This window comes from Manacus candei, unplaced genomic scaffold, assembly GCF_025592945.1.
Source record: "Manacus candei isolate 608988 ecotype Guabito, Panama unplaced genomic scaffold, ASM2559294v1 h1tg000014l, whole genome shotgun sequence".
Taxonomy (NCBI): domain Eukaryota; kingdom Metazoa; phylum Chordata; class Aves; order Passeriformes; family Pipridae; genus Manacus; species Manacus candei.
Window position 1 is genome coordinate 32,935,361 of NW_026138062.1, and position 71,846 is coordinate 33,007,206.

Below are 71,846 nucleotides of genomic sequence, written 5' to 3' on the forward strand. Positions count from 1 at the left end.
ACGACACACACCGAATGATGGGCGAGATCAATCCCATTTTGTACAACTTAGTTTTGACACAGGGATGTTACATATTATGGGGCTGCTAGAACGGAGCTTCGTAGGGTGCCTGGTGGGGCACACTCTGGCACGTAACTGCAGAGGCCAGGGAGCCAGACGCAGAGGAACAGAGAGACAGTGACAGACACAGCAAAACCCTTTGGGAACGTGGCTGCTGAAGCAACCATGACTTCATTAGACTTGCTCAAGATGCCCTCTAGCCTAGACCTTTCACCTCATTTAATGGTTTCTTGGCCTCAATCCCTTACAATTCTGAAATGAAAAAAAAATTCTCTTTTGACTCCTGTTTTCAAGACAGGGCTGTTTGATTTGGAACACTGCATTGAAGTCTGTGCTACTGATTGATTTCAGGTTTATTATATTTTCCCCTTTGAAACATGCTACAGTAAAAAAACCCACTTTGTCATTTTTCATGTGACCCCCCCCCTCCTTTTTTTTTTTCAATCTTAGCAAATGCTCAGTCTTTTCCACTTCAATAGCTTGAAATTCTCCCCTGGGAGCCCTAAGCTCTTTAAATATTTTTACGTTGCCAGATTTCTTATGTTCTCTCTCCAGGAAGCCAATTTTGTTTCTAAGCTCTTGAGAGTAGTCCAGCTTCATCTTTTGCGCACTCACTGCATCACAATAAAATGCTGCCTAATTGCTGCCTCAGCTGAGTCCCAAAGGTGCTGGAGTTTGTCTCTAGGCTACAGTTGTAGACAATAAACTCTTCTCAGACTGAAGTTAAGCCTTTTTATTATTTAAATCTGAGTCATGTAAAATTAGTTTACTAGCAAGTTACCCACAAAGATCTAGTATAGAAAGAAACTCCCTCATATTGTTTTCCAACACAATGAGAGAATGATCAAATATACAGATTTGCAAGTGGCTTGTAATACAAGATGTACATAGAAAGACCAACATTTAATTTAGCCAAAAAGACATGAGAATGTTTCTGTGAGCCTAGAAGTTACTCTCAGGCCTCGTCTGTTTGGTGTTCTTTACCTTCAAACTGAAAATGGTGGTATGAAAAACACAGCAACTTTCCTCTAGCTTATCCGTCGCCTGAAATACCTATGAAAGAGGAAAAGCAGCTGAATATAACAAATGCCAGATGTGCGAAAGCTTTCTGTTCTCAGTCTAGCACAACAGTGAGAGGACTTAGTAAGCATTTTGCTAGAAAATAAGCGAGAATATACTAAAGCTGGATGGCTGCACCCCCATCAAGCTTGAGAAGACCCGTGCAGCAAGGGACAAATGGACAATACAGGGAGTGAGAATGAACACATACTCTTTCTCTCATCAGCACCATATTCAGCTATCCTCAACAGCAGAAGCAGACATCCATACATGGCATTTTCTCCCTTTGTGTTCCTTTTCTGTAATCTGTATTTTAAACTGCTTATATTTCTGTGGTACAATATGGCTTCTGATGAAAGTGCATACTCCATGGACATTGCAGTAAAAAGACTTATTGATCATTCTTTTAAGACTCTAATTTCTTTGGGTGCATCTGGTGCTGTGTGCCCAAATCCACAGTGTTAACTAAGCAAAAATGAAGCTGGAAGAGACTGCTAGATTGTCTCAAAATGGTTAGACTGTCCTTTAATTAAAAAGGTCAGACATGATAGCAGAGACTTGACATAGTCTTTGTGGTGGTGTCTCTGGTTGCACACTTGCAACCTGGGACACTCATGAGCAAGGACAGATGATCCAAATGGCTCTTCGTGTATGGCTCCTTTTGTCAGCACAGAGTGGATGCAGGCAGATGCATCAATCTGCAGTAACTGCAGGGAGATTGCTAACCACACACCACACACTCACTGTGCAGACCTCCTCCTGTTGCTGGGGTCTCTCATTCCTCATTTATATTTGCCTTGATCATTTACTGAGAGCGAAATGGCAGACATGGGTGGACCGCAGAACCTTCATTACTAATGGTGATGCAGAAGACAGGAAGGATGCACAGGTCTGAAGTCGATTTTGGCAGGCAGCAGCTAGAAAAGCTAGGACACAATTTCAGCCTTATTCAGATCAATGGGAATTTTGCCACTGATGTCAGTGGGATGAAGATTTCGCTCCATGTCTGCTTGTAATCTGAGAACATGTATTCTGCAAGTCCAGGAGACACAGTGAAAATGGGACCCCACAGAGTTCATCTCAGATTCACTGCAGAAATAAAACTACATGGATTCTTTGTGCCCCTCAGTTATCTGTAAAACAAGTATGATAATGCTTTGAGTGCTAAACAATACAAGGTGTGTAGGAAGACACAGTATCTTTTATTAGGCCAACTGAAATAGTTGGGGAAAAACAGACAAGCTTTCAGGCTTGTCTGAAATGCTTTGAGATGCTCTGATGAAAGGTTTTTGAGCTGTGCAAGTGATCATTAAATTACAATCTTCCTCTCTCTGGAAATCATTTAGTGATATTTCAAAGGAAAGATACTGTACAGAAATAACTGATTTCTATTGCAAGTGCTGTCTGGAGCTAAATATCTTCTTTCCTCTCTCTTTATGAACTAATCTAAAGAAAATATGTTTTAAATTAGCATGTTAAGAACAATTTTGTGGTATAATATATAGTTCTGTGAAGTGTTCTGTGTTAAGCATAACCACAAGATCCTTAAACATATTTCAGTACACTCAAAAAAAATGGCTGGATTTCTGTTTAATGCTTTGTGGAAATTATGAAGTTATCACTGTGAAGAAATTAGAAAGCATAGAACGGCAATGAAATTGGCAAGTAAAGAAAAAAAAAGGCAGATATGAGTAAAAAACTACATTACACTTGTAAACATTGGCTAATGAGCCCCCAGACTATTACAACTGAGTGTGGACATCATGCATTCGAAAGCTGTGAACCAGTTAGTATCCATAAAAGAGTGACAGAAACAATCAAACTTAACCCTCTCCAGGAAAGACTAAATGAGCTGAGAATGCTCACTTGAAATTAGACAGGGGTGAGAGATCAACACCATTATGGTATCACAGCTGTGAGTGCAGCAAGATGTATCATTGCCATCATGGAGTCAGTGGACCACTGAGGTTACTGTGAGCCATGAATGGGTAGGTGAGGGAAGGTTTAACTCTGCATAAATCCTACTAGTACCACTTTACTAGTACTTTAGTTCAGTGTCAAAACATAAATGATGTCATGAACAGAGAAAACTGGGGGCAGAGGAATCTTTAAATATGTGAAAAGTACTTGCAAAGAAGGATGAAGTAAATTTGTGTCTATTAGAACAATAAGAAATTAGGGTAAGTTGCAGCAAAGCAGATTTACATTAAACCACTCAATAACTGTCCAGGATTAAGGAAAAGTAAGCATTGGCAGAGACTGCCTAGAGAAATGCTAAAACTTTATCACTGGAACATGTGAAAAATGGCTTAAATAAATGTAATCAAAAGTTTCACTACTGATGATTGTTCACTGAGGCAGAGAATAAACTTGGAGATTCATCTGAGAAAGGTTACAATGTGTGACCAGGTCTTTCTGGATGTGTTCTCTTTTTCCTGCCTGGAAGATGTTGTTGAAGATTTTCTGTTTGTGTGAGATTTTGAGATGCATTCCTCTGAAAATATCTGTTTGAGAGATGAGGGGCCATTCATCTTCTTAAGTCCCTGTTCCTCTCTCTGCTGATCACAGATGCAGTCACAGATGACTGGCTTGGTATGGACACCGACTTACTGAACCCACAAAGTCAGATGAGACAATTACCATCCTTAATGACAAATTTGGCCTTTCTTATATACTTCTAGATATAACACTCAAATCTTCATTACTCATTCCAACTATAATTACTTGTTCTGCACATATGAGGTGGCACCCATAACATAATCATAATGTTATTTACTGCCCTGCATTAGTAATTTTATCACATTATATTTAGATGCCATATGGTGTGATGGAGAATGCAATGAATGTTTCCTATGCAGTGGATAGAAAGCTCCAAGACAACAATTAATATAATCTATTCCACTTTTGCATTGCATTGCTACTAAGACTATCATTGAAGTAAAAGATCTCAGGAAGGAAAATTCTATTTTTAGATCTAAGACCCAGCCAAAGCTCTGCTGAGTTGCAGGTAGATATACTAACTAGAAATGTAAGTGGCTTTATGTCAGCAGTGTGTATGAAAGAATAAGGTGCTTCTGATGTATGATATCAACCACTTCTGTTTTCATAGTCTGTATATAATAACACGTGCTCAGCTAATCTGTATGAATCTATGTGCTTATATTGTGCTTATCCCCCCATAGGACTAGAACTGGGTACTTTATGTCTACAATATTTCCCACACTGAGGTCCTGGGAGGAAGTTTGAGCACCCAGCTGTACCCTCTGCTTAATTGTTAGCTCTGTCCTTGGGGATCTGTCCAGGTACATCCTATGCATTCAAGACAAGGCATGGATCATGAATAGTTCACTCTTGGGATTCCCCTCAAACAGCAAGGTCAAGAACATTATATTTAGCTCCCTCAGACCCATATTGTCTTTCAACACTATTCCCGCAGGCTCCACACTCTTCAGAGTGCAGAGGAGGGACACCACAAGGTACACAAATGTGAGATCCAGGGTACAGGGCTCTGTGGCATGGACAGAGCAATCTGTAGTAGCCCTAAGCACCCTGGATGTGTCAGCATGCATCACAGAGCCTTGAGATGGAAAACTGCTCCCTCTCTTCTGTGGATATGCACTTTGCAGCATGGATACACACTTGCAAATAACGTCACAGGCTATCTGCCCATACCAGCCAGCACTGCACTGAATAGTGGTGCTGGAGACTGCTTTCATCAGGTAGAAAGGTCCCAAAGACTGTCTCAGTAGGAGGGGAATTTTTTGGTATATCAGCAAAACAGAAACCCAGAATAAAAATGGTAAAAGGGACAAGGAGAAACAGCACAGGATCACCTTTCCCATCCTGAGAAATCTGTAGAATATTATTCTCCTGTGCTCTTGGAACAGCTTTTTTAATAACCTTTGTTCTTCTTTTGTAACCTGTAATTATGGAAACCTCAATCTTATATATTCTTATGCACAAGTACCCTCAACATACATGTATTTCTCCACTGTAAAAGAATGTGAAGATGTAAGGCTCTGTACTGATTTTGGCTGGCATAAAGTTAATTTTCTTCAAAGTAGCTGGTATGGGGCAGTGTTTTGGATTTGTGCTGGAAACAGCAGTAACACAGGGATGTTTTCGTTACTGCCAAGCAGGGCTTACACAGCATCAAATTCTCTTCTGCTTCTCACACCACCCTGCCCACAAGTGGGCTGGGGGTGCACGTGGAGTTGGGAGGGGACACAGCTGTGACAGCTGACACCCATTGACAAAAACGGGTTATCCCATACCATGTGGTGTCATGCTCAGCATATAATGCTGGGGGAAGAAGAAGGAATGGGCAATGTTCAGAGGGATGACATTTATTTTCCCAAGTAATCATTAAGTGTGATGGAACCTGGCATTCCTGGGAGATGGCTGAACACCTGCCCACCTGTGGGAAGTTGTGAATGAATTCCTTAATTTTCTTTGCTTGCTTGTGTGGCTTTTGCATTACCTATTAAACTGTCTTTATCTCAGCCACAAGTTTTCTCACTTTTATTCTTCTGGTTCTCCCAACTCACTGGGCAAGGAGTGAGTAGCTGTGAGAGTCTGAGCTGCCTACTGGGGTTAAACCTCAACTAACTTAGTTACTAAAACTTAGTAAGTATTAAAAACTACTAATAGTTCTCTCACCTCATTGGGTTTGTGGCTAAAATTCCTAATATATGCTTGTTTTAAAAGAATACTGTTTTATAACAGGATAGTTACTTCTGTAGCTACATGAAATACCTTAACTGCCAGGGACTGGAAAAGTGTCCTGGTGGTGGTCACCAATGGCATCAAGTCTCTCTGAACTGGAATGATGTTTAATAATCAGAAAATGAAGCCTTAGTGACATATTAACCGCTGAGCCTGGATGGTTTTAGAGGTTAGCACACAAGGCAATTGAACATCACTTGTTGTAACCAGCAGCATTCTATGTATAAGGAGCAGCTGTGCAGCCTGGAGGTGCGATTCAGCTGGTCAAATGTAGGTATTTCATATCTAATATGAGTATCTCTTACAAGTCATATGAAGCATCCAGAAGGCATTTCCATTTGATTTTGAATTGAATTGAAGACAACCAGCTTATGAGCAGGTGCCTGCACTGTAAACTGTTAAAGTTAGCTATGTTGCACCTAGCATGTCTGTTGAAACATTAGCAGCCCTTGGCTGACGGGTGGGCAACTTCTTAAACTACTCAAATTTTACTGCAGCTGCTCTATATTAGTGGCAACACCATGCTCCTAGACTTATTTATAAAGTTTAGCATACCTTTTTATGGTACATTTGTAAATGCCATAAATAATTTTGCTTAAATTATGGCCATTTTTTACATGGATAACAGAGATACATGGTTAGACTATATCTTACAGTGATGCAAATCATAATAAACTTCTATGACATTTGTGAAACTATAATGGTATAAAAATCATGTGTTTGAATAGAATGATGCTTAGATACAAGACTCAGTCTCCTTAATTTATATCCTAAAGCTAAACATATCATTTTCTTGGTGGCACATTTGGCAAATAGGTCTCTGAGTTCAACAACGCATTTCTGTGCCTTGCTGAAGCTCATCCCTTCCTCAGACATGCCTGACTTTTATACAAGGTCACGCAGTAAACAAAGTCAGAGACATGACCTAGGTTAAAAGTTACACCTTCTTTTGCAGGGTTCCTTTTAACCCAGATGATTTCACCAACCTAGTTGGCAGGGCCACCACATCAACAGCTGTACTCGCGCAAGCGACAGAGCGATACGTAAAGTAGAAGGCAAGAACGAGTGCGCAGGGGTGAAAACCAGTTAAGTCAGTTCAGTTGCCAACGAAAAGATGCACAGAAATAGCACAGAATGGCATTCAAAGTTGAAGAGCCTCCTCTAGATGATAATTCAGAGTAGAAGCCTAACTAACAGTCTGAACTGCTCTCTGGAGGAGCCTCTCTCATTCCTTCAACTATGCAAGGCATCTAAGGAGACAAGCCTCCTAATTTAGGCATCTAAGTTATATGTTTAAACGTAGGCAGTGAATATTCCCCCTGAGAATGTGAATGGGATGTTATAATAGTTTAAAACATGTTTAACTGAAGCTGTGATACCAGTGTCTGGTTTTTTTATGAGATACTGTTCTTTGTGCCACTGATCCTCTACTGACACAATCATGTTTCTCATTTATTAGATAAATGAATAACGCTAACAAAATGCACATTGTTCAACTACAGTCCAAATTTTGAAGTTAAAAAAAGATTCCCAATTTTACTCTGAAATACAAACCAGATTAAGTTGTTCACATGGAAACCACTGCTTGTTCCCTGTAGTAATCACATTAGGGGACCAGAAAGGGAAAAGAGATTCTCCACAATGATCACCAGCATATATTTAACTTTCTTCCTCTCCTCAAACATTTTTAAGTTTTCAATTAGGAACTTTGATCTGTAATTACATCTTGCCATATACTACATTGCTCCTACCTATTCAGAATTTTTACATATTCAGTGATAGGGATTTAATAAGTTATTGATAAATGGCAGAGGCTGTGAAGTTGTTCTTTCAATGCAGATGCATGGCTTACCTCTTGTCCTGTAAAATCCCAATACTTAATCACACACCAGAACACATCTTTCTCCAATTTAACCCCCTCATTGCATTGATCACAGCACTATTCAAAGGGCTATTTCAGATAGTCCTAGAAGGACTGCCAATACATTATGGAATGCTCTTTAAATGTGTCTTTTTTCTGTCCTGGATGAATATGTTTGCAGGAGTGGATTGTTAATACAAATTTATTTTCTAGTATCTCACACTGCAGAACTGGAACTAACATGCCTAAGAAATCAAAAATCCTGGGGAAGCCATTAATATGTATTAGACTGTGCTTTGTTTATTCTAGTGGTTTGGACATCTAAACAGTGTGTGCAAAAAGCTGTCCAACAGCTCCCTTATTTGAAACTGCCACTGTTAAGTAAAAAAAACACCTACAGGAGAATAATATATACCAGCATGACTTAAAATTAATGGCCATGCCTGAGTTAACAGGCTCATCTGATGTAACTGGTTCAAACTATCAAAGCCCAGAATCCTATGGTTTTGTGTCCATTTCCACTTAGCTCTCATCCCTTCAATAAAGCTGCCTACGGATCATACATGTTATTGCAACTGTGCACAGAAGTAGGTATTGCAGGTAGCCCTAAAAGGGGAGCTGTCAGTCATTTCACACAAGCAGACTGGACAGCTTGCCTTGTGCTCAGCAGAGCTACCAGCTGTGCCCATTTTTTTCTACTGTGCTACTTACTACAAAACTAGAAGGAACTCAGTTAGACCACCATCCTTTTGCAAATGCAGTAGAATCTGGCCAGTGAAGTTCAAAATGATTGCAATGGGACAGACAGTGTGCAACTCCAGAAGTGTCACATCTTTAGAAAAACAGCTTAAAATTCACACTGTACCCTGAAAGAGTTATACTGCCAAACAAAAGCACATCACGAGAGATTTTCTCTCAGTTGTCAACCCTAGCAGATTAAGGGAACTTTGCCACTTGATACTGTCTAGTGCTCTGCCACATGACTGAGATGCTGTGAATAAACTTTCCTTCTGTGTCCAGGTTTTCACTTAACAGTTGCTGACACACAGCTCCCTGGACCTGACTCTACTTTCTCTGACGTTTCTGTCCAAGTCTTCCTCTCTATTTGTTTGGACTACTGTAAACTACTTTCTTATTTCTTCTCCAAAGTGTAATACTCCAACATATGCAAAATGCTTCTGCATGTTGAGTATACACAGAAAAGAAACATGATATCCTAGTTCCTGTTAATTCTTCTAATTTCTGTCTGCAGACTCAAAACAGAACAGGTGAGGGTTTTTTCAATGTACTGTGGGCTTGCTCCAACCCATTTCAAAGATCCATCTTCTCTTCTGCCTGTGTTTTCCATTAATGTGACACTAGCTTGTTCTTCGTCATTTTAATCAACCAACTCAAAGCTGCCGTGACAGCTTTCCCTTGCTATGGCCTAACAATAAACAAACATATTGGGTAGGACTCCTCTCACCTACCTTTAGGCATCTACAGTGCAAACACTTATATTTATGCTGATCAGCTAAGTCGGCTATAAGCTCTGAAGAAAAACTAAACACATTCAGGGCACAGTCCATGTTGGTTAAAACAGGAATTGTATCCTCAAAGTATCACTCTCTCCCTCTCTCACTTAAGAAGAAAGCTAACTCAGAGGCAGAGACCTAGAAGACAGATGTCTACATTGACCAGATAAATAAAAACACCCTTGCCCGTTCCTACTCTCGCTTTCCAACTTAACTGAAATCCCATTTGAGAATCAACTGCTTCCCCTTAAACTGTTCTCTATTAACAATTCACGTCATTTTGAGATGTGCCTTATGGGAAAGATGTTGACTAAATGTTTCTGTGTTGCTACTCCATCACAATTTCTCAAGGTTCAGACTTTGAGGCTCTTTCCTAGGAGAGAAATTGGTGGATATGTCACAGGTAATACCATAACATAAAAATATCTATGCAGAAGAACAATTACTTTGTGTGTATGAAAATTAACAGTCTACTGATGCCTCTACTGACTTGTGCATAACTTCCCTTGGAAAGTTAATACCCGTGAATATGTAACATGCATCTTCTTTTCCCTATTGCTTCCCTATTGTTTTTCACTTTCCATTATTACAGTATTTCTCCACACAACCTGTAAGACCTTTGGTAAAGAGTTAGGTTTGCATGTGAGCATTAAAGATTATTATGAAGGCACAATAATTCCTGTAGTCTGGTTAAATATAATTGCAAGGGGAGGGCAAGACAAAAGCAAAGGGCAGTTCATAATTCATAGAATTCTCACATGTTTTCAACCTTCTCCTGCAGAATTCTGTGTGTGGGAGGAGGTTACAAACGAAGCTCTCTGCTACTTTGTGCTAAAAGCCTGTGCCAGCCCTCAAGTTGCTGGAATTTATGTAATGATAACCAAATCAATTCAGAAACCAGTTTTGTTAATCTGACACAGACCCTAAGAGTGGATAGCTTTAAACTTCTCTGACAGTGTCTGCAATTACTCTAGCTGAAGAGACACTTCTGAACCAAACCTAATGTTCATGGCAAAAGAGTTACATTAATTTATATCAGCTCCTGATCGAACTGACTAGAATAAATCAGAGCGAGAGGGCACACAATCAGCTCTGCTGGCAGATTCACAGATTGCTGGAAAGGGGCATGATAAGTCCCTGGGGTTTGGCTGTGAGTAATGCTCTCCTACACCACCATGGCTGGATCCTGCCTAACCACAGTTGCTGACACCCACCAACCTCACATCTTATCCAGAACTGCTAGGTTTAAAGCCTCTATCAAAAAATAAAAAGCTGTAAGCCATGAGAATATACTCAGAGTAGAACAAGCTTCAGTGGCTTAAGGTGTCACACTCCTCCCAGCAATTTCTTACCTTCTCTTTGCCTGAGATTACTGCCTCACAGCAGAGTCAGTGCAATGAAACGCATGCACTAGTCCCAGCTGCTTCAATACAAGGTCCAGCAAATTCGCTTAAACTGCTCCCAAACATGACTTTAATACCATATTTTTAATAAAATGGATTAGGAACATTAGTGTTTTCCAATCCAGGGACTATTGTGGAGGCAGGAACCTTCAGTAAGGAGGTGGAATAGATGGTCAAGGTAGCAGTTTTTTGCATCACTCCAGCCAGATTTGATGGAGTCTAACCACGGCAGCAGGAAAGGCTATGAAATTTTCATGCTCACAGCTGTCATTTGTCTGCCTTATTAACAGGTTTATGAACTTCTAATTGTCTGGTTGGACTAGATGACCTCCTGAGGTCCCCTCCAACTTGAATTATCCTAATGTGTATGGCTAGGAACCTGGAGATACAGTTCTCTTCCTCCCGACCCAGTTACTTAGCATATCTTGGCAAACTGTGTAGACCCATGCATACCAAAATTTCCCTCTGAGGGATCCAACTGGTATTGCTCTGGAGTTGAGTAACTGCTTTTCAAAGGGAGGTCAGCAGTAGTATGGGTATCCTCTGCCATGAGGAAGCAGCCCTGCTCGACTCAAGCATTACTAAAAAAAGGGATGGGGGAAAAAAATCTCCAACCAAACAAATAGAGATTATGACCAAATAACCAACCTTCTCTGTGTCAGCTGGGGGATACAATCCTCACACAAAGTGGTTAATGTGTTGCTTTATGTGATAAGAGGTACATAGCCTAGTGGGAAGGGATATTATGGCAGTGTTGGGAACAGGCTGCTTATCATCTGCTCTCCCTAAGAAACACAGAACTCTGCAAGGTCTGCACAGTATCTATGCTTTTGGGTATGTGAAAAACCAGCAGGAATTGATGTCATGGGCAGGCAAGTTTGAAAAAATCTGGAAAAGGGGGAAGCCAGAGTTGCAGCTGTTATGAATTCATCACGATTTTGGCCCCAGTTCTAAAATAGTCACAAAGACATAAGAATCTCCACATGATTTTGAGGGAAGCAAGATCTGTAAATACACGAGTGACACATTCATACATGCGGTATTGTTTAAGAGGCATACTGAACTTTTAGTTTCAAACCCTGCTCTTTCACTTCTGTCAGTTAACATTTCTGAGAACCTTATTGTGAGATACGACCTCATGCTGCTACCTTAAAGTAACTACAACAGACATTTTCTGGAGAAATCACGTACTACTATAGGGAGTGTTCACAAGGTCATCATCACTGGGACACTCTCAGAGCTGTCACACAGCAGTTCCAGCAGCAAGGACTTGCTGCAGTGGTGCAGCTGCACATAGAAACACAGCTCGGATCCGCTGGGATCTCAGTTGGCTGTTCCTGCCTCCACATCTACTCTGCCTTCCTCTGCAGTAGTTCTGCAGGCTCAGCTAATGAACGAACTTCATCCAGATGAATTTGGGTAATTTTTTGGATCCCAGGCTTGCCTTGCCAGATGGCAACATCAGTGTTGTCGTAGTGTAAATAATAAACAGGAGGGTATGGTCATGATCAGAGAGGAATGCAGGACTGCCCTTTTTGGTGGCAATACAGACAGGTCCAGGAATAGGGCAAATAGGGCAAATCCCCAAATCTGTTCCTCTACTGTACTATAAAAGCAATTAAACCACTATAGCAAAGATAGTGTTCAGTGCCCTTCTGTGTGTCCATGCAAGACAAACGCACCTTCTGCCTTTCCCGGCGGCTCCCTCAGCCGAGGTGGAGGTAGCCGAAGTCTGCATTCAGAGTGGGAATGAGCTCTGAATGTGAAGTCAGAGCTCTGCTCAGCGATGCTAACCACTAGGACACGAGGCAACGGGCAGAAACTGATGCACAGGATATTTCACCTGAACATGAGGAAGAACTTCTTTACTGTGCAGGGGACCGCGCAGTGGAACAGAGAGGCTGTGGAGTCTCCCTCACTGGAGATATTCAAGAACCGCCTGGACACAATCCTGTGCCATGTGCTCTAGGATGACCCTGCTTGAGTAGGGAGGCTGGACCAGATGCCCCGCTGTGGTCACTTCCAACCTGCCCCATCCTGTGATCCTGTGTGTTCGACCACTCCGACTCGAGCACGGGCGCAGCGCGGCGCAGCGCAGGGCCGGCGCTCAGCAGCCAGCCTGGGCGCTTAGCTCTGGCACTCGCTCCTCCGCTCCCCGGACGGGCACTGCGCCGCTCGCGCAGCAATCGGGACGCTCTCCGCCCGCCTCTGCCCGGGATGCTCGGCACGGAGCCCTCTCGAGGGCTGCCAAACGCGGGCTGGGCGGCGGCGCCCGCAGCCACCTCCGCCGGCCGGATGCGGCGGGCGCGCTCCGGAGGCCGGAGCGGCGGTGGCGGTGCCGTCCCCTCCCTCCCCGCGCCCGCCGCCGCCATGGCAACCGCCCGTCGCCGCGCGCGCGCACCCCCTTCTCTTCCCCGCCCGCCCCCCGCGCCTCGGCCCCCCCGCCCCGGGCTGACAGAGCAGCAGCGCTGCGCCCCCTCCCCGCGCCGCTCCCGCCCGCGGACACGCACCCCCGGCTCTCCCAGGTAACGGCAGGGCCCGGTGGCGGGGCAGCCCCTCACGGCGGCGCTGCCTGCAGCGGGCGGCAGCTCGAACCCCGCCGCGCTGAGGGAGGCGGCGGGGAGGGGGGGGAACCAGCGGTAGAGGCTGGCGGAGGGGTGGGGTGGGGTGGGGGTCCCCCTCCTGCTCCCGCGGAGCGTGCCGGGAAGTGTAGTCCGCGCCCCCCCGCCGGGCGCTGGGGGCTGGCGGGAGAGGCCGCGGGGGAGAACTACAGCCCCCAGCGGCCTCGGCGGAGGGGGGCAGATGGGTGCTGTGGAGGAGACCCCTGTGGGGAGGGGGAGGCTCGCTCTGAACGAGGGCGCTGAGGCTGCTCATCCGTCCGGAACAGCGAGGGCAAAGCCCCTGTGCCGCCGCCGGGAGGGAGGGGCTGGAGGGAGGGGCGGCGCGGCAAGGCCGGCTGCGGGGGTGGGCGCGGGGCGTTGCGGGGCTCTCGGGAAGGAGGCGGGGTGTTGCGCAGGGGCTCTGCGGCTGCGGAGGGGAGGCGCGAGGCGGGGTGCGGGGGTGCGCTAGAAACCCGGGTGGGGGAGTGCGGTTTGGGGGTGCGGCGGGGGCAGGATGGGTTGGGGGCGTGTGAATGCCAGTGGAGGACTCCGTTGGAGGTTGAGGACAGAAAGAGTCCATGGGAACGAGGAAAGAGGCACATGGGAACGTAGGTGGATAGATGGATGGGAGAGATGTGCCGGAGGAGGAGTGACAGAGCAGATGGGAGGGCAGGGATGTGCAGAAGGCAGAGCAGACTGGAGGCCGGGTGATGGGTGCAGAGGAGGCAATGGTCAGAGTGAGGCCTGCAAAGTTTCTCCAAGTAGTTGAGTTTGTAGTTTCCAGTTTCATGTGTCCTACAACCACGCTTAGGCTCTGTTGGTTTTGTTGCAGTAGTTGGTCTAGCCACTTTTTTAAAAATAATTTTGCTACATTTCTATTCCCCCTCCCCATTACTGTCATGATGTCAGTATTGCCATTTTTCCCTATTTTCTCTCCATTTTCTCTGATGACAGTTCTAGTGTTATTCTTTATCTTGTATTCTCCAACATGAGGGGGAATAAAATTTCAGTTTTTCTCATATATATGATATTCTCTCAATATCATACTTAAAATATACATGTTTATGTTTGGTATGTTAGAGGGTGTTATTTTTCCTTTCTGAAAATCTGTATCTTAAAAGCATCAGTGCATTAGTACTCCCTTGTATGTGAATATTGAAATATTGAATGTCTACTCCTACTACAGTTTCACATGTCACAAAGCTAGGTTTCTTTCCAAGGGATGTTCGATTTTAATTGCAATTGCAGATTGTTGAGTGGTTTGGGTTTTTTTGCCCTTTCCCCCACCCCTATGTCAGCTACATCCTAGGCAGGCTTAGGCTTCTTGCAGCTCCTGGTACTTGCCAGCCTGCAGAAGTGAACATTGCAGCTGCAACATGCTTCCAGGGTGCTTTGCTCTTGGAGACTTGGGCTTTTGAGCAGGTAATGGAGAGAAATGGATCCTGCCCTGAGCTGATCTCAATCTCAAGAAAGAGAACTAAATGGAAGACAAGGAAGCATCACCAGGCCTTTATCTGATTTTCTGTGTAAATAAGTGTGAAAAAAAAAAAAGTTCATTCTTCTGTGGATGAGCTGAGAAATCTGAAGACTAAAAGCAGCTCTGTAGCACTAAGAACAATATGCTTATTGCTCTATATTTAAAATAATATATACTACTCTTTAGAACAATTCTAAAAAGCAAGATTGTAATTAATAAATACGCATTCTTAGTCCTAAGGACCCAATTCTTTGGAATTCAAAGAGGAGTTCAAAAGGTGGAAAAGTATTCAGGCCAAAATTCTGACCTCGTGAATCAGGGTTATAAACACATGTGTGAGTCAATTAAACTTGCAGTTATTCGTGGCAGGTTTATCTGGGTTGTGGATTGGCTGCACTGGGAATGTAGCAGCAGCAGAACTGAGTCTTTGTGGAGCTGACTATGGTTTGTCAGGGCTCCTGAGCTGCAGCATGGGGGGAACATGGGTGTGCTGTGTCCAGGGCCAGGGTGCAGGAACAGTTTAACTCTACTGGCACAGAGCCCAACCTAATAAACACTTTGAACCCAAGCTGGCTCTGCACAGACCCGTCTTAGGAGTCTTTGGTGGCATGTTTGCTCTACCAGAAGTGCTTACACACGATATGCAGAGAAGCAAGTGGCTCCACAAAGGGCCAGAGGGATTACTGACTTGCGCAGAGTTCCCCTTTGTTGAGCTCCAACCAGGCCCTGCGGAATCCGTCAGGTATCTAGGCCCTGCATTCTGTCAGAGGAAGGATCTGTCACCTCAGGGCTGGTCCCATGTGAACACGGGCTTGGGTTTGATGTGGCACTAATGCCAGAATGCCTGGAGGCTGTGTTGGAGAGCAGAGAGATGTGTGGAGCCAGCCTGGGTCCAGCAGGGCTAAGACGGAGCATAAGCTACAAAGCCTCTCACTGCCTGAACTGTGTATGTATGGAGTACGCTCCCCAGAGTGCCCCACAGCATTTGTGTTAGCTGTTTCCCTTTATGTTATCCAGCCTGGCCAATGAACACCTCATTACCCCAAGTAATGGTGATGTGACCATATGGATGTGCCTGAAACTGGTACATGAGGTACCTGGAGAGGGATATGGTTTGCAGTCAGTTTAAGGAATAGCACGGCCATCTCTGATTCTTTCTAGTTCTTCAGAAAATTGTAGTACAAAGGCTCTGCAAATGGCCATTGCATTCTCCAGGATACTTTCTGTTTGGTTTACCAAACTAATTAAATCTCAAATTTAAATCTCTAAATTAATCTCTAATTAAAACAATGACCAACTGTTTAGTGGTTTCTTATAAGTTTACTTTTAACTTGTGGTGAATTTCTTTACTTCATTTGAAGATGGGTTTTTTTTTCACTTGCATTTAAAGTAACTCTCTGTTTTGAGTTAGCTCTCAGAAGATTTCACACAAAAATAGTTTGAGGCCTGCATGCATACTTCTTCCCACTTCCATACACATTTCCCCATTAACTCCACGTCTGCTATTGCAAAACAGTTTCAGTGCTAAGAAGCCAAAAAACAGCAGAAAGCAGTTAGCTGACTTGAGAGATCCCTCGGTGCTAGGTTTCCTGGGCTGTAGTATGTGTGTGTATGTTTTATCTGGCATGTGTGCTGCTTTGAAGAAGCCCAGGGCATGAACACTCCAATGGCAACCCCCAGGGCCACCGCTGCAGTTGTAGCTGTTCGTGTCACTGCTGATGCACACAGTAAAAGGAAGAAAATAGCACTGGCACAGCACACTTCTCATGTCATTTAAATGTAGTTTAAATCCAATTCTGCTGGAACTGAGCCACATTCTTACTTATAGGTATATTTTTAACAGGAGTTCTGATCCTGTGAGGTCATTACCATTAGCTTCCACACCAGTCCCTGGGACCACAGCTGCATGTGTAAACAAAGCCATGTCAACAGGGAGAGATGGATTTGGCTGTGGAACTTGGCAAGCCTTTTGTTTGTTTGTATTTTATCTGACAGTGATCAGTTAAAATGTTGGTTTTGTCGTGCAAACGTAATGTCTGATAACTGTCAGCAGCATCAGTGATTGCATCTGAACAGGGACAATTAATTATTAGAAATGAAGACCAGTTGTTCTGCACCCAACTCCAAAATAAAAGGAATAATGTTTATAATAAAGCAGGAAAGTCTTATTTAAATTTTTTTTGAACAATTGCATTTTTAGTAACTTATTCTTAAAAATCAAATGAAATACATCAAGCACATGAAAAAAATACAGTCTGTATTTCAGTCAGAAATAGACTTCTGTTGGCTTCTAGTAGGAACTGCGCATCATGCAGGGAAAAATACTTTTTTCTTCCTCTGACAACGGTCCAGTTAGTATTGCTGTTTATGCTTTTCCAGGTAAGGCATTGTCATATAGTTACATGTCTCTGTTTTAACAATTTATAACTTTGAAGAGGAAACTGAAAAGAGGATCATTGTACTATTTGAAGCAAAGACATAATTGAGGGAGAGGAAGCTCAAACTGGTCAAAGCTGGCTTACAAAACCAATATGACCTTAACCTGAGAAGTGCAGGTTTCAGTTAATTGCAAGGAAAAGCTTCCAAGCAGTAAGAGGAATTTGTGGAAAGAACAGCTTCAGTTCATTGCTTAGACTCTGGTAATGTAAATGGATGCACACAAAAAGTGGATAAATCTGAAAATCAACACCTCTTAACACTGGAATTTGCTTCCTTGCTTTACTCTGTGTGGCAATTGACCTGTTCTGGGGTTGTGCAGTGGCAGAGGATCATCCTGAGTCTGTCTTGTAGAAGTGGAAAATGTATAGGCATACCTCAGCATTGTATTCCAGCAGATGGTGCCTAACAGAGTGACTCTGTCTTGTAACATTAGTCGTGTCTCTTACATTGCATTTCGGGATGCCCGACATCGTGCTGCACAGCTGATTTACGGGAAATGAGAAACAGAATTAGTCACCAGTCTTCATCCGTGTATGTTCAGGCCATTCCAGATGTTCAGCTGTCCAGTCAGCAGTACTGTGGAACTGCTGTGACCTGAGAGCACATGTCCAACAATCTCAGGGAGTTGTGGAATGTTCTTGCTTTGCCTGGGTAAAATTTTGATCAGAGAAAGACACATGTCCAGAAAAATCCAGGTATAGTATAGCCCTATCAGTGAGGAATTAACATCTGATTTGGAGAAAAGTCTGATTAGCAGACATTAAATAAAGCTTGATGAGACTATTGAAACAATGAGAGTAAAGCAAAAAAGAGTAACACCTCATTATATGAGTCATCTATCCTGTTCAAGAGTTGAATGCCTGTGGAGAAAATGGGATGCAGTTGTGTTACTGATTGTGTCAAAACACATGCATAAAAAAGACATGTAAAGATAGCAGAGATGCCTTCTGTTTTGGCACTTGCAGAGCAATGTTTGGGATCAAACAATAGGATGAACCCTGCTACAGACCCCCTCTATTGGAGAGGGCATTTGCTGCCTTTGGTACCTCTGTGGTGAGGTAGAGCTGAGGAACATGGGCTGAAGTGGGTCAGTCGTCCTGTATTCATTCTCACTGGTGTTGCAGACAAGTTTGCTAAGCAAGCTGTCCCCCTTTGCCTATCCTTCACACAGTCACTGTATCTGCCTCTGGAAATACTCGTGTGTGTATAATGCTTTACTGTTAAAATAGAGACTGTCTCTTGGATCTTACTCAATTGTGCATTGCTTTAGTTCTGGGAGAAAAATTCTTTTCTGACCCCAGATAGGGATCAGCTCAGCTTATGCTCCAAAGAATAGAGATTAATATCCCCTGTGACCTTTTAGCCTGGCTGCTGCAAGGTTTTAACGAGTGGGCTTAAGACCCCATGTGTGGCAGCTATGCCAACATGAATGTCTGTAATGTCTCTTCTTGTCAATGATCCGTGAACTAAGGAATCTCCAAGGATATCTTGACGTGCAGTGGAGCTGTTACGGTCTAGTGCAGGAAAGAAGCACGCAATGATAGAATGAAAAGCTGGTGTCACAAGTAATGTGTAAGCTGTTGTAAATGTACTTGACAACAGTTGTCCCTGGCTGCATATTTACTTAAAAAATGTGGCTATGATATGGTAGGAAAACCAAATATTGAAACAAAACCTCAAGTAACAAACAATGAAATGCACTATTTAGGATTTCTGTATTTCTGGTTCCTTGGATGTTTCTGGTGTTGTATGAACTCTATAATATAATGTAGAACAGATAATAAAAAATGAGTACATGACATGAAAAAGCCCCCACCTACCTCTAGCTACTTCTTCCTCCCCACCCCTGACGCGTAGGATGTCCAGAAAACAACTCATAAGGGAATTCCTTCCTAAAACTAATTTTTTCCTTAATTTTGGACATATTTGTTTTGATTTGCTTCGGTTATTCTGAAGTCATGTTACCATCACTGGTGTGGATAAGAGGTTTGTATTTTGTTTAAACCATTCTTAGCTATTACTTTAAAATAGCCATACTTTTTTTCAGTAGAATCTCAGAGAACTGCCCAGGATCCCAGAGAAGCACTGATTTAGGACTGAGGTCTACAGCTGCTGTTTCAAACATGGCTCAGGTATATGGGTGATGTTATATTCACCTTCTCAAGCTAAATGGCCTGCTTTTGTGTCTAGGGTAGGTGATAAGTAAAAACTGAAGTGCCTGAATCTAAGAGAAAGATCCTGAGGCTTTTGCCAGCCTAGCTCTGGAGATATTGACCACTCAGTAGGTACATAGGTGTAAGTCCACCAGACTCCCTGTGTACTCCCAAGTTTCAGTGCCTGTTGATGTTTCTAAGCTCACCAGTGTGACACTGGGCATCAAGCTCTTGCTTAAGCTTCAGTGTCAGCAGCATGAAGATAGAAGCCCCCAAACTCTTGGTAGCTGGAGGAAATGGGATAGTTTCATTTGGTTTGCTCCTGCAGTTTTAAGACCATGTAAATTTTTCTGCCTCCTGCTTCCCAGCTCCCTTGTGAAACCACTCTCCTGAAGTGGGCATGTGTTTGCGTGGCTCCTATGCCTTGCCTCCTGCCCTTGGATTGGCCCAGCTTCCATCAGATACAGAGACAAGGAGGTTGTGTTCTCTGCTGAGCAGGGGACTCTTCTGGAATCAAGGCGACTTCGATGCGAGTGTCACCCTTCTTAAGGCAAAAGGAAGTTAAACACGCCCATAGGGTGGAAACTAGCTGTACCAAAGAGACACAAGAGGTTGTAAAGTAAGTATGTTCTGTTTAGTGGAATGCTAGGAATTGAATGCAGCCTTTCCTTAGAAATTATTTATTCTCTCTTTTTCACTACATGTGGGGAAAACCTCCAGAGATTTTAGGGCTGTTTTCCTTATGGTGACAGGCTGGTTGTGTAGGACTTGGATGTGTTTGAAGACAGGTCAGTGGATTCTGCCCCAGGTGATGTTTTGTTCATTTATAAGTTGACTCATCAAATCTGAATGGGTTATAATCTATATTCAGTTCCTATCTTTTTATCCATTTCCATTGCAATGCGAGTGACATCAGTTTTTTTCCTATTAGTTATCATCTTCTGTATTTAAAATTAAATGGTCTTAATTGCCTCAGAGCTAGAGCTCTCTAATGATGTATCCTGCCTATATCAGGATATATCAGCACTGACAAAAGAAACTTAGAGTTGTTGCCCTTTCCACCTTAGGCTTTCTCCTGCCCACAAGTTTTTAACAGACAATGGGAATGATGTGCAAGCTGAAATGTGCAGCACCGCACAAGGACAAATAAGCCCCAGTATGTCCTGCTGTGCTGCGTGGAGTGTCAACTGTGGGGTAGCAGCGTGTTTTTGCCATCAAAATCTTCAGCCATGTGGAACCTGTGTGAGCTGTGGGTTTAAGTGAGGGTGACAGGCTTCCGTGGCTTACTTGCAGGGAGCAGGAGTGACGAGGTGGTGGAGCAGACCTGATGTGCAGCTGCAGGCAGCAGTGAGGATCATCAGTTTGGCACTGCTGGGAGGTGGGGCGTGTGTTTGCTAGAGGCAGCATTCAGGGAGGGCAGAATGAAAGTCATGGGGATATCTGTTTAAATTGTCATAGGTTTGAATTCTGCTAGGCACAAGGGAATACAAAGGCATAAGACACATCCTCCTTAGTCCATCTTGATCTCATCTTGTTAGTTTATAAACTCTACTAACAATTTTATAACCCACCAGGATGTAAAAGATTGTTTCTCCCTGTTCTGGCTTCTGTCTGCTACCACCTGTTCCTTCTGTGTGTACCCCCCGCACCACAGGCTGTCTTCAGCTGTGCAGCCTGAACTGTGTGCTAGGCCAGACCCTATCTGATTGTATCCTACATTCCCTGTTTCTTCACCTCCTTGGTCTTGCCAAACCTTTGATGCAGCTGATGGACAACCCTCCTGAGCTGGCCTCCTCCCTCTTGATTAATGCAACTCTGCATTGCATAGCTATGAATTGCAATTTTTTATTTTTGATTTCCAGAGGTTTATATCTGGGTCAATGTCAGGGACCCCACCTGTCCTGAGTCAGAGACCAAGGGAAAAGAACTGATGCTCTTTTTGTGTGGTAAGGACCTAGAATTTTGGTCACATGAGATTCAGATAAAAGGGCGGGCAGTGCTTTGATCTTCAGCCTTAAATACAAACCTAGCTGTACAACACAGCTTACTTCTGAATGTGTGGGTTGTTGCTTTTTTGTGCATTATACTACTTTCTTGAATGGTTACTGGGAGAAGCTGGGATGTAGGTTTGCCTTAAAGTCATGCTGCAATTTACTACTTGTATAAAAAAGTTAGTAGAATCTGTAAATCTTAAACTGTTTTGAGGACTAGGGAAGGCGTAGTTTGGGAATCACTGTTCTAAGGAATTGTAGATTTGGATTGCTAACTGTGCCATAAATCCCAAAGTGACGTGTTAAATTTAATGAAAAAATTCAAGTCGGGATGTGGATGTTAGAGTACTTTGAAGGAATATTTGAACAGAGTGAGGCTCTCAGCTTTGTCTGTAGTAGAGCAGTCATTCAACCATATCATAATCTTATTAGGATGAGGGCTCTTGAAAGTGCTAAGCACAGACTTCCCTGATGCTGGTTGGCATATTTAGGCACATATGTTATACACCAGTATAAAAGCAATTTAATGCCTCGTGTGATTTGTGATTCGTGGGTTGATGGCTACCAGTATATTGTAGTGATCTGCAGATTGAAGTTTGGTTTGTTGGGTTCAGTGTGGGCAGGGCATTTAATTTTTTTGAACTAATTTAACAGAATTGGGGCCAAAGGCATTAAAGAAGTTGTGTTTTTTATCACCATAAAAGAGCTATGATTCATGATTTAAATCCATAGACTAGTAAAGAGAAACTCCAGAGTTAAATGGTTGTAGAAGAGTGGGACTGGATGTGAATGGGGGGCAGAAAGACACAATTCAGCTATGAGAATAAAAGCAAAACTAAATTGTCACGGTCTGAATTATTCTACAGCACATAAAATTCATTTTTCTGACGATTATGTTATCTTTTAGATTTCTGAGTGAAGATGAACCTGGCGGAGATTTGTGATAATGCCAAAAAAGGAAGAGAATATGCACTCCTTGGGAATTATGACTCTTCTATGGTATATTACCAGGGTGTCATCCAGCAAATCCAAAGACATTGCCAGTCAATCAGAGATCCAGCAATTAAGGGCAAATGGCAACAGGTAGGGTGAAATAAGGTTGCCTTTATTCTATTACTTGATATTTGAAAAGCCCACTATACTTCCCAAACCTTTTAAGATGTAGAGGACTTATATTTCAGTGAAGTTTGCAACATTTTTTTTTCATATATTTTGTCTATATGTATGGGAAAATAATTTTTGTAGCATGTTCAAAAGGAACTCTGTTGTTCTAATTGAATAAATTTTTTTGTTGTTTTAACTTAGGACATCTGTCTGATTCCCAGTCTGTTTGTGTGTGCATACTGTCTGTGACTGCCTACTTTGGAAAAACTGAGGACTTCCTTTTACCATTTTATCTTTTGGCCATCTAATGTCCACTAAACTAAGATGTGAGTGGGTTGGTTAGCATCGCTAGAATGGTTGTCTGAATAGCAGTTTACTATAAGGCTACAGTGCACAAATTTGGATAAGGTTTCTAAAACTTCAACTAATACTCTTAGCCTGAGTCTTGCACACATCCATCTCCCCGCTAAACAGAGTACCATTGAAGCCAAGGAAGTAATCCATAGGTGAAATGTAAGAACCCCAAGCACCCCCATTTAACACTTTTGGTGTTTTATGTATGTCTTACATTTTTGGTCTCATTTTTCATGGTAGAAAATGTGTTCCATAAAAAAAAAAAAGGAGGAAAACCATATAAAGTGTTTTCCAGAATAAAGAATTCATGTGGCATAAATACTATGTTTTGAAAGAATGACATAGCTCCCATAAGGGATAAAATTTTTCAGTGGTAGCTGAAGACATGGTTTCAAGAAGAGTTTTTCTAAATATATGTTTAAGTGATATCACTTAAAAACAAGCAAATTTTCCTTTTTATTGCAGCAGGTGATTTGGTCATGGGTTTGTGCTTGAAACATCTGACACTAATGTAGAGTATTTTGTGTACTGTTAGCAACAACACTGTTAGCAATCACATTGTAATAACAGTACTGTTCATTGGTGTTTATCATAGAACTGTAGAAGTCTGTTTATTAGCAGCTTGTCTGCAAAGCATGTGCATGCACAAGCATCAGCAGTAGTACCTACCTTTCCTGGTGATGTAGTAAGCTGAATGTTGTACAGGAGATACTCACGTTCAAGTACTTGTATTCAAGCTCTTCCCCACCCCTGTACATGCTGATACAAGGTGTTCATGCCCAGTGCATGTCCTTAGTTCCTACCAAACTTGTAGCTGACGTGAAGGTAAACCGTGAGGCTTTCCTCATTCTGCAGCTCCATCACTGCCTTGTCTTCACATCTAGTATTTACTGTTTCCTCTGATCAAATTCGTTCTTCCACTAAACATTTAACAGCTCTTACCTTGTGAAGGTCACTTCAAATCTTCTGCTATTGTGTGTTGTTTGAACTGCTTCAGAGAAGCCTATGCACCATGGAATTCGTGCTGCACTTTGGAGACAAGCCTCACATACAAAAGAACCATTAACACAGTTTCCGGGATTATTCCCTGGGGAAGGCAACCGGCTCTCTAGCAGAGGATCTGAAGTTGGCACCTTCTCAGAAATTATCCCTTTTAGGTAAAAGAAGAATGGCCCCTGACCATGTCCCATAAATGCTTTAGAGAAGTGTCTCCAGAAAGATCAGCAGCAGGTAGGGTAGCATCTGTTACACTGTGCGCTCATGTGAATTCTGAAACTTCCCAACACAGAGGTGGCAGATGAGCTTTGTCAGAATATTGCTTTGCCATTATTGATGCCAGTCTTGGCTCAAGGACAAACACCAAAAAGCAAGAAGTGTGATTGAAAAAAAAAGAAGGGCTTCATCCCTTGGCTGTTTGCCTTCTCATTCATTTATAGGAACAAAATGATACAGCCCTGAGAGCAAACGATGCAGCCCTGGAACCACTTCTCCATACCTGCACCTGAATGGTTTGGTGACACCTATAGAGGCAGACCTACTTTCTTACACACTCTTCATAAATAATTGTTGTGCTTTCTCACTCCTTGAGACAGATTAAGAGGGAGTCTGATGATGTGGATGTTAGTGCTACTTTCCAGCTCCAACAGCACCTACATCCAAATGGTCAGTCACATTCAGTATCTGTCTTGACAGACAACCTGTTCTGAAAAAAATTTAACCCAAAAGTTGGATCACAAGAAGCATTCATTCACAATATTAAAATATTATTTTTAGATCATTCTCCTTAAAGAGTTACGCCATACACATTATGTAAGTTTAGCAAAATTCAGGTCTAACCCACTTGTGCAGAAGCAAAAGATTCCCATACCTGTGTGCTGTGTGCAAGTGGCTGGAGAAGCAAAGCAACTCTTAGGTCATGGTTAAGGGGATTAACGCAGTTGATTTTTACCTGAAATTCTGTCTCCTCTAGCATATGAAGCCAGCTTATTCCTTAGGTTCTTCAGTTTCTCCATCACCTGAGGAATCCAAAGAGGATTATACAAATGGCATTGGTACCTTTTGAAGGTGGCATTTAGCAATCACTAGCAGACACTGTGTGGGTAGAGCTTTTACTGTTGGGAGTGGTCCACAGCATGAATGTCCATGTAGATAAGTGCTTGAAGGCAAAGATTCTTACTTACAGCAGTTATTCTGTGGGATGTACTCTCTGCACAGGCATTCACAATCTTGAACCTTCTGAAGGATTCCTGGGACACCAACTGACAGTGTGAAGCGTACCCTTCCTTTCTGTATGTTTGTATGCAGCACACTAACAGGGTGTTTGTCCTACTGCTACTTCTGAGGCAGAGAACTCAGTTTCAGATGTTTGCGTACATTTTCCCTCATAAAACAGAAATGTTCATATGAGGAACATCTCAAAGTACGAGCTGTGACTCTGCAACTTACCAGCTCACACCTCTTACATGCACCATTGTTCTTCCTATTTGGTCTCTTCTCTACAGTGGGTGCTCCATCCTGAGTAGGTATCTCATGCCTAGTGGATCTGTTTTGTTGCCTTGTGCACAGAGGATTTTTCCAGCAGTTTGTTGAGCAGTGCAGAAGCAGAGGTGAACCAGAAGTAGTTGGGATTTTGAGTCAGATACCTTAATGGATCTACCTCTCTTTGCTTAGGTGTCATCGTTTTCAAATTTCAACAGGTTGGTCTGGACAGAATGATATTCTGTACAAATATTTGGTGGGTTGTATTTCATGTTGCACAATCAGACAGCTTCAACTTTGCAACCGGGCACCTTGATTACAAGGATTCCTTTTGCTTGGTGCTGATAGTTAGGATGAAGAGAAATATGAACATGTTAACATCTGCTCCCCTGGGAACAACTGACTGACTCAGTTAGACTTGATGCAATACTGCCTCTGGGAATTCAAAATTAGTACTGACCATGGGAGAGGGATTTTGTTATTAGTCTGGCACAACCTGCAGAACTTCAATAGGGCAAAAGATGCATGCTTTGGAGGGTCCACCAAAGCAGATATGTGACAGCATAAGAATTCCCCTGATCCCTTGGAAAATTCACTGCTATTGATCATCTGTTGCCTAGCTTGTCTTGGGGATATCAAGGGTGACCTGCTCTTAAACCCTTACTTGTTTTGCATCCAGGGAGTTCCCAGCTTGTTCTTGGGTGGGCTGAGTGTAGCTCCACTCTTATCCTCACTCCTAGGCCTCCTGAGCTCATTTGAAAAAGAAAAAGTCACTTTGATGTGCTTTGAGGTTTGGCTGACAGGTTGGCATATTCATCCATGTAAATGCAGACTGGGACTGGAAAGATTTAAAACCAGAAGCAACTCATTCTTACCAACACCAAAAGGTAGGTTTACTCTCATGACCGCTACTGTGAACTTTACTTGTGTTGACATTCTCCCTGTTTATTCTGAGAGTTTCTTGGCTGTTGAAGTCTTTTTACTAGACAGCTGGCTTGTAGGAAAGAGCTGCTTCAGTGACAGTTCAGCAGCTGCAGAATGACAGCAGAGCATGCCCCCGGGAGATAGTACTGGCTTACAACAAGGCCAGCGGCTGTCGAGCAAAACCTGCTGTGTGTTATAACCATGTGCTCTGTGTTGCACAATAGCTGAGAGCACAGGAGCAGCAGCCAGAGCTGAGGCAGTTCAACGATTTTCTGAACACTCGGAGCAGCCAGCAAAGCACCCTTATTGACAGTGGTCACTGGTGCAGGTGATTAGGTGCACTGTACTCTTGCTTCAAGAATAAAGGATGATTTTTACTTTTTATTATTTTAAGCACATTTCAGTCAATCTATGCTTATGTTGTTTTTGCTTCATGACTGTTTTGTTAACATTTAGTAGGTTATTTCATGATTAATTAAGGAATATTCTGCAGGTAACTAATGAATATTTGTGATTATAGGAGCTATACCTTCACTCCATGGAATCAGACTGCATTACAGGGCATTCATTTTGGATATGGTTTAGGGAATTGTTATTTTCACTTTTTGAAAAACAGAGCTTGAACAACTAACACTAATTGCAGGTGGTAACTTCAGATTTGGAAAATATTTCTGTAGAAACTTGATTGGTTTTGTTTCAGCATAATAGAATTTAAAAAAAAATCCCACACATTATTTGTATTTACCAAGATACAGATACCCATGCTCATTGCTATGAGAAGTTGTGTAGAAGTACAAGCTCTAGCATAGCAAGTAAGAGCTGGTGATGTCAAAGTTATAACAGCTGCTAGATGGTGAAATACAGGGGTTCTCCCTGAAATGGGTTTTGGAACTACAACTAAGAAAGGATGAACTCAATGCTTGGTCATTGTTTTTATATCCATATATTAGCATGAGTTTTCTGCTTGGTTACTGTAAATCCTTGTGGCTGGAATGTCAAAACAAAGCTGTGGGGCCATCGTCTGAGCTGAAAGACTTTTTGTTGGGCTTTCCAACATCGTGCAGTGCCCACAATGCTGCTTCAGTGGAGGAGGTGATGTGGCTGGTAGGGGTGGCTGGTGTACCAGAGCATGACTGTGGAGAGCAGACAGTTTCATGTGGTAGCTGAACCCGGCTAACATCCTGCCATGCCCAGAGAGGCCAAGCTCTTCTCCACCTCATCTTCTCTCCAGTCAGCACCAGCTTCTCTCCCTCCTCTTCCTCCTGCCATTTTTTTTTCCCTGGAATTCACCTGATCACAGGATAGTGTGATAGTGTGCAAGTGCAGCTTGCTAACCCAGCAGAAGTGTCCTGTATTTTCTTTCACCCTCCTAGGCCAGCTTCTTGCTATTTTACCAAGCTGTCTTACCGTACTGAGATGCCAGAATTGGATCCAGGAGAGCAGCTTCTGTGGTTTTGCAGAGTGTGGCTGGGGAGAAGAAGTGAATTGAGTTCTTCCTATTTGGCGGTGGTGAGCTGCTAAGTTGGCCCACACTATGTCCTGAAACTGCTTAAACATAAATAACCTGAAAACTTTCTTCAGGCTCTATACAACCTGTGCTGGAGCCCTCTGAGGGTTCTGGCACCCAAGGGTGTGTGTGATGGAGGGCAAAGAGACTAGGTAAGTCCAGACAAATGATCTTCCTGATTGCAGCCTTCCTAGGTTTCTTCAGAGTAGCGCTGATCACTCAAAGACTCTGCTCAGTCTACTTCATAATACAGCACAGCCTTTCTTGGCTCATGTCTGGGTTGTTTCTCAACTGCAAGAAAGTCATTCTGCACCTATTTCATCTGACTCGGTTTCTTTAAGGAGTTTATCACTGGTTTTGCTTTGTGGTCCAGTTGTTTAAGCACATTGATGTTTCTTTATTGGTTGGTTTGCCAGGTACTGACTAAGCAAAAGAGTGGTTATTTTGGAGTTTGATCTGCTCAGGTCTGACTAAGAGATGGATAGCAGATGTTAGTTCATTTTTGTCTTCCAAGGCATCAAAGAGTCACTTTCCCTCAGTTTTCAGATACCATCCTCCTTGCTGGTCCAGCGAGCTGCATGACAGCACTCTGGCCATCAACGCTAAAAAGTTGTTTTCCACCAAATTTTCTGCATGTGTTGGAAGGCTGATAGAAGGAATCCTGTCAGTACTCCTAGAGTAGGAAGTGGCTGTCCCTTGTGGAGCAGTGCCCTGGAGGATTTATGCTGTATCATTCCTTTGTACCTCACAGCAGCTGTTTGGCTGGATTTATTTTTGGATGGGGGGGATTGCGTGTTAGACAGTTTGAAGGAAGGAACTGAGTTAGTAATCAATCACATTTGTAACTCAGCTGGAAGCTCTCACACTGGGGAATGTGTCTGCTGATTGTGTGATGAGAAAGCAAAGAGAGCAAAGCAGGGTAGGAGCAATCCTGCCTGAGCTGGATATCTCATGGCTTTGAAAAGATAGTTACCCCATCTGGAATGAGCAAGAAGGCTGCTTTGCCCTGAAAAGTGATCAAGTTCTTCCTGTACCTAAGGCTCCTTTTGTACAGATGCACGTAGAGCTTCTGATAAAGTAAATGCAGTGTTGCAAGAACTGTGCAGGGCCGTGGGGATTTACCCTTCTCTTTGCCTCTGTCAATACTAGTATCTTGCTGATGGCAGTCACATATAGAATCATAGAAACTCTCCAGTTGGAAGGAACTCATAAAGATCATCGAGCCAACTCCCTGCTTCTCACAGGACTATCTAAAACTAAGCAACATGACTAAGAGCACTGTCTAGACACCCCTTGAACTCTGGCAGACTTGGTTCCATGACTACTTTCCTGGGGAGCCTCTTCCAGTGAATGACCATCCTCTCAGTGAAGAACCTTTTCCTAATGTCCAATCTGAACTTCCTTTGAAGCAGTTTCATTCCATCTCCTCGTGTTCTATCTCTGGCCCCCAGAGAGAGGAGATCAGCAGCTCCCTCTCTGCTGCCCCCCTTGAGGAAGCTGTATACTGCTGTGAGGTCACTCACAGCCTTCTCCAAGCTGAGCAAGCCAAGTGACCTCAGTTGCTCCTCCTAAGTCTTGCCGTTGAGACCTTTCACCATCTTAGTTGCTCTCCTCTGGACACACTCTGATAGTCTGATGTCCTTATGTTGTGGTGCTCAAAACTGCACACAATATTCAAGGTGAGGCTGCATCAGAGCAGAGCAGAGTGGGACAATCCCCTCCCTCGACTGGCTGGCAATGCTTTGCCTGAAGCCCCCCAGGACACAGTTGACCCTCCTGGCTGCCAGGGCACTGCTGACTCATTATTCAAGTTGCCATCTACCCAAACCCCAATATCTCTTTCCGTGAAGCTGCTCTCCAGCCTCTCATCCCCCAGTTTGTACTGGTTGATCCTGTCCCACGTGAAGGATTCTGCACTTGTAGGGGAACCTGCATTGTTGCCCTCTAGTCAATACAGACCTTTCTTTAAGGCCTCTCTACCCTTAAAGGTGTCCACAGCTCCTCCAACTTAGTGCCATCAGCAAACTTACTTAATGTACATTCAATTTCTATGTTTTATAAAAACATTGAAGAGATCTGACCCTAAGATTAAGCCCTGGAGAACCTCACAGGTGACTGGCCACCAGCCTGATGCGATCACATTTACTACAACCCTTTGAGCTCAACCTATCGGCCAGTTACTCACCCACCCATTGTACTAGGGACTTGTCTAGGTGTGCTGGACATTTTGTCTAGAAGAATATCAAAAGCTTTGCTAAAATCCCAAACTAGCACATCTACTGGCTTTTCTTGGTCAACTAGGTGGGTGTTGGAGTTGCAAAAGTGGGAGAGGAGAGGCAGGCAGCCATGCCTCCACAAAGAAAACATCTATGTGACAATAAAATTGGTAAATTTTCTTTAGGAAGATCCATATCAGAAATGGATCAGCTTAGAAATTCTATCATAAAAGTCTGTGAGTAGAAAGAATCATTTCAAGAAGGATGTATCCTCTGCTTTAAGTAGGTGGTAGGAGCCTTTTTGCATTCCCATTGATTGTTTGATGTCATAATGGGGAGACATCTTTCAGTAATATTGTCATGTCTCTGTACTGAACCTTTAAATACATCCCCCATCCATGTTCTTTTATATACTCTATGTAATAATTCACTTTCAAATTGATGCCAATTAGGACTAAACTTCCAGCCTGGATATAGTGCTTTAAACCAGAGAAGAATGTCTTTGTGCTGCTGAAATCTAATTGTCCTTGTAGTGGGAAAATTCCTGGAAAATATTATAGAGCAGAACAATAAATTACTGTGGGGTGTACCTGGTAGCATTTTAGAACTGTAGCTTACAGAGGTGATATGTGTTTTTTGCTGAGTGCTGTCAATTTAATCATTCACTCTTTTGTACACCTTACCTTACCCAACAGTAAGCACAGTAATAGCACACAGCACCAAACAGTAAGTCAGATAGCACTTTTTGCCTTGAAGTTGTCCCACAAAAAGTGGGGGGCTGCTGCTGCTGTTTTCAATATGTAGAGTGGGACAGGTACGGAAAGATGCCATTCTGAAAGGGGAAACGAGAATGTAAGAGAAATGGGAGGAGGAGGTAAAAGTCAGGCTGGAAGAGGCATGCTCCTAGAAGTATGCTGACTAGACAGAGCACCCTGCACATGCCCAATGTAGTTCATTTCCGAGGACACAGGGAGAAGGGAAGATCTCAGGCTAGTGGCTGTATCTTTTCACCAGTACACACCATTAAGAAGAATAGATATAAGGTGTGATGCTGTTTAGTACAAGTTCCCTAAGTTGCTGCTATTATAACCTCAGATAGGCTGGATTTGCAGACCTCCATTCTCCTTATCCTCTTACCAAGAATCTGCACAGTAGGGAGAGTCTGGATTTCAAGCAACGTTGTTGACATCTGTTGATACTGTTCTCAGTTGCCGCCTTCTGTTTGCCACAGCAGTGCAGTCTTGGGCTACTGGTGTATACTAAGAACCAGTGACCTCAGCATCCAAAACTTGAGCTTATAACAAGATATACCACTTAAAACAGAGCAAATTTCTGTACAGATTTTACTTTTCCTAGGCTTCATGGAAAAAAATTCAAATGAACAAATATCAAGTAAATAATCTTGAAATTATTGTAGTACTTCTAACTCCCTGAGTAGTGCCAATAGAAACTTCCAGTATAAAATTCAGCTGAAGAATTCTGCAACACGATTTCTTTCTGAAACATAATTTCTTCTCATTTTTATTTTACTTACTTTACTTATTATTTGAACTTATGCTATAGAGTGTTAAAGTTCCCATGTTCTGTTCTAATCTTTGCAATCCACCAAAGAATTTGCTTGTGCTTTGACTGTATGGTACCCCTCACAGAATTAATTTTGTAATATTATATTTTAATGATTTGGCCAGTTTTATAACTAGGACCTTGGAGAATAATCAGAGAATATCTTTTATGCTAAAGTAGTAGCAAATATGCTATAGATCTGCCAGCAACACCCTTATTAGTATAAAAATATGTGTACATATATGTCAACATGCAAACATAAATCTCAGCATCAGCACGTGTTATGGAAGAGTGATCGCTGCACTAGCACTCATGTCAGGTTGTGACATTAAAAAGCAGGAAAATGGATTCAACAGAGATTCAATTGTTTATGCTGTTGTTAAAGACGTACTGTCAGCCTGATAGGTCCAGGGTTTGTGAATAGAGAGGCTTGGGAGTCCCTGCCTTTGAGGGCAGCATATGTTTTTGAGGTACTTTCTGTGTTTGTTTGGTTCTTTTTAAAGTTTGAATTGTAACAATTTTTAAATAACATATGTATTTCTCAAGGTCCGACAAGAATTAGTTGAAGAATATGAACAAGTTAAGGGCATTGTCAACACCTTAGAGAGTTTTAAAATGGACAGACCTCCAGACATCTCTGTATCCTGTCAAGATGAGCCTTTTAGAGATCCAGCTGTTTGGCCTCCTCCTGTTCCAGCTGAACACAGGTAATGAGAGGCTGAAGCAGAGTGGGTGGAATAAAGTTGGATCGCCATAACTTTATGTTCTGTTTTGAATGCTTTTGTAACATGAAAATCATATTTAATTTACCCCTTAGTCATTTGTAATAAAGAATAAATCTAATTCATTGGGAAAAAGGTATTTAAACTACAGTCAGATTTATGCTGACATTCTAGAGTCACTCCTTTATTCTGGTAGGAGTGACTAAGTGCCTGGAACTAGAGTCTGCTGCAGAGGTTATTGGGATTTTGGTGACAGTTCTCATGTGCAGGAAGAAAACTTTTCCATTTCAGTTTATTTAAGCAGGTGAATTCATTGATGGCTGAGGAGTCTGTAAAGAGTTGGAACTTAAAGATCTTGAAAGACATAGTGGTTAGAAATCACTCCTTAGCTGCAGATAGTATGACCTGTGTTTAATCCATTGGTTAGTTTAATTGCTAAACATGTTCTAGTATATATGGTATTTCTTCTCTGTAACCATATTTAAGGTAACTTCAGTTAGCTAATAGATTTCTTAAAATAGATGCTTGTGCATTTTCTGAAATCCCTATTTTTACCCTAATAGAGCTTGACACAGGTTGTTGGAAACAACAGATTCAGTTTACAGACAAGAATAACATTAATCATGCCAACATGTTTCTAACATAAGAGCAGAGAATTTTAATGTGTGCATACTCACATAAGCAAAGGAGCAAAGTAAAATGAGTGATTTTGGTTAATGGAGAGAATTACCAAGTTTATTTATAGTTTTCTGTGCTTTATGATTATCAAACAGATCTTTAATTTTCAAAAAACCCTAAGAATGTAAGTGTAAAATAATATTAATGCTGATTACTTTTGTGAGTGGTAGAAATGGCTATCGGAATTTTTGTGGTAATGTTATGTAAAGTTCAAGATGTATTTATTTATTCTTGTATCTTTCTTAGATACAATATCGTTGTATCATTTCTTAGAGGTAGCGGTCCAATAGTTCATCTGCTTTTTTAAAGCTGAAATTTAAATCTTGAGCAAATAAGAAAGGAAAATTAGCCACTGTTCTATGCTGTTAAGTTTGAAGAAAATGCATACAAAGCAAAATGTTACAGTTGTATGCAACAGTGTGTTTAAGAATGTACTATTTTTAAGCCATATTCCAGGAAAATGTTTTTGGAGTTAACAAATTTTGAGTTAGTCAAAACAGGAGTTAGAACAAGAATTAATAGTGGATACTTACTAAATTTGGGTGACATTCCTGGCCATTTATTGTAGTTATGTCTTTCGAATCCAGTCCCTAGAGCAAAATGACTGGGATACCTTGTCTTAAAACCAAATTCTTTCTGCTTATGCTACTGCTGTGTTCTCTTTGACATTGTGGGTGATGTACATGAATATAGGTGGTTGCAGTTCGGCTCTGTTTGCTTTTGCTTTCAAGGCAATTTTTATGTTTTGACATTTTCACCCAGGGGAATGGAGTCAGAGGTAGGAGGATTGTTTTAAAATCCTCACTCCTTTGTTTTGGGGCCTGTCAATGCTATTAGACAGCTTTTTTTTTTTTTTTTTTTTTTTCCTTTTAGCAGGAAAGTCATCTGGTTGCGTAGAACTTGGGAACATGAATGTAGCCTAATATAGTCTCCTGGCTTGGAGTCAGCAGAAACTACAATTTCAAGACTTCTACTAAATTGTTTCCTCTTTTGTTACATGGGGGTTGGTTTGTTGTAAGATTGGTTAGGATTACTGATCAAATAGTGTTGTTAGTTTTTCCTTTCATAATTTTTTCCTTTGGGTGTCAGACAGAACCAGAAATACATCGCTGGATTTACATATATAGTGAGATGAGACTTAGGGACCTAGCAGCTTCAGTAATAATAGCCAAAGGAATTAATGAAATACTAGAATCCTTCCTTCTTAATGTTGCTCTCTTCTTCCTTTTTTTTTGCTGTTTTTAGCATATTTTTGTTGTGTTTGCTTGTTAGGGCTCCACCTCAGATAAAACGTCCCAACCGAGAAGGAAAGTCTTTGAGGAAGGACTCCCCAGGACTGCAGCCACGTGGGCCCGCAGGCAGAGCACATGTGGTAGCCAAGGGTGAGAAGTCTGCAGGCAGCCGTGAAAGGGAATCCAGAGCTAGAGGAAGAGACGACAAGGTAAGAGGTGGGAAAGAGCTTGGCAAGGAAGCATTATGATGCAGCAGGTGGCAAAGGGAAGCACTCTTACTTTTAGTCATTTAATACAGATAATAATAAGAAGCTACAATAATCCCATGCAGAAAAACTCAGTGCTTTCATTTTTCCCCATGATCAAAGCATGTATCATGGGGATATATATTAATAATGACACCAAATTAAGAAAAGTTCTATCATGTTTGCTCTGTCTTGGTGTGAGTTTTTTTGATGGGGGGAAGCATAGTGTCCTGTTGCCAGGGGTTTCTCACCCTCTGGTTAGACCATGGGCTTGACTCTAATCTGTAAGTGTCATTTGGGCATAAAGTCCCTGCTCCTCCTTTTCCCCAACTTCAGGTCTTTTATAAACATATTTATCAAAAAAGTGCAAAAGTGAGGCCAGTGCCCTTCTCTAGACTTTAAGCATTATGAAGGGAGTTCCACAGTCCCATTGCCTCTGCCTTACCATAGTAAAATTTAGGTGAGCCTAGAAGTCCAGGGCAGTTCTGTAAATGCATTGATGCTAGGTAAATCTGCACCACATGAATTGAAGTTATATATTTGAAAATTATATGAGGGAGATGTACTAAAAGAATGTACTTAGCAGCTTTCATTTTCTTTGGTTTATGAAAATAGTTTCGTATTTATTATAGTGTTTAGGAAGAAGCTTCTTGGAATGGCTTTGTTTTAAAATAAAAACAATTAATTAAATTAGAGTAAGTTTGAGATTCTTTCTTCTGAAGATGCATGAAAAAGAAGCAGTTCTGAAGTGAAAGAAAAGGAGAAACAGTGATTCATTATGAAGTAGTGATGTCCAAGACAGGACTGTTTTTTGGCTGGAAAAAATGTCAGAGCCCAAATCACTGTTTCTGAGACACTTGTGTTTTTAAATTCAGCTATGGATTCAGTGCCAGGACTCTGTGGTATGAGCTATACAAGTTGAGAGTGTACTGAAGTAACATTACTTTCCTGACAGACAAAGTTACAAGACAGGCCTTCCTATAGGGGCATACAGCATTGTACAGGTCAGATGAATAAGAAAATATTTAGGCCAGTTTTCTTCCAAATTAATGTGGTTAGTCCCTTTCCAACCTTTCTATTACAGGTTGCTTCTTGACAGCACAAGCGAGATATGCTTTTTCCATCATGAATTGTTTTCTGATACACAGTAAAATTACTAAGTAATCCCAGCCCTTACCACCAGCAGTAAGTAGGGCCAGGCCCATTTTCAGCAGTGCCTCTGAGTGACTGTACAGATTAAGCATTTTTGAAATCTCTCTACGACAGATCAGTAAGATGTAAAATAACAAGTGTGCATCCTACAAGCTATAAAAAACTTGTGAAGATCTGGGAAATTATTTAAAGTTTTGCCAGCTATATGGGGAATTGGAGTCATGGTGTGTGACAGGTTCACCAGTTGTGCTTGTGTAAGGCAGCCTTCAAAGTCTTAGCTCTAATGAGGGTGAACTCTGCTCACCAGGCTTTCCAGCGATGAGCATTATAGGGCTTTACTATAAGGAGCCTACAACATGACTTGTATAATACTTATCTCTGGGAATAATATGATTAGCAACACTACTGCTGTGAGGTGGAGGAAGAGTCATAAAGGTGTTCCCTTTAATATGGCACATTTTGAACACTGCTCTTATCTGAATAAGTTGGTCACTAGGTGGCAGAAGTAAAATATGTCTTCTCAAAAAGTTCTAATACATGTGCTCTTGTATTCCCCTTTGTCTAGCTACTTGGTTATTTTACTTCCTTTGTCTGAAGTATGTAAGGGAAAATCACCCCACCTTACAAATTCTCATGTATTATATAATGATTCTTGTAAGGAATCCATGATTTGCCTTGGAAGAAAAGTCTGAATGAAAGAGTAAGTAGCTGGATGTGGGAAATGAAAGAAGTTAATGCAGCTTTCTATGTTTTACACACAGGCTTGAAAATAAGTTTAACTTTCAGTTTTATCCTTTCTTAGTACAAACGTTTGTTCTTCAGTTTCTGAATTTAAAGCATCAAGAAGCTTACTTTGTAGCCTGGTATGTCGAATCAAAGAGATTTGGTAACTCTTCATTTCAGTTAATAGGGCAAAACTGAAGCTTCAAATTAAGAAACCAGGTATCTTGTCTCATACTAAATGTTTCAGTTCTGTAGGTTTTGGGTTTGGGTACATGGCTAGGACTACTTAGAACATGTAATGAGCTCTCCATTTCCTAAGACGTTGGCTGTGGTATAATAGGTTTTATGCTATCCTGGCTATACTATCACAGCGTAAAGCTTTTTTTTTTTTCAGGGTATATATAGGTATAGCATGTACATTTTAGAAGTGTTTTGCCTCACTTAAGGCAAATGCCTTCTTTCACTGTTTCTCCTCCTCAGACCATAACATCTTTTCATTCTGACGGTAACCATCTTGGTATAAGGAATTTTAACCTGACTATGCCAGTAAAATGACCTTCTGTAGTGCTATATAAAACAGTGTTGAACTACAATTCACCAGATGGTGTCTATCCACTAAACCCTTATATTTACTTGTCCTTTTTTCTTAAATACTTCTTTCAAGTGCTTCTTCCTTCTTAGTTCCACTGGAAATGATTAGGCTTGTTCTCAGGGTACCCTCTGCTGGAGCATTACCAAGAGTTTTAGCTTCTGTTTAGTAGTTCAGCTTAAAGAGACAGCATGAATGCTACCTGTATGTCTTCTAGAAATGTCACAATACCATATCTAAGTACTAGAACACTTTTTTAGGAGTACTCTTTAGATTATTTTAGATTGTCAGTGGATAAGGACAGTAAATATTGTGAAGGATATGAAATAGCCAAGGGCTGCACTGCCATATCAGTGAATATTAAAATCAAAGAAGGTAGCAATTAAAAAATTAATTTTTTTTGCTTGCTTATTCTCATGTGCATCATCAGAAGTGAGATGAGGTAGTTGCATTTATGTGGAAACATAGACCTCCATGCATTGGGACTGGAAGGCTGCATAATCTCCATCTGAAAACGTTGAAAGAACTGGTAGGTGAACTTGCAGATTTACAGTAAAGTTTATTTGGTCTGCCCTTGTCTCGTGAATGGTGAGTTGTGTTGACAGTGCCTGTATTGAGAAGGGCAAAGGAAAAGTGATCCAGGCAATTGGAGTTGTTATTTTTATCTAAACAGTGTACTAAGTTTTAGAACATTTGCAGAGGAGGCAAATGAGGCTGTTGTATTGGAAGCATTGGATGACTCTGTGTTGGAGTCATGGAAATGAGATAATGTTCAGTGGTGCAGAGCAGCAGGCTGTGTAGTTGGAGACTATAACAAGAATTTCTGCTAGAAGCTGGGAGCTCAGCCATAGAGGAGAAGAAAGATTTGGATATATCAGCAGAAATTGGATCAGGCTGAACCTCCGTTTGGCACATCACCTTTTCCTGTGGTGATGGGAAGGGCTGGCTGCTGGAGCGAGGAACAGCCAGGTGCCACCTTTGGCTTTGGCAGCAAGCAGTGGACAGTGCATCTGGCAGTTGTTCGGCATTTGTGTGTAGTGGGAAGAACCTGCAGGAAAGCAAGACATCTTCAGGGCCCAGTGCTGGTCATTGCAAATAACATCAGAGTTTTCCTATGTGTTTGATCTGTCTGAGGTTGACTGTAAGGGTGTAGTATAATATTGCTATGGATACGAATGTAAACAAAATCCTAGGCCCAGTTTGTTGAGGTGTTACTAACAGAGAGAAGAGGTACCCATGACATTATAGGAGGCTCTGGTGAGACAACAGCTGGAGTATGTTGTGTACAGCCATGCTCAAGAAAGATGTGTTAATGTTGGAAGGAAGAAGAAATAAAGGGTTGCCAAAGTGAACAGGTAATTGTGTTCAGCTCATGTTCCAAAATGAGACTTATTTGGTTTAGTAAATTAAGGGAGAGCACATGCACCCGTGATGCAAGTATTTCAAGGTGGTGGACACACTGAGGAGAGATCTGCTGAAACTAATGCACAAACTTAGTACAAGAGTAGAAATAACATCAATTTTGGAAATAAGGTTTTTGTTCCAGTGGGTTAGTGCAGGGCTGATAGCTCTTCCTGATGGAAAGCCCAGCAAATTTCTAAATATGTTTAAGACAGAATTGGTTGCCTGAGATTACGTGATGGGGTAATTGCCAAGGGGTTGGGTGGGAGTAGTCTTTTGCAGGTCTGTATACCTGTCTGTTGGCATACCTTGTTAGAGAGAAGCCATCACAGCAACTTTATTTAAAGCTGTTTTGGGAAAGTAATACCAGAAGAAGAGATGAGGATACGACTGAAAAAATTATGCTTACTCCTGCTGCCTGGATTCAGGTGACATTTTTTTAAAAATCATTATTTCTAGCCTGTGCTCACTTACCTGCTGACTGGGGATTGCAGATTGGACGGATTTGGGACCAGCATTAATAATCTTATTACACGTGAAAACTGCAATGACTTTAAATCTTGGTTTAATTCCGGAACTGGGAAAAAGAAAAAAAGGAACCAGTGTCACTACAATGACAGCCGAGGTGATGCTGAGAGCACTTCTCCCCGCTGGCCGCCCTTCTCCCGCCCTCCGCTGGCGAGACATGCCGCAAGGGCAGGAAAAACAGCGGTCTCTGGAGCAGCGCGTCCGCCGGGAGCGGGCAGCGGGGTGCGGGGCTGGGACGCGGAGGGGCTGGGACTGGCATCGGGCCGGGGCCGGGACTGGGATCGGGGCCGTGCTGCCGCCCCGCGGCTGCGCCGGGACTGCCAGCGCCCTCCTGGCCCCGGGCCGGCCTTCCCCTTTTATTCCTGTTTTATTCCGCTGCCCGAGCTGCGTCACCGGCCCAGCGAAGGCGCGGGGCGCGATCTGCCGGCCGGGCCCCGGGCATGGGCTCGGGGACTTGAGATGCTGCCTCCACCCCGGTGGGCTGTGCTGCAGCCAGCGCCCTGCCTGCTCGGCTCTGTAAATCCTGCCCTAACGCGGCTCACCCAGGGGGAAAAAAACCCCAAACGACCAAAACAGGCAATTGTTTTTTGATGTGCAAAAAAATTCTACTGGGAAAACCAGTCCATTGCAGAGCAAGAGAAGTATGTAACAGACAGCAAATACCTTTCATTTCATTGTCCTGTTTTTTACCCTTTCTTTTTTTTTTAATGGTTACACTTAAATTCCATTTTATCTCTCCTTAAATCTTGCAAACTCTACAGGGCTTCTCTCTCCATTTCCTTTTTACACCCGACCATTACATTTTTTACATGAGCTTTTTGTTTAAACACAACTTTGTTTCCATTGCAAAAAGCTGATCTAGGAGTACTGAACAACAACAAGAGTTCACTTGGAAGCAAGAAATAAAAATAGTGGGAAGATAAACTACTCCCTCACAGTCATCATGGGCAAACGGCAACTGGGAGGGATATAATCGCTAACCTTTTTATTTTTCCACTGCGAGGTTATTTGTGTGTCTCCAGCTGCCTCTCAGCCCTCCTTCGCCTAGGATGCTTTTGTCCAGCCAGCTGGGATTCTTTAACTTGCTGCTGATAGTGTTTAGAAGCTGAGTTAAGAGTCCTAAAGTAGCTCTCTCCTCAGCCCCCTTCGTTAAAACAGCACAGCTGCTTTTCAGGCACCCCGAACACTGCCTTGAGCTGGGATGGGAAAGCGATTATCTTTGGAACTGAGAGAGGAGGAGCATGAGCCCTAATGCTTCAAAGGGAAAATGTTACTTCACCTCCATAAGCTTAACAGCACAGTGGAAATATTAACCAGGAACTCTGGGCCATTTGGGGCAGACACAAAGTGTGGCTTGGTCACTGAATGAGCATGCTGCAGAAATTAGTGTAAGAAGTGACTTGGGAGCTTCTTTAGGGCTTTTGGAGCAGCCCTTAAGTAAAAATGACCTTTTGAAAGCATTTTAACTGTTTATGGAACTGGCCTGCAATTGAGAGGCAAGACATAGATAGTTTGTAGCTGAGGAAAGGAGATATTGCTGGGCAGGAGGGCTTTAATGAAGTGAGGGGACTGAATCTGTTTTCCTCTGTCAAAGACAATGGGCGTTAAAGTTTCCATGTTCCTTTTCAGTGATGAAGAGTGATGATCATGCCAGTTTTTTAACTCTGGCAGGTAATGTGGCAAGTGCAGCATTGTCAAAATATGCTTTGGATGCTCTGGTCTTCAGCTAGGAATTAACGTAGCATTAAGTCGTGACACAGCACCATTGTGGTGTTCCTGCATTCATGCCTTCGGCTGGCTGGGAAGTGTGTCAGTTGTCTGAAGAGTGGTTTAGCATCATTAAGAGAGTCTGGTTTGTGCTTTAAAACCAACAAACCTACCCACCATGATATGTAATGAGGTCTGATGGGGTTTTGTCACTATGAGCTGTATCTATGAAAGAAACATGATGCTATTGTGGTGGTAGCAACCACAGGTGTTTGAGGACTCTTTGCAGAGCAGAGGTTGTGAACCCATTGGTTTTGCTGGCCATAGTGGTGCTGAGATAGCTGTGTTCACAGAATCACAGAATGGGGCAGGTTGGAAGGGACCACAGCAGGTCATCTGGTCCAACCTCCCTTCTCAAGCAGGGTTATCCTAGAGCACAACATCCTAGTGCTAAAGCTTGATATTTTCCTGTGGCTTCTACAGAGATGAACTAGACAGTCTTGCTAGTAAAGGATATGTTGAAAGAATAATATATTCCTCTGTATGACTTTCACTTCTAGGGAAAGAAAATATCCCAGGAATTTGGTGATGGGGAAATTCCAAAATTTGATGGAGCAGGCTATGACAAAGACCTGATCGAAGCTCTTGAAAGAGACATTGTATCAAGGAATCCAAGCATTCATTGGTATGAGGATTTTCTCGATTCAAGTGGGTTTGCTAGTATGGAAAATGAGAGAAAATAACCATCTTTTAACTCTTACAACAGGGAGACAACATAGTCTTCTAAAGATAGGCAAAACAAGGTCTTTTACTTAAACAGTTAATTAATTTAATTAATTAATTAAGATTTTGTTGCTAATTGATAATATATGCAGTACATTCATTACAGGTACTGTTGAAATGAACATATGCTCCAGAGGTCTTTAAAGATACTGCTTTGGAGTTCACGTTATCCAAAACAATTTTTAATTAAGCAGCTCTGGGTAACTTGAGTTGAAAAAAAATTTTTTCCTGTCTTCCAAAAGTGGATTCAATTTTAGGTCGCAGTACTATAGGAGTGCTCTCATGAGGCCTAAGTTGCATGCTGAAAGAGATGGTACTAAGTGAAAAGCTTTCCTATTTTTCTTGTATAAAAATAGAAGAAATATTGTTGCATGGGAATCTTATACAAGCTTCTTCATTTTGCACAGGGATGACATAGCAGATTTGGAAGAAGCCAAGAAATTGTTAAGAGAAGCTGTTGTTCTTCCAATGTGGATGCCTGATTTTTTCAAAGGGATCAGAAGACCTTGGAAGGTGGGAATTTATTAGATGTTTTAGTAAATGGCAAGCTGTTGCTATGTGTGTCTGCTGCTGTAACTTGTGGATGCCTGTAACAGAAGGCTAAAAAGGTAAACGGGAAAGATCAAGAATTTGTTCAGTAAATTGTCTCATAATGATTTGTGTAAAATGCACTGAAAGAAACACCTGGAAATGTATGTAGCCCTTACAGTAAACAATATTTTTTTCTGTGTTTACTCAGTTATAGCTTGTTGACGTTATAATACTTTCTATATGTCGACCCGTATGTGTGAGCATGTAGGGCATATTGACTGAAGCAGAAATGCTTAATAGACAGCTCTACATAGGATTATGGTGACCAGCTGTTACCACTTCCCAGAAGAACTCAGTCCTTGGACTGTTTTGTTCCAAATGTGCCAAGTATCTCTTGATCAGACTGCAAACTACAGGCTGGATGGTTCAAAGAAGGAAAGAAAGAAGGGGATAATCTGTTGCTTTAGCTTTGCAGTTGCATTTGCAGCTGAGCATAGTTGCTGCTAGAGAGAAAGTCAGAGGAGGAGAATGAGTTACAAATCGGGCAACAGGAAGGATATAGGACTGAACTGGTCTAGGCTGGTGGACCACAAATGAGCTCAGTCTCGGCCTTGCTTAGAGATAAAATGGAAGAGGAGGGAGGAGGCTGCTGAGCATTTCTGTAAAGAGCAAACAAAATTAGCTTGCTTCTGATGTGAGATGGATTGACACTTGTTTGGAGAATAACTAGTCACCACTCAAGACCTTTTTGGTTACTGAGAAGGATTACTGGGGAAAAGAGACTGTTGCAAATTGTTTTTCAGAGTCTGCAAGGCAGCGGCGTGTGTAGGGAATGCTATGTGTGTGAGTAGTTTCTGTGGTTTCCTATGCTGGTTCAGCAGCATTTACTAACACTTCTCCTGTCTTTTCCTGATTGGTCTGTGTGCTTCCTTGGCTTATACTTATCTCAGACTCAGTAGGAGCTGGGACATTGCTGCTTGAGGGCTGTTCATGGAGGTTTTAGTGACTTGCAGGGAGGGAACCCAAACCTAGAGTCAGTGCAAACCTAGCCCCAGGCTATAGGACCTTTGGAATTTAGAGTGCTTGTGGTCAGTACCAGTGGCCTTGAGGTTAACCTGTGGGTTAACTGGGCTATCATTTTGGGCAGAGCCTAGGTATTGTGTATTACATGTGTAGGGTGAGATTTTAGTATATTTTGAGTGGTTGAATCTCTCTCTTTTCTTCTTGACTTAGAGAAAGTTGATCCATACCCTTATTATAGACTTTGGGTGCCCCATCTGTCCACTCTTCAAAACCTTTTAGGGGAAAGAAGAGCTGCTATGCTTTTTTTTCCACCTCTTAGCATGCTTAGAGGATGTAGTGGCCACCTGTCTTTAAGGCAGGTATCTCAGCAAACTGCAGGAAATGTGAAAAGTGCCACTGACCTTGTCTTCAGGTATTGTGGCAGTGGATAAAGGAACAACAGCCTGGTCTTTTAAAGAGTTACAATCTCTATTTCTGTGTGAGATTATCTTTTCCTACTGAGCAGTGTCACCTCTGAAAACCAGGTGATTGTAGACATGGAAAAAAAATCTAAGATTATTTTCTCTCTTCAGTCTGAAATGCAAATTTATTTCTGACAAGTCCATGAAGAATCTTCACTGTTAGCCTTTTCCCTGGTGACTTGTGAAGCTGTAACTCTCATGAATTTATTTTTCACAGAGAACAGCATGCATTTTCCCTACCGTTGATCTCTGACTGTGCTAGAAGGATGAGAAGTATTGAAGTGAAGGCTGTTTCTTGCAGTAATCAGTGTAGCAGCAGGCATTTGTTGAGCCTAGGAATTCAGGACAATAATTCAGGGGAAAAAGGCAGCCAAAGCTGGTTTTGGATGTTCAGACTCTCCTGAGAACAATTCCCAAGACAGCCCTCACAGTTTGTGCGTGTATTCAGAGGACGATGCCTGTCTGAAGGAGCCAGCTGTCTTCCCTGGTTCAACACAGGTGCTGTGTAGTTGTAGCCATGGGCTTCTGAGTGTCCATGGGTTTGCTTTTTCTTCGAACTGTTTGGAGCCAAGAAAGCCTGGTTGCTCGCTGTGCTTCCCACTGCTCTGCTAGTGATTGTTACAACAACAAGAAGTAACCCTGCAGTGATTTCATCAAAACACTTACTCCCTGCGGTGCATTTCAGCTTCTTATTGGAATACTTTGGATTAACAGAGCCTTAGAGGAAGAATAAAGAAGTCTTTGTGTTTGTCAAGGATTTTAAATAGTGAGTAAGTGGCAGCCTCCTAGTTTGCAGAGAGAACGAGCAACTTGATCCTATGCGTTTCTGTTTGCAGCCATGCATGTCTTGTTTTGCTGGGAACTCGAGTTCTTTTATTTTTTTTTTAACCGATATTTCTATTGTCTCTATCCCCAGGGAGCTTGATTTTCCCCTGGCTTTACACTTGGTGTGGCTGCTTTGCACCTGTGTTACGCACATATGTAATGCCACCAGTATCTCGTGCAAGGTAACGCTCCCTGTAATACTTACACAGGAGGTGCAAAGCGACGGGCTTCAATTTTGGCAGTGAACAGCATGTGTAACTGAAGCCAGAATTTGACCTTCTGTAATAATGGAGGACTGAAGCAATATCCAAAAAGCGTCCTTAGTCCTCTGTACACCAGGTCCTGCAGTAAACACAGTTTGTCAAACACGTGGGTTGAGTGTGGTTTGAATTGAGGTGAAGCTTGTTTTAAAATATTAAAACACATTTGAAACTCAGAGAGAACAGTAAGTCATCTCTGACTTGCATATCATAGGCTGAGTTATTTTCACCCACTCACTAAAGGTTGTATTTGCAATATTATTATAATGTCAGTATAACTGTGCAGCATCTCACATCTGAGTGTCTGAATGTTCACAAGGAGGAAAAGTGTCCATTTACTTTTTATGCTTGCTGCTCTGGACCTTAGGAAACCTTGGGCAGCCTGAGGAATGGCACTGGACTGTTAGCTGTATAGATGGTGTGTGAACATTCCTAACTTAATTTACTGATGAATGCATGTTGAACTTGCATTAGCTAAGTGTTAAATGGCAATAAAGGTATTAACAGTTAATGGAAAATGGAGTACAGAGAGGCTATTGCTTTTGAATAGTACATTTTTGAATAATTGCATTCCCGGTTGATTTGTTTTTATAGATCTCTTCCATGTTTTTCTTTGTGCTTTTTGAAGTAAGTTTTTGTGAGGAACAGATGAAATCTAATTTGCTATATGGCTTGCATTTAACAGATATTTTATTGCTGTGGCATTTTATGTAAGTTATTAATTGCAAAGCACATTATGATGTGCAATTCTAACTCTAGCTAATTTGATTACCCTTGCAATACAGTACAATTTTAGGAAACTCTTGTTAACTTGTAATAAGGTCTTGCAGTTCAGAGGGAAAAAAAAACAACCAAGCTGCTTGAGCACAATATTTTCACTGATTTACTTAAAATCACAGCACCCTATTCTAATGCTGTGCAGACATAGAACTGTGTGTTGTCCTTCTCAAGCACTGCTGCTTGTTGGAAAGACTACCCATAAATATGGCTGTATTTAGAAATATTATCAAGAGTGACTAACCCATCTCAGTGCTACAGTCTTAACATGGGTTCTGAGAGCACTGTGTGTCTAGCCAAAAACCTGCTTGTGTAATGATGGGTAAATGTGCTGAGCTGCAGAGATGTGTGCTCCTTTCTCTTTCAGAGACCACAGATGGAATGACAGTCTGAGGACATGGATACCAACCTGGGACTTAACAACTGGAGTTCAGTTTTCTAGTTTAAAGCTTTCTGAATAATCACTGAAGTTCATATTAGGCTTTTGTGGGACTGAGCGATAGTCCACATGAGCCACAGTTGCTTATCTGTAAAATAGAAATAGCAGTGCAATCCAGTCATCCAACAGCATGATGAGGATGGTGTTTAATCCAGGAATTGCTAAGATGCAGTAGTATGGCCGTAGGAGTACTGAGATGGGGAGATTAAACAAGATAACAAACTGTTGTATTCAGTAAATGCTCTTGTGCATACTTAAATATAAAAATCAACCAGATTCATTGTCAGGATTTTTAGGGAAAATTTTTTTTTCTGCAGAAAAATGCTCAACTGAGAGAACACAACTTATTGCAAAAGTATTTTGATTTCTGTGAAGTTTTCTTCATGAAGGGACCTTTGTTCCAAAAAAAGAATTTACTGTCTTCATCTGTCTGTGCAACCCCTCATGAGCTGGGAAAGGCCTAAGTTCAAGTCCAGGCTCTGTCTGATTCAGAGCAAGGCTGTAAATCTCTTGTCTGCTTCCTAGGTGCTAGGTGCATCAACAATTACTGGGTTTTGTGGTTCTGACTCCAGTGAAGTGGTAAGAAGTGACAGAACATTTCCACACTGTTCTTGAAAGCGGGATTCTTGCCTTTTGTCTTCCACTGATGATGATTTTAATATTAAACAATTCAAATCCAGAACTTGGCTTAGATATTGAGATGTAGTAGTGTAGTGTACCAACAGCAAAGTTCCTCTATTTGTTTTTCATTACCTTTGATCTCACCTCTCAGGGTGTGCTGATGGTTGGTCCTCCTGGCACTGGCAAAACAATGCTAGCAAAAGCTGTTGCTACAGAATGTGGAACGACATTCTTCAATGTGTCTTCCTCTACACTGACATCTAAATACAGAGGCGAGTCTGAGAAGCTGGTCCGCCTCTTGTTTGAAATGGTATGTCCTCGATGATGTGATCTGGGGATACCTTAGGTGAGAAAGGACATCACTCTTGGTTTCCTGCCCTTCCAGTAGCATGTTGGAAGCATGGAGTTCATTGAACTGACACCCCCTCAACCAATTAGGAAAACACAATCTCAGTGATTCCACAAATGGTATGTTGTTGAGGATTAAGAAGGAAGTGGTTCATCACCCATGTTGAGGATCATGTTTTCCAGACTAAATATAGAGTTGCGACCTTGACAGAAATTCAGTACTTATTCAGTGATGGGATAAAAATCCTACAGAAAGTAGATTTGAAATTGGAAGGGATTTGGAACTGTTATTTTAGAAGCAATACATGTTTTAGTTCCCTTTCAGTTCTGAATGATGGTCACAAGGCTCTCAGTGAAGCTAAGGGGCAGTGGGGTATGTGAAGGACATGCCCATGTGGACCTATACTGAAGAGTCATTCACTTCTTTGGGATCCTCACTGCACTTCTGTAATACTCTCAATTAAAACCTCTATTGAGATCAGCTGAGCCCCCTTCTGTCTCTTATTCTTACCCTTCACCAGCACAAAACGTGGACATGAAAACTGCCTGTTTTGTGATCGTGTTCCTTTTCCTTTTTGCAAAACTATTTGCTGAGGAAAGCCAACCAACACTGTAAGACCCCTGACCCAGAGAGTACAATTTAAGGTGTATAAACTTCAGCATATGACAGACAGTTTGTAAATCAGGATCTTGAATTCTTTTCTTGTGATAGACAGGGAAGATATGTATGTAGTATGTGTAGTGGGACTGGGTTGTGGTCTGATAAGGGCCTGTGCTTGCTGCTGCAGCCTTAATGGTGATGTTTTCATTTGAACAAAGGCACGGTTTTATGCTCCAACAACAATCTTCATTGATGAGATAGATTCCATCTGCAGCCGCAGAGGCACGTCCGACGAACACGAGGCCAGTCGCAGAGTCAAGTCAGAGCTGCTTGTGCAAATGGACGGTAACAAGTCCTTACATCCAGGTTTGGGGCTGGGGTGCTGTTTCTTTACAGGTGGGAATGTAAGAACTTGAGCTATCTGGAAAACCTAGCTTAATGGATAGGGGAAAAATAAGGCAGAACTTGAGACCAGTGAATTTTTGGTGTTCAAAGGCAGATAACAGAGAAGGGTGTTATGCTTTTATTTTTTCTAAAATGGCTATTTTAATGGTGAATTGAAAACTCATATTAAAGAGAGACTCTAGGAGATAATGGAGATTTGTGCAGGTTAATGCAGGGACTTTATTTGTATTCAATTTAAATAAATTTCTTCCTTTTGCTAGAGCCTCCAACTGTGGAATCCCATTGTGAGATCTGATTTTGCTGTATTCTGTGGTGGCAGCTAATATGACCCTCTTAAGTCAGATTTAATACCTGTTTTATGCAGGTGCACACAACAGGGATGACCATCTGAGGAATACTGTATGGTGAAGAGGTTTGATAACCACCTTTATATTGCAGCTATTGTTTAACTACTAATTAAAATGTTCTCAAATGTGCATGTTCATTTTGGTAACCTCAGGGTAAGAAACTTTATGCCCCAAAGTGGTAATTTCTTTTCAGTCCTCATTTGGTAAGCTGAGTAGTGATTCCTATTTCTTCTATAACCAGGTTTTTTCAGAGATAGCGCTGTCAGTGGGACTAACAGGGCTACACTCACATATGGCTGTGTTATTAGTAATGACAAAGAAAACCCTCCCGTGACTCAGCAGAAGAATGAAGTGTCCTTCTCTCTGTGATAATGACGGTCTTGTGTCACCTAAGCTATGGGAAGTTTGGGAAGGAACACTAGGAAGTCTGGACAGGGACACTAGGACTATATGGAGCTGTTGCTTAGCTTTGTGGAGGCTTATACAATGTTTGTGCAGTGTTTCTCAGCAAACATCTCAATCAATAAGAGCTTTGGAGTGAAATCGTTCTGACCTTTCAGGGGTAGGTGGTGCTCTGGAAAATGATGACCCTTCCAAGATGGTTATGGTATTATCTGCTACAAATTTTCCCTGGGATATCGACGAAGCTCTCCGACGGAGACTGGAGAAGAGGATTTATATACCTTTGCCCACAGGTATGTTTGATATGACCATTTTCCTTTCAAATGGTCTTTGCAAGACAAATTTAGGATTACTGCAGGACTGATGGGTTTGTGAGGAGTCTTGATGGCTTTGTGATGAGCAGTGAAATTCAGGGGATAATCATTTGTCTGGGTTCCTTTATTTTTAAAGAGAGTGAGAGAAAGGAAAAAATACTACTTGCTTGGGGGCTTAAAAGCAAAGAGCTGTGGCATTTCATTGCATGTCATTGTTGGGTTCTTATATTTTGAAAAAGCATTAGTTTTAATGAGCCTGGAATTATTTTAATGTTTAACAGTCAGTACTTGAGTGATCATCAAAGGCAGCCTTTGGACATGTTCACAAATATTGCAAATGCACTCCGTGCCCTTGCAGACAAATGCGAAGAAGTGGATCCATGAATTTTCACTTACAGGCTTAGTTCATTGCAAATCACTGCTTGCTCACCTTTATTACTGTGCTTTGAGTCACTCAGAATGCAGCAGGCTGGCTGCTTTCCTGCCCTAAGACGTCTCGGCTTGTATTGTCTTTCCTAGCTGTCATTCACGTGTCCTATTAATTTTGAGATTCCTATCACTTGAAGTTTGCATAGCTTCTTTTCTTGGTACAGTGAATGCCTCATCTCCCTGCATGAGCACTCAAGATAACAAGATGCCTGTTGGTAGTGACAGTGGTTCTGATTGAGTTTTGCAGGTCTAAGGACACTTAATAGTTGTAGAGCTTGTCTTTGCAGCTTACAGGCAGTAAGAGCTCCTAACAGGATGCCTGTCTTTATGACCAATAAGTTTAAAATCCTGTCAGCTCTTTCTCTTGTTTCTAATTAAACCAGATTGTTTTTTGACACAGTGTATCATACCCTGGACAACATAGGAGATGTGATCTGGTTTTATTTCCAATCTTAGGTTCTGTTGCATTCTATTCTGTAAATAAGAATGTTGTGCTGTTCTGGGCAAGTCTGAATGATGCATTTATAACTGTGCTGTGTGATTTGACATGTTCAGGCATTTTAATTGAAAAAGTGATATGTCATAGATACACCTGTATATTGTGGAATTTTATGCAAGTATATATTCTGTAGTGTTTCATTATCACAATACTGCAAAGACTTGCTTAGCCCCATAGCAACGACTAGAAGAATGTTCTCTGATGCAGATATGCCATATCTATATTGTGCTTTGTAAATAATAAATCCCCATTTTATAGTTAATGTCAGTTGTATGTGATGGATAACTCTATGCTCTGGACAGTTCTGCAAAGCACACAAACCCAGCAGCTTTAGACAAGGTTTCTGTTTTCTTTTATATTCCTCCCTTGCCCCAAAATAAACAAAAAAATAATTAGGGACATCAATAAATAAAACATAATGTCTTTTATTGGACATTTCCTTAAGACTTTTAGCCTTTCCTAATGCTACTTCTTCTGTTGCAGTTGTCCTTTTTTTCTAGGTCATAAAAATTGGTCACTTGGGGAATAAAGATGCTGAGCTAGCGTATTTTTTCTGTACAGTAAAAGCCAGGAAACCATTCGTCCTCTTCTTTTACCACCCTTGTGCAGAGTAACACTGAGGCCTAAGCTGTCAAATGTGAATTCCCTCATATAAGCTTAGGCTGCTTAACATATGTACCCAAATGCACATATGCACATGCCTTCTGCAAGAAAAATGGTTAATTGGCTGCATAAATGCTTATTTACAGAGCTGGTTATCACTTTCTGCACACTGTGTCCGGGTGTGAAAGTGGGATACCAGGATATTTGTATTGTAAATATATGAATATATGTTTACCGTATTAATGTATCTGTCTTCTGTTGACCTTCAGCAGCTTTCTTGGGTCCCAACAGAGTAAAGTGCTTAAACATATGCTTAAAGTTCAGCTTATTGTTAAGGAGTTTTGCTGTCTGAAGCTCTGTTAATAGAATCATTGTGGTTCTAATGAAACTGGGTGAATAATATGCAATTAAACCCTTGAACAGCAAGTGAATTCAAAGGGATGTGAGAAGAAGCAGACATTTGTAGAATTGTTCTTTTGTGCCTCTGGGTAGTATGTAACCAAGTGCTTTATCACCTGAGACATAACAGACATTTTTAATGACATATGACTTTGACAAATATCTCTAGACTATGCTGTTTTAATATACTTAACTTTACTGTATTTGACTATACACTTTACTATGTCTTGTTCTCTCTCTTTTCTTTTCTTACATTGAACTCTTTTGTTTGTACTTTTCACTGAAAAAATTGTGTTTATGTCTTTTTTTAATGTAACTCTTGCAAGTTTTCAAACAAGTATTTTTATGTTCTAGCAAAAGGCAGAGCAGAACTACTTAAGATTAATCTTCGGGAAGTAGAACTGGATCCTGATATCAGCCTTGAAGAAATTGCTGAGAAAATTGAAGGCTATTCTGGTGCTGACATCACTAATGTTTGCAGGTATCTCATTCCCCTTAATTTGTAACTAAAACTGCATAGAAAGTCATCATTTGCATTGTATGATAAAAGGCAATACTTGCTACAACTGAAGCCATGCTAACAGTGTCTGTTTTTGAGACCCAAATCTTTTTACTGGAACCATGAATTACTGTCACGTCGAGTCCGTGAAATGTGGTTTTCTTGGATCTGAAGAGAAAAAAATTATCTGAGCAAATCCCATGTTACTGTTGGCTGCATTTACTGTAGTTGTCTGCATTTGTTAATGTAGTGCAAAACAGGTTTGGATTTTTATTTTTTTTAAATCCCATTGGTTTAAGAGCTGGAATTTTGTAAAGTAAAAAGCTCCTTTCACAGAATACTTCTCTGGGGCTGTATATTTGGACAGCCATCAGTGCAGCATGGTCTTGGTGACTGCCTGAATCTTCTAGGTGTAAGGGTGATACAGATAGTTTATAGCATTAGTATTTAATCCTGTTCCCACAATTTATTTAATTTTTGACAAATGAGTCTTTTCTGTTGAAGGATAGATATTTCAAAAAAATTATCAGAAGGAAGTCTATGTCCCTTAAGAGCCCTCTCAAGAAAAACTAATCCAGTAACACCATGGCTCGGGAATTTTTTTTTTCTTCCCCTGCTGCTTTTCTGAAAATGTGAAATCACTCCCTGGTTTTGAAAACTTGGTGTGTGTCACGTAGTAATGAAATTACCTTTTCTCCCTAAGGCCTGTGTTATCCCTTGCTGGGAAAAACCTGGGGAAAGAGAAAATGTAATTTCAGACTGTCTGTGGGCCGTGGTGTGAGAAAATGAGCAGTGTTCTCCATGCCAGTGAGCCGCACTGGCAGCATCCGAGCTGGGGAGGAGTCGCAGAGCAAGCAGAGCACAAGAAGCCACAGACACCAACAGCCTCAGCACTGCAAGGGCAGGTGATGCTGTGTCTGATGCCTCCTGCTCCACCCTTCACAGATTCAGGTGCTATGGATGAGCAGGCAACCGAACTGGGCTGCACTCTGAACACTTGCTGACTGCAGGGAGAAGGTTGAAATCTGAAAGGAATGGGGTGTAAAAATTCAGACTACTTTAAAAAAAAAGTCTTTGAGTGCCGTTTGTCTCCCACCCTGCCCTTTCCTGCTCTGAAGCTGTAAAATTTCATCTCTATGAATCATTGTAAGAGGTTTGCAGTTTTATAGTTTTAATTATCTCTGCACATTTACCATATGGTTAAATGGGTTTTGGTGCCAATGCATTCTTTATGTTGAATTAATGTAGTGATCTGGGAACATGGAAGCTAAGAAAGATGTGAACCACATCTTCTGTGGTAAATAGATGCTGTCTTAAGTGTTCCTGCCAGTGGTTTCTAGCAAGAGAATACAATCAAAATTCATAGGCTTACAGCACATGCTGCTAGCAATTAGCTCCCATACATTGTCCTGTATTTCCAGGGATGCATCTTTAATGGCAATGAGACGACGTATTAATGGCTTGACTCCAGAAGAGATTCGTGCACTTTCTAAAGAGGAGCTTCAGATGCCGGTAACCAAGGGGGACTTTGAGCTGGCTCTGAAGAAAATCTCCAAATCTGTTTCTGCTGCAGACCTGGAGAAGTATGAGAAATGGATGGCGGAGTTTGGATCTGCTTAATCTCAGTGACAGTTTTCCTTTGCTGGAGTTTTATGGCTTTTGTTGTTCTCACTAAATGAGTTAGAAATCTTTTTAAAGGTTTAATAAAAGGTCTGCCTCTGCCCTCATCCCACCCCCTTCTGGTGACAGGATCTTTTAAACTATTTGCCTTTAAAGGGAATGAATACGATAATGAACTGATATTGTAAAATACATTTTATCTCTAAAATAGTTAAATAAGACAAACAGGAAGGGAAAAATTATACTTGTGAGGGTAATCTTTTGATTTTTCAAATGAGGATTAGTGTTACTTAACTTCCTCATAGTCATCTTTCATGGCGGGAATCAATAAATCACCTGGGGGATGTGACTCCAGACAAACAAAAAAGGGCTCGCTGTACCCCCTGCTCTTAAGTGCTACATTATTGTTGAGCTGCTTCTGCCTCCCTTGAATGTGGCATCCAAGTTACTATTCTCTCCTTCTGTGCTTGGATATTCAGAGCAAAGCCTGTGGATTAATTGGTATTACACAGAGGAAATGAGGATAAGTTTTCCATCAAGACATGGGCTTGGCTCTCCTCTGTTGTACACCCGTTTGGAACTGATGTCACTTCAAACTGTATTGGTTTTACCTGTGATGACTTCTGGTGGAAATGAGAGGAAAAGAAAAAGGCATTGATTGCTCTCAGTCCGGTTTATACTTGATCTCTGAACATAGTTTGAACCTGTTTGACCAGTAGACACTTTGAAGTTTGACCAGTGGGCACTTTGACTTAGGTTATAACTTGCACTTCCATGCTTGTATATTATTCTATGCTTTGTCTGTGTTATCTAAATGTGAATGTTATTATTATTATTTTAATACTAAGAGTTTAATACAGTAAAGACACTAATTTCGAGGCTGTATTTAAAACTCGACTATCCTTAAAACACGTGGCTGTGAATTTCCACTTCTGATTAGGTATGAACTCTTTCCTACCTTTACCAGGCAATGGAACTTTTACCTATTTATGTTGTAGAACTGTTCATGCTTTAATTTTTTTAATGAAGATTTTTAAAAAATGTATAAATATTACTGATCTAGTAATATTTAGAAAATAATCTGTACGATCTCGTTTATGTTTTTGTCTGTTTTTTCCCTTCCCTCATACAAGTGCAGGGATTAGAAGAGTTGAGTTATAAATTCTAGTATGAGAAATTGTCTCTAGAGTCCTGTTACACTGACTTATAAGAGCTTTTCACAGACTCAGACTGCAAGTCTGACATATGAAGGTTTCCTGTGGTAGGAATGTGAAGGAGTGGTCAAACGACCAAATTTACAGAGAAATATGCAAGCTCTCAAATTTTTGGTGAATTTGTGAGGTAGGCCTGAAGCATCTTGGTGGATGTGAATTGCTGTGCAGTTTGGTAGGTATTCTACCCTTCAGCTCTCTGCTGAGACTCCTAGTGGCATAGACAGATGTGACAAACTGGAGTAAGAAACAGATAGCACCTCCTCTTGAATGGGAGTATATCTTTATTTGCGCCTTTTTGCTAGTTCTTGGAAGTTCCCAATAATATCATATACTCAGCACACTGGTCTCTTGGGTGATGACATGTAAACCACTAAGGCAAAAGCCTTACCTATTTTGCTCAGGGAAGTGGTGGAATCACCATCCCTGGAAGTGTTAAAAAAATGTGTAGATGTGGCACTTGGGGACATGGTTTGGTGGTGAGCACGTCAGTGCTGGGTTAACGGTTGGACTCAATGATCTTAAAGGTCTTTTCCAACCTTTATGATTCTATGATTCCTCCCAAGGAATAACTGGACCTTTATAGAGAGAAAGCTTTGAAAGCATTGATATTGTCTGTCATTTCTTCCTTATTGAAGCTGTAGACTGAAGCAGTTACTCTTTGTTTGTTTGTTTTACTGCAGTAGAAATTAGTAAAGCTACACAAATCTTCTGTGGCCAAAGCCAGATTAGCACTACAGGGTTTCTCACTAGAGAGGCCATTGCTGCCCAAGGAGTTTAGTCCACACAATCAAGATGTGGAAGGGAGTAGACATGAATGCCAGTAACCAACCCTATTCAGCTGCCCAGGAGCAGTGCTGGGATTCAGCAGTTGCTGCTTAGTAGGGTCTAAATACAGGTTTGCTCAGTTTCCCATTGCAAGCAGCAGTGACCTTCCTACTGATGAAAGCACAGCCCCTGGGAAAAATGTTGGTCTTTAGCTTTTTGATGAACCTTCTACCTTAAGGCATTAAACTTCCCTCTTGGCTGTTAAGCAAAATTCACTGTACTGGGCATTCCCTTTAGTAGGAATTATTCAGGTGCTGCAGTCTTTTTCTCTAAAGGTCTTGGTTTCTACCCCAGATATGTTTTTACTTAACGGGTCCATTCATCTTTTAGAGCTGCTGAACAGAAAATTGAAATTTTTCAGGCAGTAGATGTTTATGATGGTTGTGCTCTAGCATTACACCTATTACTTGGGTCCTGCTAGATCAGGCACCCCTGAAGGCCAAGACCATCCTTTCTCTGCCAAACCTTTCAGGATAGGGATCTGGCCCTGTGTGCTGACCCTTACATCTTTACCAAGTCGTGCTGGCATACTCACCTAGGTGGGCTTGGAGACTGGGTTATTAACTCGAGGGGAACCAGCAGTGGGGTACAGCAAGGAGCAACTTGAGGAAGAAGGGCAGTCAGTGGTGGCAGCAGCTCAAGGCCCAGAGGATGAGTCTGTGATTCAGTGTAAGTCCAGTTCATGTTCCATTGGTGGAGACCCTTGTGTAAGACTGTTGGATTCCTCAGAGAGCAATGTGTGAGCATATCACAGCCTGCTGCGACAAGGTGTTTGATCTGCATCTGTGTGGGGAGATCATGCGCACACATGTGGATGCATATATATATATATATACACACAGTGAGTGGTGCTTCAGTAATTGTACCTAAATTACATTAAAAAAATGTTTTAAAGCTGTATTTACATGTTTTCTAAACACCTGTGAAGGCCCTCTTGGGTGGCACTGTTAATTTTTGTACAATATGCAGTCTGCTTGTATGAAGTAATAAATGTACGTACAGAGTCTGTCTGTCTTACTTGAGTGGGGCTACGAGTGCTTTGGTGATAACTGCTTCCAAATTCTGCCATACAATGCAGATCTCTTCAGCATGTCATGGTGCTGTTGGACTCACTGAAGTCCTGGATGGAGAGCAGTTAAAGCAGAGTCTGGGTTTTTTGGATAATGCTGGCAGCAATGCTTTCTCTCTTAAATTGGCCTTTTGTTCCCACAAATTTTAAAATGGAGAATGCTCCAATGCCCAGCACATGCAAGCAGGGTGGGGGAGAGGGGAGCAGAGGCCCCAGCAGATGTTCAATGTTAGCACCTGATTCAGACCTCCCAGAGCCAGGCAGGCTTTTTTACAACTTGCCCCTGGGCTGGAAGTATAATCAGTCTCCAGAGAAACTGTATCATCAGCTGCCTGCTAACCAGGAGAGTTTCAAGACCAAAACTTCTACTAGGAAGAAGCTTTCAAACTTGGAAAGAGATCCTGCATCTCCTAGGACTGAGTTGGTTATTTGAATTTTCTCACTAACTTCCTTATGAAAGAATGTGTAGTTTCCAGTGTTTCATAATGCCTCAAACATGAAAGAGCGAGCAAGGGAAATGCTGATCAGGGGATTTCAGGAGAGGTTAAATCTTTGCATAGAAAGTTCAGCTCACCCCAGTTTAAAAGAGACCGAAATAGCAAAGGTGCACTGACTTGTTCTGATCGCGGAAAAGATGAAAGAGCTTGTGTGTTGTAAAGAAGTCCTTCATCAAATGAGCGAAGACTTCACAATACAATCCAGGCACGTGAAGGTGGAAGCAGCAGAAAAAATAGTTAATTATTTTTATTCTGTTGTCGGAAAAAGCCACCCTGAGTCAGATTGGAGATTGAGATTGTTTTCAGATCTGTAGTGACAGATAAGTACCTGACGAACTTACAGGTGATCCTGTGCTGCCGGGGAGAAAGCAGGGAGCCTGAGAGTGCCAGAGCAGTGAGTGTCAGCACCATGGTGGCAGCAGAGCCTACTCTGTGTGAGCTGCCCACCCAGCAGCGCTGTAGGTGCAGAGTGGAACCAAGCCAGCTCAGTAGCCCTCTGATAGAATAAAGCAGACTGTATAAAGCCACCCATGCTGGTGATAGCAAAGGCAGAGAGATGGTGCATTTCAGAGAAGGTGGCACACATTTTCTTTGCCTGTTCACATTAAGTGTTTCATGAGAGCACTGTGTGAATGCTTGGACGTGGCTGTGGATGCCTCAGTCACCTATGTTCAAAGCCTAGCTGCCATACAAGCCATGGCTAACTGAGCTGCAGCAGCAAGTGATGCTCATGTATCCCACAGTACAGGGACGTGGGACCCTCTCCGCCTTCTAAGCCAGTCTGGTTTTGTACTCTGCTTGTGACCTGTTCTTGTGACCCACTTACCTCATACACGGCAGCTCAGTACCTCTAACAGAGGAGCTTCTTTTGTGCAGTACAGAACTGTCTTTTGATCAGCTAAAGCACCGTGCTTCTGCACGTCTGCACCTAGATGTCTTGGAAAGATTCAGTCAATTTTCCTCTTCTTTAGAAAGCCCCAACTAGCGCTAAAAGCAGGTGGGATGAAATGTCTTGGCTAGGCTGGTTTCCCAATGCAAGAAAACTTACCTCGACAGACAAGGAGGTGCCACATGGAAAGTTCTGCTTTTGTTACGAAGTGGCAAAGTATGGGTACATTCCCATTCCTACTGCACAGGCAGACTTAGGGTTGTGTTGTGTCCAAGCTCTGTTTTCTGTCTTTTGTGTATTTGTGATTTCTTTATTGTAGTAGAAACATTTTTCTCTGAGTTAGGGGGAAACCGTGGAGTAATTTGTTCCATATCTGGGTTGGGATTTTGGAGATCCCATGATTGGGTTGGTACCTGAAGATGCTGGATCCCATGATTGGGTTGGTACTTGAAGATGCTGGGCCCATTCCCAGCATGCTTACTTTTGGAGAAAAGCATCATGCATTCTGCCTGACTGTCTGGCTGTACAGTAAGCAGTGTAGTTTTGTGAAAAGTCACTTAAATATAATATTTAGAATATTCATTTGACAAAGAGAGAATTTCTTACTGCCAGTTTGCAACTGTGTTGCTCTCATTTATAAGCAGCCCTTGCATATGTTGTTCAACTGATGTAAAAGAAACTGTCTTGGAAGTAAGAGTTTTTTGAACTTGACTTTGGAGGGAAAGAAAGGTAGGAAAATATTTGCCTAGAGGAAGATACCAGAGTACCCAAGACACTGAGAGCTGAAATTTCTTCTTTTTGTGGCTTTCCTTTTTGTCTAGCAATTGCACTGCTGGGTTGCGCTTTCTGGTTCCAATTTGTTTTGAAATAATTACCATTGTTTATCCATCTCTCAGACAGCCTTTGCAGATGATTCAGTTCCACAGAGCCCTCTTTTGCTTAGCGGTTGGTATTCATGCACAGCATGTTGTGTGACATCTAATTGAATGGGCTGATGGCATGAGATCTTCCTTGTGAAGTAAAGGTCACCCAAATGGTGAAGGTGAGAGGAACTGCACTGAATACCAATTGGACTTGCAGTAACAGAATTCATAGCAACTCTACACAGAGCTTATAAATACAACCAAGAAGAAAAAGGGAGTAACCTTAGGGAGATGCTGACAACATTGCAATGTGCATGTTGATAGAAATGGGGGTCTTTGCATCTTCTGTGTAAGAGGGTGGAAGTGGCTTGCTGAACAAAGGAAGCCAACTGCAGGCACTGCCAACAGGTTTCATTACCCAGCCTTGCTGCTTAAAAACATCGTAATGTGCAAGACTGGTTTGTTACTGCTGCTCCAAAAGCTGCCTTTTGGAGGATCAATTTGGACTTTGTAATAGCTTGCTGCCTAAGTTGAAATGTCTTCAAACTTTGGCATGTGCTGGGACTGGAGCGTGTTTGGAGGGCTAGAAGAATAAGGGAATGTTAATAGTGGTGTGTTTATGTAGGGTCCTGGGGCTTTGTTGTGGTGGGTACCAATTGGGTGTGCAAGAAGAGATGCTGCAAATGCTTATGGGGAGTGAGATGGTAGAAAGATGAGGAGAGAGGTGGAAGGTTGTGGAGTCAGTGGAGGAGACAAAACTGGTCCTCTGACTCCCAGTTCCTGACCCTAAAGCAGACAGTAGTAGTTTTCAGTTGCTTTTAATTTGCAGCCCTCTAGTATTTGTTTGTTCTGAGGCTGAAGATCCTAGTATTGTGAATTAAACAGAGCAACTTTGTTTTCCTTAAATACCCTCTGCAGACCCTTAATAGGTGCTCCTTTGGGCTGCAGATGGTGGTTTGAAAAGCACTGGCCCATGTCATCCTAAGCTTGCCTGAATTTGTTATGGAAGGGAGTCTACAATGGATGCTGTTGATTTTATTTTCTTATTGTTAGTTTGCTCAGAAAGATGAAGCTCAGTGGATGTGAGGTGCTTCTGGGGAGTTTATTTTTTTCTGTGCAGATTGGCGTTTCATCAGCATATGGCACAGCCATTTAAAATAAATATTTGACTTTCCTTGATTTATGCTTGTGTAGAAAGGTCCCTGCGTATGTATATCTATCCCTCTGTTGTATCTAATTAGACATTTCTACCGTGGTGCTGGGGGACCAGGCTCCTTCCCCCTCACCGAGGAGCCAAGAGCTGCGATTCATGTGCTCCTGCCCTTGATGGATCCACATGCCTCAGCTCTGGGGAAGCGAGGCAGGCAGTTGGCCCCTTCCCTGGTGGGGCTGCCATGCTGGCGGCACTGCTGGGTCAGCCTCCCTCTCTTGACCATGGGAATTTAAATTAATTTAAACTGGGAACTGCCCAGCTTGAGCAAATGCTTGGCACCCTGTCCAGGATCACCTCCTTCACCTGCCAAGGCAGCTGTGCTTTTGCAAAACACAGCCCTGAGTAAAGAGTGCGGGAGCAAAAAACAGTGGCTGGAGAGGGGAAGGGGGGTACTAAGGGATTCTGGGCTGAGGCCCTGTGTGCTCACCCATGCCAGGCAAGGGAAATCAGTGGTGTAGAGAGGGGACAGCACTTCCCCAGGCATGCAGTATGGATATTTTAACACAAAGGATTTTCATTTGAAAATGAAAAGCTAATCAGTTTTAAGATGGAGCAGAGCCTGCTGCAGCCAGTGACCCAGGAGGCCTTTTCCAACTCTGTGGCATATCCAGATGTTTTGTGTTCTCACAGATGATTTGGCACTTGTTTCCAATCTAAGTAAGTTCACCCTTGATTTGTATCCATCTGATCTTGTGCTAATGTCATTGTCTAACAAATATTTCCTACTCTGTGATATTTCTCCTACATCCCTGAATAGAATCACCATATAAAGCAACACTTTCTGCTTTGTTGTATTGTATGAGCTCCTTCAGTCTCTTTAGTAAGCCAGATCCTCATCAGCACCCTTTCTTTACGACTGAGCCTGTTGTTTATTTAACACAGATCACCAGAGGTGTCCATGGTGGGTCCATAAGCTGCATGCAGCAAGCTACCCAGTAAGGCAAAGAAAAAAGAAATTGCTGTCTGTCATGGTGTGTTACTATAATCAAGCAAATACACCGAGTATTTGGTTTTATGACCTACAGGAGGGCAGGAGACTTTGTTATATTATTATTGCACAGCAAGTGGGGTTTTGATAACTGGTAGGCAGTGGGATACACAGGGAAGTGGGGAAAGATGCAGGAGTTCTCCAGGGGTGGTGAGAGACAAAATTTGAGTATTTTGTTTGCAGGAGGTACAGCCAGGTGCACCCACACAGTTTGAGATCACATCGTTTCTGGGGATGTTTGGACACTGCCCAGACAAAAGGGAAGAAAAGATCTGGGACCAGCAAATACACTCCAGGCCACCAGTAACCAGGGATGAATGTGAGTGTGGAGTGACAGGATGGATTGCAGTGACCTTCTGCCAGTCTCCCTGCCTCTGCCTTTCTCCTGAGTGTGCACAGAGCCCAGGCACTCACACTCAGATCCCCACTGCTGGGAGTACCCAGTCACTCTGTGCATGACCCTGCTGGTACAGGATTCTCCAGTGCATGCTCCTTGATCTGAAGCTGTCCAGAAGCAAAACCAAACTGCAGCCTCCCAAAGGGAGCTGTTAAGCATCTGGCACCAGAAACCCAATTATGCAAAAAATGAACCCACCTAGACTGAGTCTATTCAAGAAATTCCTTTGTAGCTGGTGGTGGCTGTTACAGCCAAGGTGGGAATAAAGCTATTGCATTTCTGCTCCTCGGTGATGGGGCTCTTCTGTGAGTTTTCTGTCGTGTTGCTCTGCTGGGGCTGTGTGTGGGTATGCCAGCAGCCCTCAGTGGCTGTGTGTGGACCATAGCTTTTCTGCAGAGGGTTTGGGGGCCCCGGGAATGCAAAGGCTTTGTCTCCCATTAGAGACCCAGCAACTCCACTTCTCAAAGACTTCTTCCAACTAGAGGTATTTTATACCTTGTTTCAACTTTCAGTCGTTCTGATAGAAGTTGACTGCAGGCTGCCTGGCCAGTATTTTCCTCTAATGGTGCAGAGTAGTTTTAAGAAGACAAATAAACTGTCACACTTAAGAAGAAAATGCCTGGTCAGATTCAGTAAAGGACAGGAACAAGCTTGTGTCTGAACCCACTTGACAGAGCCCACCACGCGGCTTCCCAAATGGGAGTCACACTTACTTGAGATGGTGTTGAACAGAGTCAGAGAAGGTCTGTGGGATAGGGTGAGGAAGAGACTGGTGGAAGGAATTCCTGCTGCTGGAGCTAGTCCTGGGATGATGATGCAGCTGCCCAAGTGAGTATCCCTCACTGCATTAAGGGAATTCGTCTCACCTTGCTGCTACAGTGTTGGTTGCCCCCTTATCTCTCAGGGCAGCACACCAGATTTTTGTCTTTAGAAGAGGTTTGAAGCTGATTCAGAAGAGAGCTTGAAGCAGTGGGAGCCCTCAGTGAGGAGTGCCTATCCCATGTCTACTCAAACCAGTGCCATGGGGGAGGAGGCCAAGAATCCATTGCCTGCTGTGCAGCACAGGGGCTGTGCCTGCTCCTTGGCCACACAGGACACACTTTGAGGTGAAAGGGGAACACAAAGGAAATGCTCTCACTGCCGGATAACAGGCAGTTGGAGGCATGAGGCGGATGAAAAAATGTCACTTGCTGGGGATCAAACATCTTTCAGAGTCTCCTCTTGAACTACATGCCTCTTGACAGGCTGCATGCTCCCATCCACCTGCCAGTGGGAGAAGGCACAAGCCCACCAACCTCACTCTTCTCAAGAGAGGGGGACAGAGGATCCCTTTACAGGGGCATTGCTAAGGACATTGATCTTCCAGTGGGCACGGCATCTCTTCAGAGACCTGTGTTGTGTGAGATAGTGGACAGGCACGCAGGAATGACAACCCCAGCCTAAGAAAGAAACCAGGGACACCGGTGAGGCAATCCAAGATGGGCAAAGGAGGAGGCAAGGGCAGCAGTGGGAGATCCATCATGGAGGTGGCCAGGGTATAATGATGGTTTGTTGCTGTCTCTGATGCTTGTTAGAAGACCTATAGATGGTGCTTTCCAAGAGGCTGAGATCAAACACAGCCTTCTCTGGAGGAAGCTGTCCAGATCACTGCCATGGAATGGCTTATAGTTTGGCCGGGCAGCTCCCAGACCCAGCTGGGGCACTGTGGGACATGGGCAGCTGGGAGAGCTTTGCCTGCTCTTTGTGAAGATAGGGCTAAGACCATTTCCATTTACACCCAAAGAGAGTGCATATCTTGTCTTGGCTTTCTGAAGTATTTCTGCTCTGACCAGGATGTCCAGCTTCTGTTGCTACATGACACAAATCTGGACTGCTTGTGTCACCAGGAAGCTCTGCTCTTCACATTCAGTTTTACCTTGACACAAAGTCATTTTTTCCTTAAGAATGAGTTTAGCATGCCATGAAAAAAATCTTCCAGTCTCTCAGCACTCATTATGAATTTACATTTAAGCCTTGGTTTTTATTTAAGTCTCAGAGCTTTCCATGTAATTTTCCTGTACAGAGAGGAATATGCAGGTATTGAATGTGCAGAACACACTTGCTCAGCCAGCACAAGTTCCTCAGTGTTCTATACACCATGTACACAGAGCTTATAACCCCTTTGATATAGGGTTCCTTGGGGTGTGGCGCTCACGCTGGATTGATAAATATTGAAATTTCTTAAGCAGCACAGAGGCTGCAGAGCACAAGAGCTCAGCTGGAAGGGATTCAGAGTCCTGCTGAGTTTTGAATTCTTGAAGACCACTTGTCTCCTTGAGCCGACAGAAACCTCTCAAATGCAGCCATCTGCAGAAATGTATCCCTTAAGAGAGCAAGAAATTATCAGGGAAAGAAAGGGTTCAAACTGCTTTCAAGATTCATAAGCCCTTTGATGAAGTGTTAAGAGCTAAAACAGCTCAATAGTTGCTTTACATGCCCAGTAGCTTGCTGTTTGTGCATCTAGAAGCCATAGCTGGGGGCTGGATGCAGTTCACAGCTTTGGGGCTGGGTTCAGGGCACATGGCTTTTACTCAGAGCAGCTTCAGCTTTAAAGCCACTGCAAAAGTTTGTGCACAAAGTGCTGACTGCAAGCATCCATCACGAGGAAAACCAAGAGGAATGTGATGTGCCAGGCTTGTTTGGAAACCACAGATGATTTACAAAGTGAGCTTAATTGGAAGTTTCTCTTTGCGGGTTTTCTGATGTGTTATTTTTGTGATGCAGACATGTAGGAGCCTTTAAAAAGGTCCACGTTAACTAATGAGGAGTTGCATAATGGGGGGTATATTTATTAACTGTACATGTGCAGGATGGGGGAATGACTTGAGCAGCAAAAGCAGTGCAGGGAAGGAACTGCGTGTCTCAGGGCATCACCAGCTGATCATGAGGGACCGGCATACTGCTCTCTGGGTGGAAGAAAGGGCTTGTCCTCATCCCCTGGGCCTCCACAGAGAAGCAGTAAGAAGTGAAGAGGTGCAAAGAAACACAGTCTGTGAAGGAAGGTGCTCAGAATGAGGGTCACTAAATTTTTTAAAAAGAAAACTATAAGGGGGTTTAACTTGACAGTTTTTTAAAAAGTCTATGTTTTTAAAAATATTTTTAAAAAAATCTTTAAAAATCTAAAAATATACTAAAATTTTTTAAAGGAGGAGGAGATATACTATTCTTGGTGTCCACTGTGGGGAAGGCAGAGGAAAACAGGCTCAAGTTAACATATGAAAAGAATACAAATATCCCCACAACAAAAATTGGAAGTCTTGTGGAGGCCCCATCCCACTGAGGTGTGTCTGAACTACAGACCATCCCCCATGAACAGCACTGGAGGAGCCATTCTGCCTGTGAGCAGGGGAGTGGACTAAGTGAACCTCCAGACCTAGTTCTGATTAGCTCTGCTACACAATTTGGGCTTTACGGCCTTTATCCACTTCTCCTGTATATCAAAGACATGAGTTTATAAGTATTGCTTCACAGAACTGGCAGCCACCAGCAGAGGCAGTGGGAAAAGTTAAGTTTCAGGAGCCTGATAACACTTCTTCTCACAGAGCTGGATGAGCATCTCTGAGTAGGACCATGCTAGCCAGTGTGGAGATACTGGGGCCAGCTGGGGTGCTGGCATTCACCACCATACTCCACAATCCTGAAGGTGTTCACATGGGAGCAGCCTCAGAATCACAGAATCACAGAGCATGTTGAGTTGGAAGGGACCCACAAGGATCACCAAGTCCAACCCTTAGCCCTGCACAGGACCATCCCCAAGAGTCACACCATGTGCCCGAGAGCATTGTCCAAATGTTGCTTGAGCTCTGTCAGGATTGGTGCCACGACCACTTCCCTGGGAAGCCTGTTCCAGTGCCCAGCCACCCTCTGGGTGAAGAACCTTTTTCTAATATCCAACCTAAATATCCCCTGGCACAACTTCAGGCACTCCTTCGGGTTCTGTCACCAGTCACCACAGAGAAGAGATCAGTGCCTGCCCCTCCTATTCCTCTCATGAGGAAGTTGCAGACTGTAATGAGGTCTCCCCTCAGTCTCCTCTTCTCCAGGCTGAACAGGCCAAGTGACCTCAGCCAATCCTCATACGGCTTCCCCTCAAGGCCCTTCACCATCTTCATTGCCCTTCTTTGGACGCTCTCTAAAAGCTCAATATCTTTCTTATACTGCAGTGCCCAAAACTGCACACAATATTCAAGGTGAGGCCACACCAGTGCAGAGCAGAGCAGGACAATCCCCTCCCTTGACCAGCTGTTGATGCTTTGCCTGATGCCCCCAGGACATGGTTGGCCCTCCTGGTTGTCAGGGCACTGCTGACATTCAACTTGCCATCAACCAGGATCCCCAGATCCCTTTCTGCGGCACTGCTTTCCAGCATCTCATTCCCCAGTCTGTACGACCATCCAGGGTTGTCCCATCTCAGGTGCAGCCTCACAGCATGCATCCTCATACCTCAGTTCTCCCTCCCTAAATCCCCCCAGCCTTAAAAGTGACCACTTAGCTTACTTATAGTTTATTAGTACCTTAGAGACTGAGTTCCCCTGTCCCCCAAGGATTTTGTCCAAGAACGTGTTGGGCAACAGAAAAAAGGTAATATGAAACAAATTTGTGAAGCTGTATTCTATTGCCTTCCAGCTTGTATTTGCATAAACTCACCTCGATTTCCATCCCCTAGGAATCCCTGCCTCTATCCTATGGAATATCATGTCCACATTGAATTAGCGTCCAAACTTGTCTTGAATACATCCAGAAGTGCAGTATCCATCACTCAGCTTGCAATTTTCTCCAGAAGGTTAACATCCTTATGGTTAAAAAGCGTGCCTGATTTCTAATTCATCTCGACGTGTTCCCCAGTGCCCATCACTGTCTATCTATGTGCCTGTCTCAGACTAAATTTTTAGTACCCCCTTAGCATCCGGTATTTTCTCTCCACATGTGTACTTATACACATCATCAAATCACTTCTCAGTTTTCTTTCTGACAAGTTACAGGGGCTGACCTCTAGAAGTCTCTCGCTGTAAGTGGTTTTCTTTAGCTCTCAAACCATTTTTTATGACTCTTTTCTTCAACCGCTCCAATTTTTTGATGTCCTCTTTTAAATATGGCACTTCAGCAGGATGCAGTATTCTAGTGTCAATCTGACCAAGGACATACATAGAGATAAAATCGCCTTCTATTCCACTTCACAGTCCTGTTGCTTATGCAATGAAGGACCAAATGAGCTCATTCTGCTGCAACAGACAAAAAAAATAGGTCCCACATTTAAGAACCAGAAGGCCAGATAGTGGTATTAAAAAGAGAAAAATGGAGCCAACATGAAGGCTGAATTACAAACTGGGGCAGGATTAATAGCACACTGTGATACTAGCCTGAACACATTAGTTGAAATAAAATGCTGAGAAAACAGTTTCTTCCACTTCAGAGCCTATTGCAAGCCTGTGCTGCTGTCAAGGCTCCTGTGCACCGGGTGCCCAGCAATGTGCCAGAGCAGCCACAGGGAGGGTGAGTGACTCAGGTATTGCACGGCTGCTCTTGGACACCTCTGCTAAATTGTGCCCCCAGGCTCTGTTGAAATGTGAGGCAAGCTCTGATCTTTTCCAGGGTCAGCCCACAGCTGGGTATGGATAGATCAGCCCTGCAAACTCTCTGGTGCCCTCAGGGCTTCCCATACAGGAAGGCACCCACAGCCTTCTATGCTCTCTGTCTTCTGCATGCAAAATCGTTCACAGGCAGGTGGGTTTTTCCTGAGTTCCTTAATTCCCATGCCTAGTGACACTTGCTGAATGCAGAGCCACTTTGTCATTTGCAGATACATTTTCAGTACACATCCTCAAAATAAGTCTCATCTTCCTATATTAGAGACAGTGACCTGGCCCCAATTGCTCTAAAATCTGAGAGATTCCCCAAGGCAGCTCAAGGGTAGTGTGCCCTGTGCCCAGTGTCACGTCTCCTGGTCTTTGAAGGCTTTCTGTTAGATAGTTCCTTAGTCTTCCTCTTCCTTATTTCTGTATCTGTAAAATTGGTTTGGAGTCTTGGATACTGATAAGATGCTCAGATCCCATCCTAAGTTTTTTTGTTTGTGTTCCTGCAAACCCTATTAGGCTGCTTCTGCTCTCAGAACAAGGGTGACAAGGGGTCTCCTTTTCCCTTGCTAACCTGCTGGTCTTGGGTTTTGACCACTGGTGCTGGGGTGCTTCAGGAACCTGGAAGCTGAGGGCATTCTCGTGCTTGCCGTGTGTACTTCTCGTTGGACTCATATGGAAGGGTGTCCTTTCCTCAGGGGAGGAATGAAAGCCAGGGAGATGAGTACTCTTGTAGAGAGACAAGTGTTATGGAACTTGTGCTGGTTTAAAGGTAAACCATCAGGGGAAATGAACCCAACTCAAAAGAGAGATTATAAGTCAGAATAACAATTTAATAAAATAATACAATAAGTACGATTATACAGACAAACAATTGGTTTTAACCCACAAAACCCAAATGTATAACCCAGCACCCTGGGGCATGAACAGAGTGGTGTTTGTTGGGCCCCCCTCCCACATGCTGAGCCCCACATGGTCCCCCTGAGTCCAAAGTAAAAGGAGAGGGGAAAACTGCTGTTGCAGTCTGGTCAAGAGTGGTGATTGCAGTCCAGTCGAGAGTGGTGGTTGCAGTCTAGTTGAGAGTTGTGGTCTGCAGTCTTCCTCTGGATCCCATGAGTGGTTAAAAAAGTCCCGAGACCCCAAGATTATATATCCTTCAGTTCAGGCAGGAATGCCCTGTACCTCCCTCAGGGCAGGGAGTTCCACAATGGGTGTGAGGACAGGAGCATCCTCCTGTCTCGCAGGCCTCTTAACACCCAGTTTATAGCCTGAGGAGTCAGGCTGTTTCTGGGCAGATGGTGTAAATGGTCTATTGATAGCAGTTTCTGGGAAAAGGCCATAGAATACACAGGTTTGGGTTACACCCATACAGTGATGAACTGGTCCCAGCTGTTCTAACTAGGACATTATGATGGACTGGAGAGAGCCTGGTGGAGGGTCACCAAGAGGGCTGGAGTACATTGAGGTACCAGGAGATGGTGAGAGCTGAGCTTATTCAGTCACAGGAGAAGGCAAAGGAGAGGTTTGTTTTTTGCCTACAACTACCCTATGGGAGGTAATAAGGAATATGAATCCAGACCTTTATCGAACATGCGTGGTGAAAGAATGAGAGACAGCACAGGAAATTCTGTTTAGATATAAGGCATCAGGTTGGCATCGTGAGAGTGATCAAACACTGGCACAGGTTGCCCCAAGAGGTGGTAGTGTCTCTGTCCTTGGAGATGTTCAAATCATGACCATGATCAGCTTGCTGTAGCTGGACCTACTTAGAGCTGGGCTGGTACCTAATGACTTCCAGAGATCCCTTCCAACTTCAGTTATTCTGTCATTCTCTGATACATTTGAAGTAACTTGTAGGGCAATGGCAGCAAGGTGACAATGGCTATTATCCCTTGAAATCCAGGCTATGAAGATGGCTTATTGGCATAGAAATGAGACAAGTTTTCATTTTCCTGCAGCACCACTTTTATTAAAGAAAGCAGTGTGATCTTAGCCCATTGAGCAACATTTCACCTTGGACAAGGTCAATGCACAAAGGAGCTAAAGGAGAGCTGGTAGGGTCTCTTTGACCAGAGATGCCCCAGGTGCCCTACAAGCACTGCTGGAAGCTCTTGTAGAGGCAGCAGCTGCACCAAGGCCTTGGAGACAGATGTGGACACTGGGAACTCCATATTTGTAACCTCTTGGCCTGTGATTCTAGTTAATGCTCAGGTCATTGATAGTGGTGAAGAGAAGACTAGTGAGCATCCTTAGGCAAGATTGTGGTGATATGAGAGGCTATATGAGGGGGGAGTCATCTCACCTTACTTTACCTCTTGGAGGCAGGGCATCCAGCCCAGCTGGCTGACTGGGCTCTCCCTCTCATCAGTGGTAGGAGGTGTGCTTCCCTTGGAGGATTCAGCTCATCCTAAGATGTATATTTAAGATTTGTGGATTGATACTGTTGATGATAGTATTCAGAGTTTACTGTCTTTCTTTATCAGCTACAGTGGGGGAGTCTAATCTACAGATTAGAGGAATAACCAGCTTAGACTTGGCCAGTGGAAACTATCCATTTTGGTGTTTGATTACAGGTGTATTTTAAGAAGCCACATGGCTCAACATCTCTGGGAAGGGACCAAGCCCCTGTGAGCGCCAAGCTCAGCACCAAGGCAATGTCTTGCCTTCGTGGGATCACGAATCAGAGTTTTATATGGCTAAAGCTAGAGAGGAAAGTCCAATTCCTGATGCAATGTGCCACTATCCTCAACTTCTGCTCTTTCAGAGTCCATTTTCTCAGGCTGGGGAGCTGAAGACTTATGCTTCCTACTAGAAAAATGTATTTGCCTTTGGTGGAAAAGTGAAAGCTCAGCTTGATTTGCCCTGGCCAGGCTACCAAAGGCATCCATGTGCCTCAGTCTCTCCCCATTCCTTCTTCCATCCTCTGATCCCAGATGCCTCCCCAATGCCCTCACATCTCTCCAAAATAGCTGTATTGTGTCTGGCTGAGCTGGAGTTCATTTCCCCACAGCAGCCCTCACAGTGCTGTGCTTTGCATTGGCAGCTAGAAGGGTGTTGATAACACACCGGAGTTTTGGCTACTGCTGAGCACAGCACCAACACTGTAACATTCCTTCCTCAATGGAGGGCAAGATCCTGGGAGGGGATCCAAGTAGGCCAGCTGAACCAAACTAAGCAAGGGGATATTCCATACCACATTACATCGGCTCAGATATAAAAGCCAAGGAGCAGGAAGGCAGGTATTCATTGTCTCCAATGGCTGCCTGCTGAGGAACCATTACATGTGCTGAAACCCTGTTGCTTGGGAGTAGCTGACCATCGCTGCTGATGGGAAGTTGAGAACAAACCATGTTATCTTTCTCTTCGCTTTGGTTTTGCATGCACAAGCTTCCACTTTTGCTTTTGCTTTAAATAAACTGCCATGAGTTGTTTTTCCTCCTTACTCTCTGCCCTGTCCTGCTGGGAAGGGGAGTGATAGTGTGGCTGGGTGGGCACCTGGCATCCAGCCAAGGTCAACCCACCACAATAGCATTCATCATTTTCTTTGCTGACTCTGCCTCCTGTGTTACAGTGGCTCCTTCTCCCTCTCCAACTACCATGTTATGTACTCCAGAGACTGCCTCACAAGACTTCAGAAAGGCTTTCTCTGCTATTCAAAGAGAAAAGAACATATTGCTTCTTGATTCTCCAACAGTCTGTGTTTTGGTCAAGAAAACAACTAATTTGGCCTTTCAGTGCAATAAGACCAAGAACAAAGCCAAGAATGTTGATCTGCATCTAAAAAAGGTATGCTCTGTCAGCACAAACATGACAGATACATTTTGTATCTGTGGAAATCCCAAAAGAACATTTTGGAGGATACCTACGAGTGTACAGACAAACCACTGTTCAGGAGTAGGCTGTTTCCAAGGAAGGCTCTGTCTCCCTCAGGACTCTTAGCAAAGCAGCAGTGCTGGTGACCCTGACACCCAACAGGCTTTCATTCATTGTAAACGGCATTGATGGAAAGGCAGACTTGAGCTTGTTCCACAGGGTACCTTAAATAAAACGTTACACAGAGAAATTGTTCCACCATTGCAAAGATCTTCCTGGATTTTAAATTTATGATTATGCACGTTCAGACCTGCATAATGCCATGAAGAATGACAGCATCTCATCTCTTGTTCAGTTTCTCACATCTTTACAGAAAGTCAGTCTTTTGTTTTTAGGTCATAGGTATGGAGCCAGTGTCCTCTGCCCATGAGACTGCTTGAAGGAGGACAGATGTTAGTTCATTTAGTTCAGCTACTAGACTGTCTTCACCAAGTTTTCTATTCTCCTTCATGCTCCCCCTGAATTGCTACTCAGCAGCATTTCAGCCTTAGGGCTTCTGTTCCACACTGATCTCCTAACTGAGATGCAAGACTGGAGAACTGTATGTGTCTTACTCCAGACAGCAAACTGCCAGCAAACCCCATCAGCAGTATGTCTGTGGGTCTGGCAGCTCCTGAAGCCACAGGTCACACAGGTACCATTGATTGCTAGAGCCTGGGAGCTGCTCTGGAGGCAGTATCTCAAAAGCAGAGCCTAATGAAAAATCTCTCTTCTTGCTGCTATAGAAACTGAACAGGCATAACAACTTGTTACTTCTCTTATCTCCAACAGCTCAGCATCTGAAGTGACTTGACCTATGAAGATATTTGCATGAAGTATCACCCAATAGTTGAAGAAATAGGATTGAAGGAAAAAAGAGAATAATGTCCCAAAGCTCCTTTGAAAGCCAGTGGGCAAAGGGGAAGCTTTTGAGAAGTGGAGGCACTTCTCTGGGATGAGAATCTAGGCAACAGAGAGGGCAAGAAGAGACTGTTGGCCAAGAAGAGTTCACTGTGGACATGGAAAAAACTCAGCAGGGTGTCTCCAAGCTTTGCTGTGACCCAGCAAGCTGCAGGACCAGCAGAGCTGTAGGCTTCATTGGTACGTTGCTTCTGGACAGCATTTTCCATCCAGCACTCCATTTCTTGTCCAGATAGTCATGTCAGTGTGAAGCTGCATTTCCCGGGGAGCACTGGTTGTTGCTGGAGTCCCATCTCATGAAGAACCTGTGGGATGTGAGGGCCCTTGGTTCCCCTCGCTCCAGCCAGCCCCACCACTCCCAACACCTGTGAGAAGATCAGGCTATCCACAGTGAGGGAGGGCTTTTGCACTGAGTTGGCAGCTTTGTGAACTGAAATGCCCTGTCATTCAGCTCAACCCCCTGCTGCTTATGCTTTCAGGGGAAAAAAATGAAACTACAAATTAATTTGGGGTTTTAGTGATTTTTTCTTATTAGTGCAGTGCCCGATACAAAGAAAGTCTGTCTGCTGTTGCTTTTAAAACTCTGAGACCTACAAAGGATCTTCAGAGCTCTCAGGCTGGCCAGGGGCTAAAACAAGTTTTATAAATTAACAGAGATGCAGGCAGGAGGAACAGGCTCTGTCAGGCTCCTCTCTCTGCAGGCAGGGAGAGACCAGTTTAATTCTAGAAGATGCAACCATTGTGCAGAATGTGACATTAAGACACAGCCCTATTGATAACATTCAGATGCTTTTTTACTGCTCTTGGTGTCCCCCTGAGAGCATCCACCACTCTGCATATCACAGATAATGGGTTTAGAGCATTTTTAAAAATATGTGCCCCATTTTAATGAGTTTTGATCAACCTGTGTAAAGA

General features: G+C 42.8%; 1 protein-coding gene across 3 annotated transcripts; it reads left to right on the forward strand.

Annotated features, from left to right (window-relative positions):
• Positions 1 to 13,046: 13,046 nt before the first annotated feature.
• On the forward strand, positions 13,047 to 55,652 carry KATNAL1 (katanin catalytic subunit A1 like 1). 3 transcript variants are annotated; one of them, XM_051779046.1, is made up of 13 exons: positions 19,029 to 19,270; positions 19,660 to 19,910; positions 21,154 to 21,237; positions 22,190 to 22,365; positions 31,975 to 32,135; positions 34,101 to 34,269; positions 40,966 to 41,090; positions 41,596 to 41,701; positions 46,277 to 46,435; positions 47,293 to 47,419; positions 48,387 to 48,521; positions 50,827 to 50,953; positions 52,393 to 55,652. In XM_051779046.1, exons 4-13 carry the CDS (start codon positions 22,204 to 22,206, stop codon positions 52,589 to 52,591), a joined length of 1,470 nt encoding a protein of 489 aa, XP_051635006.1. In that variant the 5' UTR covers positions 19,029 to 19,270; positions 19,660 to 19,910; positions 21,154 to 21,237; positions 22,190 to 22,203; the 3' UTR covers positions 52,592 to 55,652. The 3 variants fall into 3 exon arrangements, with proteins under 3 accessions (XP_051635004.1, XP_051635007.1, XP_051635006.1); XM_051779044.1 differs by lacking the exons at positions 19,029 to 19,270; positions 19,660 to 19,910 and adding an exon at positions 13,047 to 13,147; XM_051779047.1 differs by lacking the exons at positions 19,029 to 19,270; positions 19,660 to 19,910; positions 21,154 to 21,237 and adding an exon at positions 13,049 to 13,147.
• Positions 55,653 to 71,846: the final 16,194 nt, after the last annotated feature.

Excerpts from the sequence above, each read along its gene's own strand:
- KATNAL1 (XM_051779044.1), top strand. The coding sequence starts at position 22,204 with ATGAACCTGGCGGAGATTTGTGATAATGCCAAAAAAGGAAGAGAATAT. Across the intron at positions 41,091-41,595 it reads AGGAATCCAAGCATTCATTG|GGATGACATAGCAGATTTGG; the intron begins GTATGAGGATTT and ends CATTTTGCACAG. Across the intron at positions 46,436-47,292 it reads TCCGCCTCTTGTTTGAAATG|GCACGGTTTTATGCTCCAAC; the intron begins GTATGTCCTCGA and ends ATTTGAACAAAG.